At 47.3% G+C, this 71,534-nt stretch overlaps 3 protein-coding genes and 2 long non-coding RNA genes across 6 annotated transcripts in view; 3 read left to right on the top strand and 2 right to left on the bottom strand.

Moving 5' to 3' along the window:
• The window catches only part of LOC109741576 (vacuolar protein sorting-associated protein 32 homolog 2), a 5,198-nt gene extending 3,125 nt beyond the window's left edge, over window positions 1-2,073 (bottom strand). The window contains exons 1-4 of the mRNA XM_073499037.1: window positions 1,863-2,073; window positions 1,251-1,356; window positions 391-523; window positions 152-162 (exon numbers count right to left, since the gene is read on the bottom strand). Coding sequence (XP_073355138.1) covers window positions 152-162; window positions 391-523; window positions 1,251-1,328 — 222 coding nt within the window. The 5' untranslated portion in view covers window positions 1,329-1,356; window positions 1,863-2,073. The remainder of the gene's footprint in view (window positions 1-151; window positions 163-390; window positions 524-1,250; window positions 1,357-1,862) is intronic.
• An 8,719-nt stretch (window positions 2,074-10,792) lies between these two features.
• LOC120964946 (uncharacterized) lies at window positions 10,793-15,238 on the top strand. Its single transcript, XR_012184688.1, has 4 exons — window positions 10,793-11,230; window positions 11,355-11,438; window positions 11,775-14,003; window positions 14,470-15,238. It is a non-coding gene; the product is annotated as an uncharacterized lncRNA (long non-coding RNA).
• Window positions 15,239-15,445: 207 nt separating this feature from the next.
• LOC109741578 (protein NEDD1) lies at window positions 15,446-23,818 on the bottom strand. The gene is made up of 10 exons (XM_020300667.4): window positions 23,476-23,818; window positions 21,995-22,107; window positions 21,167-21,427; window positions 20,944-21,048; window positions 19,201-19,266; window positions 18,896-19,117; window positions 17,700-18,227; window positions 16,767-17,348; window positions 16,417-16,599; window positions 15,446-15,767 (listed from the first exon to the last, which is right to left on the bottom strand). The coding sequence occupies exons 1-10, from the start codon at window positions 23,630-23,632 to the stop codon at window positions 15,657-15,659; spliced, it is 2,328 nt and encodes a 775-aa protein (XP_020156256.1). The 5' UTR covers window positions 23,633-23,818; the 3' UTR covers window positions 15,446-15,656.
• A 15,774-nt stretch (window positions 23,819-39,592) lies between these two features.
• On the top strand, window positions 39,593-42,006 carry LOC109741577 (uncharacterized). 2 transcript variants are annotated; one of them, XR_005757145.3, is made up of 4 exons: window positions 39,593-40,390; window positions 40,623-40,693; window positions 40,795-40,949; window positions 41,308-42,006. It is a non-coding gene; the product is annotated as an uncharacterized lncRNA (long non-coding RNA). The 2 variants fall into 2 exon arrangements; XR_002227626.4 differs by lacking the exon at window positions 41,308-42,006 and having other exon boundaries at window positions 40,795-41,120.
• Window positions 42,007-44,558: 2,552 nt separating this feature from the next.
• Window positions 44,559-45,367, top strand: LOC109741571 (NDR1/HIN1-like protein 6). The gene has a single exon (XM_020300661.2). The coding sequence runs from the start codon at window positions 44,559-44,561 to the stop codon at window positions 45,186-45,188; it is 630 nt and encodes a 209-aa protein (XP_020156250.1). The 3' UTR covers window positions 45,189-45,367.
• Window positions 45,368-71,534: the final 26,167 nt, after the last annotated feature.

Here is a 71,534-nt window from a genome sequence, read left to right as displayed (position 1 = left end):
AAAACTTTGTTTTTGCCACTCTAGTTTTTGCCTACTTTGCTTATGCCACTCTAGAGTTTGACATTTCACTTTTGCCACTCTTAGTTTTTGACAATACATCACAACTGCCATTTCGTGGCAAAAGCAATAATTTTAGTGGCAATTATGATACATTGTCAAAATCTAAGAGTGGCAATTATGATACATTGTCAAAAAACTAGAGTGGCAAAAACAAAGTTTTCCCATGTGTAGGGAAAATTTTGTTTTTGCCACTCTAGTTTGTGCCTACTTTGCTTATGCCAAAATCATTGCAAAGTAGGACCATGGCATGTGTATAACAGAAGTTGATTACCATTTTACTTTGAGATAAGCATATTGCCTCCAATCAACAGGTGGGGGGGGGGGGGGGGCGGGGGGGGGGGGGGCTATGGTGATCAACCATACCTCTTTTATTCTTTGCTTTTGAGAATTCCTTGGCCCTCTCAAGCTCAGCGCCTGCTTTTTTCTCTAACACTTTCTCTTTCTTCTCCAGCATATCAAGAGTCTAAATAAATACATAAAAGGAGTGAGAATTTTAAAAATGTTTATATATAATAGGCATAAAAAGTGTCCAAAATCTATTGTAACGCTAGATAGTTCACCACTAGATCAGCAAATAGAGGCCATCTTCCCTCCTTATAAGAGGCTAATAGCTTAACGTTTGCAACTTCAGAAGCAGACGATGAAAGAAAGGACAAGAGTTTATTAATCATACAAAGTTTGCACACCAAATAAACTTGGACAAAGCTGAAATCACATGAGAATTCCTACACACTAAATTCCCCATATACCAAGACAGAAAATTAAAGAGCTAGTTGATCAGAAACTGCCAATGCGATACAAAATGGCCGTCAGAATCTTAATCGTGCATTCAACAACTTAATTATACAAGCTAGAAAGATTAACTACCTCTTTAATTCAGGACCCTCTGATCCAGCGAACGCCAGCTGAGAAGCATGGCAGTTGCGAACAATTTGCATGGCAATTTATGCTTGCCAAGGATGGCAAGTTTAGTTGGCGAACATGGCAACCCGCATCAGTTCATTTTTTTGGCCAGAATTTTGGTGTGCTTGCAAACTAAAGTTGCCATCCTCGCCACAATTAAGTTGCCATAAAAAAACGTTCAATTTGCTACCCCCCTCCCAGCGAACGTTCGCCAGTTAGCATTTCCGTTAATTTATCCAAAGTGTAGCCGGTATAAGAAAAACAAAACGGTAGACTTGACGCCTCACCTCGTTTAACTTATCCAAAGTGGCCAACGCGCCGGCGTTGGCCTGCTCCTTGGGCTTCCCAAATAACCTGTTGAACATGGTGGCACCTCAAATATGGACTCGGAACCTGCGACACGGAAGCATAGTAAGAGGTATAATCATTCACCGGACAATCATGAGAACAGAAGCTCGAAGAAATCTGGTGCGCAGCAGCGTGACTTGCCAACAAACACGAGTTTGCGACTCACAATCTGGCATTAGGACGCAACAGAGGAAGCCAATAGCAGCTAGACGCGACAAACCTAGATGACAAATTCGCCACTAGAACCAGCCTACATAAATATATCCCACGAGCTAGGAAATCACTTGGGCGCAAGTAAAATTTCTTACAAAAACGACGGAGATGAACTAGCACTTGTGATTTGCGACTACAATCGTAATAGGCGCAGCTAAACCCAAAAGCATCAGCGGAAACCGAGCCCGGAAGCGCCACGACCCCGACCCCGATCCGATGAGAAGAAGCCAGCCGCCTAGCCGCGATGGACCGACGCAAAAAGAGAGATGGGCACCGAACCAGAGGGTGTGGAGGAGATATGGGTGCGGATCTAGCGATGGCGGAGAGCGGGCGCTTACCGGATTCAGGCGGCGGAGGAGTCGAGATTGGGGTTGGCTGACTGGCGTCCGGTGGGATTGGCTGCGGGGGTGGGTTGGGATTCTGTTTAGGTTTCTGGTTGGGGAGACGAGGGGAAGAAGGAAGGAAAGGGAACGAGTCGAGTTGGAGGCCACGCGGACGGGGACAGCCGCGTGCCTGCGTACCCCGCACGGTGAGGTGAAAGAGTAGGCTAAGCAAACGAAACGACTACCTACACGTTCAATCCTTCTCCCTGTTATTTTTTTAACACAGTACAAACGCAAGCGCTCGTATACACGTGCATACACTCATCCCTATGAACGCATACCCTACCCCTATGAGCACTTCCGAAAGACTGAGCCGACATCGTCTCCTCTCACTTAATGCACATCGCCGAAAATCCTGAAATAATCCAGGAATAAATGCGAGCACTAGGATTTGAACCCTGGTGGACTGGGGATACCACAGTCCCTCTAACCATCCAACCACAGGTTGGTTCGCCTCCCTGTTATTAAACCCAAAGTCTATAGGTCTTTTTTTTTGCGGGGGAAAGTCTATAGTTCTTGCCCCGATAAGTTTCACACGTGTCGCACAAACACATGACAACTCCGAACGTTTTTAATCACAAGCTTAGTGATGCGAGGATGACAACTTTAGTTGTCAAGCATGGCAACTTTCTTTTTGGATGGTTTCAGGGTTTTTTTTTCGAATGACAACTTTAGTTGTAAAAACCGTCATAACCGGAGAGATTCGTGCCACACGTGTGGCACTTATCATTTGGGTAGTTTTTTTAGGAAATTCGAGCAACATTGTGCCCGCCCCTTGGATCAGACACACGAATATTGACGATGGAGGAGTCGACACGTCATGTTTTTGAAGCGTTCGCTTTAACCAGCGTCCAAACGAACGTTCCCCCCTTAATTCCTCCTACCCTCTCCTAGGCTCATCCACTCTCTCATTGCCTCCCAATCCGCCTGCCATGGTGATTCCCTTGGGAGGGAGGAGCCGATGGAGGTGGCGCTTGGCGACAAGTTCCTAGCCGCAGTGACCTCTGGAGGAGAAGGCCGGCGGCGGTTGAGCACTCGCTCAGGATGTATCTTCAACCCACTCTTAGCACGTGAGTTGGATTTACTTCTCATCCCCGACGCCTTTTGTTGGCATCAGCATCTAGGAACCATCCCACGGTATGGGAGGGATGCCATGGACCAAGGGAGGCCAGGGTTCACCATTGCTCACCAGATGCAGATCGACCACTTTCTGATATTCGAGGTCCTCACCCATGATGCTTTCAAGGTCATTGTCTTCGATCGTTCATGCGCAGAGGTGCTCATCAAGTGCGGCCAGCACGAGCCACCCTTTGCCATGATCGATGAGTGAGGGCTTTGTTATCTCTCTTTGTTAGTGTGTGGGTCCTGAACTTGTGTGAATGTGGTTAATGTGTATGACTGTGTGTGGCACTATTATGTGTATGCTTGTTCAATGTGGTTTAATCTATGCTAGCCGCTATATCATGCCTATGATTGTATGTGCTGCTAACACCACCTCTCTAAGAAGAGATTACTGTGTGTGTTGGTAACATCACCGCTCAAAGAAGAGATTATCATACCACACATGTTGCACGTTGCATCCGAGGGGCGCAGACTTGCAACCAAAATTTGGGCTTGTGTTTTCTGTTCTCGTGCAGCTTGCGGCTTTGTGGGCAACCAATAAACTGCAAAACATGATTCAGAGGTTGTATTAGCTCAATTGTGCTCTACCGGACCACTTGTGCAAGGAGGGGCCAAAATTGACGCGAGCAACCAAATACGACCCACGCAAACCATCATATATCATTGATTGCCGCTCCCTCTATTTTTTTTTCTCAAAAAGTTGAGAAGACAATTCAGACCCAGTTTTCTTAGTGAACATCTTATTGTCTTATGTCTCTAGCCAACAAGTTGCTGCCAATGAAGAGCATGTTCATAGAGGTAGCATGTGGATGCGTAGCGGGCCTTCTTTATTGATGATAGAAGGGTGTGAGGACAGTTGTGAAGAGTCCATAATAGCTTCTTGACGACAACTGCTAGGACATACTTTGTATGCATGAAAATGAACACAAGCAGAGCAGTGTAGATGGCTTGCGGGCCCTGCAGCATGCTTTTGCCTAACGCATTAGCGCACATGCGTGCACACACACACTCCTGCACGTTTTATCGCACTAGGGCATGTTTGATTACTCGCATCAATTTCATGTTTCAGGTGAGCATGTCCGAGGAAAAACAACATTTGGGCCATGTTCTCCACTTCATTTGGTAGCCCACATCGCATCACTGGGGATTTTCAGAACTACGTTTGGGTGCACCATGTTTTAGGATTTTGGGTTAGGCTTATGCAAGGCGTTATGCTTGTTTGCACACATTTGCCCTGATTTGGCCTGATTATAGTTATAGATCTATCCATCTACGCGCGTCAAAACAAAAAACTTACAGCAGGAAAAATTCTATGAAACAACGAGATGAAGGTAGTAATCAAAGTAAATTTCAATTGGACGACATGTGCAAGGGATTTGCCGAAATTCATCTAAACCAGCATGCACACATCACATGAACACATTAGTACAATACAGTAGGGAGATACACACGAGCATCGAAACACAAAACTTACAACACGAAAGTTGTGTGAAATAACGAGGTGAACCTACTCATCAAAGGAAATTTCAAACGATGGATCAAGTGCGATGGATTTGACAAAATTCATCTAAAAATGTCCAATATGAACACGAAATTGAACATTTACAGTCAACAAAACTACGAACCAATCACCCAATGGCATCATAACGTCGATGCGCATCTTTTTCATGTGCAACTTGTCTCGAATCGAAGAACCATTGTGTAGATTAGAAGAGACCAAGGGAATAAGTGAAGGAGGTTAAGGAGGGTCAACAAAACACACCACATGCAAAGCTAGATAATATGAACACGTAATCGAACATTAACAGTCAATGGAACTACGAACCGATCACGGGAATGGAATCACAACATCGATGTGCATCTTTTTTGTGTGTGGAACTTATCTTGAATCAAAGTATAGTTGTGTAGATTAGAAGGGCTTGTAAAGGAGATTAAGGGAGGTAGTAGAACATACCACGTGCAACGTGCGTACCAGCTCACACGGTCAGGGCCCACCACTTGCGCTCACTAGCTCCTTTTTGCGCCCGCTCGGGCCTGGCTGAGACGTGCTTTTAAGATTCGTGTTATGCAGGCCCAACAATGTTCAGAAGCAACCAAACGTGTCAAAGTTGCATCCCTAGGACCTGGCTAAGGAGTATGCAGGCAAAACAAACACGTCCTTATGCACCGAACCTCGAGATTTCTGTCACGCCCAAGATGCGACCCTATCCTAAAGGAACTCAAAGGTCCCACCAAGGATAGAAGCGCATCTTGAAGACGCTTTTGCAAGGTGGATATCATTATATCAACATTACATAATAGATGTGGATACATACAAGGCATACAAATGCCGCAAGAATACATCAATATACATGAGAACAACATCCATCTACGGATGAATCACAAACAGAAACTCAAACGACATCCACCCTACTAGCCCAGGCTGCTGACCTGGAACCTATCCCCTGATCGAAGAAGAAGAAGCAGAAGAAGAACTCCAAAACAAGTAACATCGCTCTCGCTTCATGATCATCGCAAAACCTGTACCTGCAACTGGTGTTGTAGTAATCTGTGAGCCACGAGGACTCAGCAATCCCATTACCATGGGTATCAAGACTAGCAAAACTTAATGGGTAAGGAAGGGGTAAAGTGGTGAGGTTGCAGCAGCGACTAAGCAAGTATGGTGGCTAACATACGCAAATAAGAGCGAGAAGAGAAGCAATGGAACGGTCGTGAAACTAGCAATGATCAAGAAGTGATCCTGAACTCCTACTTACGTCAAACATAACCCAAAACCGTGTTCACTTCTCGGACTCCGCCGAAAAGAGACCATCACGGTTACACACGCGGTTGATGCGTTTTATTTAAGTCAAGTGTCAAGTTCTCTAGAACCGGACATTAACAAATTCCCATCTGCCACATAACCGCGGGCACGGCTTTCGAAAGATAATACCCTACAGGGGTGTCCCAACTTAGCCCATTATAAGCTCTCACGGTCAACGAAGGATATTCCTTCTCCCGGGAAGACCCGATCAGTCTCGGAATCCCGGTTTACAAGACATTTCAACATTGATAAAACAAGACCAGCAAAGCCGCCCGATGTGCCGACAATCCGATAGGAGCTGCACATATCTCGTTCTCAGGGCAACATCGGATGAGCACTATGTACAACTAAAACCAGACCTCAAGTTTCCCCGAGGGGGCGCTGCAAGTGGCTCTAGTTCGGACCAACACTTAGAGAAGCATTGGCCCGGGGGGTTAAAATAAAGATGACCCTCGGGATGCGCGACTCCCAAGGGAAAAAGGCTAGGTGAGGCAAATGTAAAACCAAGGTTGGGCCTTGCTGGAAGAGTTTTATTCAAAGCGAACTGTCAAGAGGGTCCCATAAATCACCCAACCGCGTAAGGGACGCAAAATCAAGGAACATAACACCGGTATGACGGAAACTAGGGCGGCAAGAGTGGAACAAAACACCATGCATAAGGCCGAGCCTTCCACCCTTTACCAAGTATATAGATGCATTAATTAAATAAGAGATATTGTGATATCCCAACATAAACATAATCCAACATGGAGCAAACTTCATCTTCACCTGCAACTAACAACGCTATAAGAGGGGCTGAGCAAAAAGCGGTAACATAGCCAAACAATGGTTTGCTAGGAAGGGTGACAAAGGTTAGAGGTGGTTTCATCGCAATTTGGGAGGCTTGATAAGCAAGTGGTAGGTAATGCAGCATAGCGATAGAACGAAGCAACTAGCATAGCAATGATAGTAATGAGATCCAAGATGACGGTCATCTTGCCTGAAATTCCGCTAGGAAGAAGAACGAGTCCATGAAGAAGATGAAGCCAGGAAGACGAACCAAGCATAGACGAACGAATCCTCACGATCGCAACGAAACGGGAACTATCGAGAAGAAGCACACAACATGGTAAACACACCACACATGAATAAGGCATGATGCTCAACCAAGTATGATGCATGACAAGGCTACATGAAGCTACTCATGGCAAGAGATGATGCATACAAGAGCAACACATCAAAGCAAGTTTAAATGAGGCCAGAAACAACATATAACAATTCCGGTAAGTCTTCATATGCAAATTTCGAAATTGGTCCAGATCTGAATAAACCTTATGTTCAAGTTGTTAAACAGCAAGTTAATATGCACCAAGATGATCTACATGAAATTCTAGTCAAGTTACATATAAAGTTCATTAGATTTGGAGCTACGGCCTAGAAGATATGAGCAAAACAAGATAAACATAGCATTGATGCAAAATGCATACAAACATCAAGCCAACACACTCAAAACATGGATGCAACATGATAAGATGAAGCTACATGCATTTCTAAGCAAGTTTCATGTAGAGCACACTCAAAGCGGAGCAACGATGCAACACATACACTCCAAACAAGATATAACAACAATCTGTCCAAAACAACAACTAGGTATCTTGCAAGCATCAAAACAATATGCTACAGCATCCTAACATGAGAGCAAAAGGCATGGACATGATGTACAGGTAAAGCATTACAAAACATGAACACTGAGCTATCTCCATAAGTCACTAGAACATTCTCAAAAGGACATGGCAAGATTGCAAACAATAACAGTTTCACAGACTTAGCAGAAATTACTGGACATGACAGAAATAACATCAGGTTGCAAAGTTTAGAGTTATCAAACAACATGCTACAGGAACAGATCATAGCAAACAAAGGTATGGAATGAATCTACTAATTGCATAGAACAAAAGTCCCTTACTGATTACGAGCCAAAAAGGCACAGAAGATATGATGGCACCCATGTAAACATAGCAAATTTCATAAACAGATTCAGACTTAGCAGAAAAACTGAGCATGGCATAAACAGAATTATGAAGGCATATTTGCGAGCTCAAATCACTCATCACAAAGCATTTCATGGAATGTGAAGGTAACTCACAGTAAGATGGCATAATGGTGAAGCTAATAATGGCAAGAGGAAGACCATAGGGTACATGGATCACTAGCAAAACACATGTCAAAACTGAACTTCATGTTAACAGGCTGACAGTAACATTATTTAGCAATTTGAGAGCAAGATTACAACAAGTTACAGCAGGCTATAAATGCCAACAAGGGCACGGATGGATACATCATAACATGTATAACAAAACATCCTTAGGGAACATCTCCAGATTATACATAGAACTCATGGTGACAGCAGGTTTACATGGCAACAAAATATAACAGACTCAGACTTAGCAGAAATGACTAAGTCACAGAAATCAGCAACATCACGGAGGCTACTTTGCATGCTTGTGCTAGTCACCACATAGATCACAAAAATACATGGCAAGCACCCCTGTAAAGATGTCATGATGTAGTCTAAAACACATGTATACATCAAGCTCATAGGATGCACACACAAAATGTAACGAAAATAACAAGTCAGCAAGTTCTGATAACAGACAGCAGTTAACATCATATAGCACTCTTGCAACAATGATTTAGGCATCAAGATGAACTCAAACAAGCATGGCACAATGGAATGAAATTAAGAGAATCTCATGATGAACATTTTGATATATTACACGCAGCAAACAGAGCAACACACTTGAAGTTATGATGGATTAAACATGCACACATATTATGAATTTCCTGGGACGGGGAAAATTGGGGCAACCTCGAGTTCGCACGGGAAACGATGCGGCGGTGGATCTCGCCGGAGACTGGGCAGAGGCGGCTCGGGGAGGCGGATCCCGTCGGGGATGGATGGATCCGGGCGGTGGGGGCCGGATCCCGCCGGATCCGTCGCCGGAGCAGGGCGGCAGCAGGGAGCCGGGGACGAACTCCATGGCGGCGGCGGCGAGGAGCACTGCAGGGGAGAGAGGAGAGGTTAGGGAGAGGCAGGGAGATGGAGAGGAGGGGCGGCGGAGCTGGCCTGAGACTCGGCGGTGGCGGAGCCAGCCGGCGGTGGCAGGGCGATGAGGAGGGGCGCGCTCCGGCGGGCGGCGCTTGGCGGCGGGGAAGCGGGCGAGGAGGCGAGGCGCGGTGCCGGCGCCTCGGCCCAGATCGGCCCGGGGCGGGCCGCGGATGGGTTCCGGCGGGCCCGCGCGGCTGGAGGCGCGAGGGAGGGGCTGGGGTGACGCGTGGCGGCTTGCCACTGGTCCGGGGCGGCGCGCTGACGGTCTCAGGTGGCGGCGCGGCCATTGGAGGCTCGCCAAGTGGCGGGACGACGGTGGCTGGCGCCGGAAAACGAGGGGGAGGCGGTTGGGAGGTAGGGGAAGGGCTAGGCTGCCAAATTTGGAAGGGGTGTCCATATATAGGCAAGGATGACTAGGGTTTGGGTTTAGGTGGGTTTTAGGAGCGTTTCGGAGCCTCCGATCGCGATCTGACGGTCCGGAACGGGGGGGTTAGGTGGGCTGCAGGTGGGTTGTGAAGAGAGGTTGGGCTGAGATGAGAGGGAAGGAGTGCAGCCCGACAACAGTTTTCGGAGACCGAAAACGTCCGACGTTTAAACCGACTATATTGCGGCTGTATGCATAACGGTTGGGCTATCAAACGAACTCTGAATACGATGAAATTTGACAGGCGGTCTATCTACACTATAATAAGACCGCACATCAAGTTTCATCCCATTCCGATAAAGTTTTTATGTCACTTATAAAATAATATTTCGAAGGTGCCTCGGGCGCGTGCGAGTGTGGTTGGGCTCAGAACGGACAACGGAGAGAACTGGGGGACCCGAACGGATGCAAGTTTTTGAAAAACATGCAGATGCAATGCAGATGATGACATGGCAAAATGCAACACGCAAGCAAATGACATGGCAACGACGGCGAATAACTGGAAGACACCTGGCGCTTCGAATCCGGGACGTTACAAGTTCTCTCTTAGGCATAACACCAAACATGTGATGCTCGTGGTTCGCAGCAGGGGGTGAGGTGAGCTCTGGACGTTTGGCGGGGTGGTGCGTTCGGGATGGCTCTCAATGCAAAGCAGTGGCGCAGCCGCTAGAGCACCAGGGCAACGAGGGTGTAGGCGGTTGGGGGTGTCGACGAGATGACGATGCAAAGGTGGACCGCGAAGCCCAGAAGATCATGTACGAGCGGTGGAGTGAGTGCAGCGAAGGTCAACGCTCAACAATCCCATCCGCGCGACCACAGGAGCAACAACCGCATCAAGAGCAAGGATGACGCCGACGATTTTCATGGTGCCGCATTCACAAGGTGAAACGTGGCAGACAGGATTCCATCAACATTAGAGATCGATTTGGGCAGCAATGCAATGGGGGCAGAAGCCGGCGCTGCGTGAGATGGAGGTGGTGAGATTGGCCCGGGTGGGGCAACGCATGAAAAAAAAAATCAAGTGACAATCAAACGGACAAAGCAACATCCGAGTCAAAACAAAGCAACGTCTGATGATAAGGGCAAATCAAATATACACATTTTTTTGGCAAACAGTTCTCCCTTTAATATTAGGTAATGATTATTAATTTTATATATATAAGAAAAGGGTAAAATGCAGCTTATTGCAGTTTGGACCAGGTATTATAAGTTGCATCAGTTTGCTCATACCAACATCACAATTGAACATATAAACCCTCCTATACTGCTAGGCAGAACGAACCCCTCCACGTCGCCCCTAAAACGAAGCCCTCCACGTCGCCCCTAAATTGGTGCCACCGCCTGTAAATTTTAAACCCCGCCGAGGGCATTTTAGTCTTTTTACGTGCAGGGGTATAAATCGCAGCCGCTCCCCTGGAGAAACCCTCGCCGCCGCCTCCCGTCCCACTCGCCTCCCCCTCCTCGTCGCCCTCCTCTCTCTCTCTCGCTGACCCCTCTCTCCCCCCGTGCAAGCCAGCCCCGGATCTGGAGGAAGAGGAGAGATGCGGGCGCCTCCCGTCCCACTCGCCTCCCCCTCCTCGTCGCCCTCCTCTCTCTCTCTCTCGCTAACCCCTCTCTCCCCCCGTGCAAGCCAGCCCCGGATTTGGAGGAAGAGGAGAGATGCGGGATCTGGAGGAGGAAGAGGAGACCCGGGCGTCCCGGCGGTGGATCGACCGATGCCAGATCGGGCAGAGGTCGCCGCCGTGGGAGGAGCAGGAAAGGGTGAGGCCTGGGCTCCACCGGCAGCGCACGCTCTTTAGGCTGGTGCTAGGCTGCATCTTTTCCTGCCCCCGTTCTGGTGCCTCCTCCTACCCGCGTAAATGGCGAGCAGAGGGCGTGAGTACCAGGTGAGCTCTTCCTCCACACTGTTCCTCCATCCTGCAAGTGTGATTTCTTCCGTTTTCTATGAAGATCATTCACATCTATTTATTTTTCGTTCCTCTCCCATCTTAATTTCTGATTTGATTCCAGAGTTTGGATGTGGATGTTACTTCAGGGAGGAAGTTGGTTACAATTTTCATTTGTATGATGCAGCAGTCACAAACTAATTTACATGTAAGTTTTCTTTCAATGATTGGTGAGTTACAGGTCAACCCTGTCTCACCTCACTAAATCTGGAACTCATGCTTTTTTCCTTGCTTGATATTAATTCTCGATATTCTTGGCACATCCTTACAGGGATATCATGTGCAATGTATGAGTTGCTTTGCTTCGGTTGAAGATATATGTGTGCATGTAGATATAATCTTACATGCGTTTTTAGTATGATATGAGCACTCTTTTGTTCTCTGGGTGTACATAGGTTGCAAGAATGAAAAGGCTTAGGGGATTATTGTAGAGTTTTGATTCACATGGATGCTCTATTCACGACTAATCTTTCTTTATTTGCAGAATTTGTTGGTGTTGCGGTCTCTCCCCATCTTAACATTGTCTTCCGCTGCAAGGAGAGGAAATTTGTGTATATCACACCTATCAGCTACATCCCATGGAGAGGAATTTTGTGTCAGGCATTGTCATTGGAGAAGCTTTCACAGGCATGGCCCTTCTTTCAGTTATAAGATTTACAGATATACTGATTCTAAAAGATTTGATTCACAGGTTAGTTCTAATGGAGCGACACGTATTGTGTTTGTGGTCTTCCAGTTTGCCTTTCTTCCATGCATCTGAAGGACTCATACTTCCATTTCCTCTTGCGAATTCATCCATCCATTCCTCTCCTTGCAGCTTTAAATTTGTGAAATCCAACGTATTTAGTTAAGAGAACATTTGCCACATAATTATGCTAATATTCTATGAATAATTGCACTTTTGTGGTTGTGCTAATAGTAATAGATGACTCTTAGCGACCCTGCGCATTCTCTAATTTTTCGTACATGAAAGTTTATTAAATGCATGCAGTGCTTTATCCTGATTTGCAAGAGGAACAACATGAAATTCCTATTTCACATAAGTGAAGAAAATCTATAACACTGATTGTTATAGTTGGTGGTCCGGCGATTCCAGTTTATTTCTCTAATTTGATGTAGGAAATGGATTGTAAATTGCAAGTGAGTTGGGGCTTCTGATTGGACCTTGTGGTGGTTGGATCTGCTGACAGATAGGGAGAAGCATGATATGTTGCTACTGCTGCACCTATTATTTGATTTCTCTCAATTTGCAAGAGGAACAACATGAAATTCCTATTTCACATAAGTGAAGAAAATCTATAACACTGATTGTTATAGTTGGTGGTCCGGTGATTCCAGTTTATTTCTCTAATTTGATGTAGGAAATGGATTGTAAATTGCAAGTGAGTTGGGGCTTCTGATTGGACCTTGTGGTGATTGGATCTGCTGACAGATAGGGAGAAGCATGATAGGTTGCTACTGCTGCACCTATTATTTGATTTCTCTCAATGTTTCAATCAATTTATCTAAAGCATGATTTTAATATGCAATTTTATCAGTCCGAGATTACCTGAATGATTCGTGGAAATTAGAATGTGGGGATCTCAAAGAATGTTTCACAAGAAAAACAAATATTGGCCATTTCCAAACTTGCTCGGTGGTCGAGGTACTATAGAGGACATCAGTAGAATGAAAGCAAGAGCAACCTGACAACATTATTGATAGTCAACTTCCATTATCAGCAGCTTCACACGTGTATGTATTCTTTTGTTCATTTTCATCTTTATGGTATTTTCTTACTTCCCCTTGTTGGGATTCTTGACAGATCAAGAATTGTTGATGCTGGTATTCTTTCTTTTGGAAATGGAAGTTGTTGTTTCTTCCCAGGTGAGCTGAGGTGATAACTGAACTCTCTTCTTGCACTAGCAATCCATCTATTTTGATTTCATGATCATGGTTCTCCCGTCATGCTCTTATGATTTTATACATGCCAACAAGCATCCACGCGATTTGTTCTTTACTTCTGCACATATTACCATGATTTCCCACAAAAATACACACGCCGCGGCAAGCCGCGGCAATCATGTTCTCAAGTTTTAAAGCGTATAAGATAAGAGCATGTATCTTAGTTATTTTGGCACTGCCATCCTTTACATTATAGGGTGTCTACATATGCAAATTTGCAAGTTAAATTTACCACACCTTTGAAACCTGCAGTTGTTTACTATTCTCTTAAATCTTTAAACTATGTGCTCCATTCCTTTAATTTCAGAACTAGGAAGGTGCGGATAATAAGAGTTGTTGACAGAGGCAACCTGCACATGTGTAAACAGTGGCTATGGTGGCTCAAAGGGAAGCAGCGGCCGCTCCATGGAAACACGCAACTTAGTGATGTACTTTTTGTTTCTAGATTTTGTTCACTCTCATTAAATTTAAACAAGAAAATCCACTACCCTGCAAAAAGTTCTTCCAACAAATATTTTTGTGTGTGCAGCTAAGATCAATCTTCCTATTCATTCATTGCACGCTGTTATTCTGCAGGACCGGCGAAGTGCAAGGTCATGTACAAGGTGGGGGTTGATTGTCCCAGTTTTCTCTTTTGGTGTCTTGATTCTGTTTCTTCCTGGTTTGCACAAGATTCACTTATGAAATTGATTTTCTTGCCAACTTTTCAGGGATAAGCTGGTCAATGAAGGAAATTCTAAAAGAAAGCGACTACAAGCAACATTTGAAGGTACAACTTGTATTATGTTACTTCAGAAATTAATATCATGGTCTGTTATTGAGAATCACGAGTTTCTTGACAATGAGACTCATTACATTTTCTTTTCATAAAAAAATCCTTGGAAGAGATTGTAAAGTTTAACGAGCATGTCCCTTTTACATCTCTTTACAATGTGTTTTCTTTTGGTTTCACAACATTTTAAGTTTTATATTTTTTTTACAGGCTGTGTATAGTGTAGGAGGTATTGATGATGAAATATGAATGTCCCTTGTTCTTGTCTGCTCCTGATCACAGTAGACTTGTCTGATGTGCTCTAGATCCTTTCTCTTTTTTCATTAAATGATTATGTGACTGAGGAGAGCATGTTCTTAATTAGGTTGCCATTGTGAAACTTGTTTTCGGTTTTTTTATTGTATAATACAGAGCTTCCAAATGGTTTAATCCTAGATATAAGTTACCAATTTTCGGTGTGTAGTGAGCTGGGAGCCGGGGTCATCCTTCTCACCACCAGTCGAACATACTACTTCAGCCACCATGTTGAGCGATATAAAAGTGTTCAGCAACAACACGAGATTGTGCCCCCTCTTGCTCCAGGTGCATGTTGCTGTAATTAGTATCAACAGATTAAATCATGAACCATGTCTCTGTTTCATACCACCTCTGTTCATAAATAGATAGCTTCCTAGAGATTGTGCAGTCCTAAGGCCATCCACACTATTGCCCGTTAAAGCGTATTGAGTGCATCAAGCCTAATTTTCTATTGGATAGATTTTGTTCTGTAATCTATTAGTGTTAGAACAATACAAATTTTCCTATTTTGCAGAAACTAACTTAGTGCTTCCTTCTTTCGGGTTTGAAATTCAGCAATTCTTTTCCTTAATCGCAAACTGAATTGTTCGTCGTTGCTATTTGGTTTCCCTTCTGTCTGGCATATTGATGATTTGATCCGCATTCAAGAAAGAAATATTCCATGCAAGCCTCCAGCCTAAGTAAAGAAATTTATTTGCTTGCCATTTGAATAAAAAATTTGAGCACGACATTACAAATGAGAAAAAAAATATTTGTATGCAGATCCACGACACTTTGCAAAAGAGTATACATCAACATTGTCTACTAGAAAAAAAAACAAAGTAGTCTCGTTTAGTTCTTGCTTCAAATTTGTCTCGCGCGCCAAATGGCGCGACAGGTCATCTAGTTGTATATAAAGGCTTCTCTAGTTCGGATGATTTCAGCAAGGGCCTCTTTGATTCTCATGAATTATAAACTAAGGATTAGAGCAGCATGTCTTTTCAATACTACATAATTAGTTTGGACAATTGATTGTGCACAAGAAAAACAGAGGATATTCACAAGAGGTTAGAGTGGATGAAAACTTTCCTATGAAAACCAGTACATATGAATTCTAAGGGGAAAATAATCCTATGGATATGCAAGCAAGCAAACATAAAACAAAAGATAAACAACATGCTTCTAAATTGAAAGATGCTATGTACAACCGTGTCGAAAATGAATTTCCTGAACTAGACAAACTTGCTCCAAAAAGAATTAACTAAACAAACACCAAATATAAGAATCAATCGCCGTCGCCAACGCCAAGCCATTCCCGGAATCCAGCGAGGATTGCAATCTTCCACATGTCAAATTGAACACCAAAACTACAAATCAGAGAAGCTGATGTCGGAGCTGCTGGTTTTCCCTTCTCAGTTGCTGCACTTCCTTGGTCAGGCCTTCCAGCTTCTCCAGGACCAAGTTCATAACGCCAGACGTTTCCATCTGCTTGTTGCAGAAAAGGTCATTATGTTAAATACATGTACTAAACGTAACTAGCACAACTGAAAACCACACGGATAAACAATCTAATAGATTCTCCATCCCATGGGCTGAGCTGAACTGGTAGTAACAATTGTGTCAAAAGGAACATAAGCACCAAATAATAGCAAGATGCATTAAATGGAAGGCAATTGGTAGAACGATAAACACAAGCGAGCTTATCACTTGCATAGTGGACTCTTGCCACCAGCTGGCCAAACTTCCAAATACACAAACGTTCAGTTTGCCTAGGTCAAGAAAAGGATGCATGCCATACCAGCAACTCGGAGTATACTATGTCAAAAATCCTGTTTTGGCTAACTACATATAGGTGATTTTGAGATAATACCAAGAGCTGCATGTGTTAGCCAAGTTGTCATGTTGAACGCTGATGTTTCGAATTACATTTACTAACAGGTGATAATGGTGATACATGGCCTGATACAGCTAGATACCATTAGCAAGGACAGTCGTGTATGCAACAACAACAACAAACAACGATAATTTCTGGCAAGTAAACCATAACAAAAGAAATATAGGTGCTTGCAATTGACAACAAGAAAGAACTAGGCCACAAAGCAACTACACAAAACAGAACCTACAGTTTTCTTACCTCCTGCATGTGAAACTGTCTTAGAAGTTCAATGTGGAGATTTCTCACATCCTCATGTATAGACTTGTGAACCGATCCTAGAGATTCCTCGAGCATGCGCTGAACATACTGAAGGGAGAACGAAGAAGCTCCCTGTTGATCAGCTGACGAACCTGAGGTTGGCAATTGTGGTGGCACTACCCCCTAATAAAATTGCATATGGACACTCCATTAGTAAATACTCCCTCCGTTCCATATTACTCGTCGCTGATTTAGTACAACTTTGTACTAAATCAGCGACGAGTAATATGGAACGGAGGGAGTAGTTGTGTTTACATTTTTAAGTCGAAAAATTAACAAATAATTCTTACGTTGCTTGCTAGAAGGCTTCCAGACGAAGAGGTCATTGGTGCCTCCTGTCTTGATAATAGACTAGTAAGCAGTTCATCTTTTGTTTCTGCTCCAGTCTTCTTTGATTTTGGTGAACCAAATGCTGAAGCTAATCCTTCACTAAAAACAGAGGATGTGCTCAATCTATCAGTCAAAGTTGACGGTTTCCATGCGGATTTGGAAGGTGCTGCTCCTGGTAAATCAGAATTCACCGATGGCAGAGTCTTGGACATGAAGGATGAGGAAACTGAAGTCTGTAGGCTGGCAGATGATGTCTCGAGGGAAGACTGCGTATTGCTCAAGATGCCCTTGTTTTGTAAGTTCATTAAAATGTTACTTGTCAGAGAACCTTTCAATGAGAGACTGGTGGATGAAGCTGAATCCTGTAAACCTGCAAACGCCAAACTGCCAGTCTGAAAGGCTGATTGCCCAAAGCGTGAGATTTGTTGACGATGTGTCAGCCTGTCGGGCAATGCATTTCCAGTTGATGATTCTGGTGGGGAGATAGATGGTTCACTCTTCCATGATGGCACGGGTGAGCTACTCGCAGATGAGGCGCCATCCTGCAGAACAAAGTTAAGAAGGCTCAATTGGCATCCTGAGATGACAGAGAACAGAGACAGTAAAAATAATACGAAAACACAAAAAATCTGATGTCAGATTTTTAGGCATGGCAAATCTGACGTTTTTCATGGCAGTTTATATTGGCGCAATGATGGCAAATGTAGCTTGCAAGCACGGCAATTTTCTGACAAAACTGAACTGAGGCGGATTTGCCATGCTCGCCAACTGAACTTGCCATCCTCGGAGACCATAATTTGTCATGAAAAACGTTCGATTTACCATGGTCAAAAATCTGACATCAGATTTGTAGTGGAGTCCAAACAATAATAGGTTTTCCAGAAGAAAGAAACCTGTCTTGAAACGGAATTAGACCTCCAGTCCGAGATTGGATGTGGCTCACTGTTCCCTTCCATATACTGGAACTTCCTAGTTGCTAATAACTTCTTATCTCCAGATTTATCATCTTTTTTTGTTTCATCACTCCCCTGCTCATCCCACCAGCTGTTGCTGGATGGTGTGAAAGGCTGGACATCAACAAGTGGAGAAAATACATCCATATCATCCTTTATACTGAAGTTGCCACGAGGAGCCTGTAGCTTTGATAATGGCCCACCAGACAATGGACGGGCCCTATATGGAGTTTCCTCTGCAGTAGAAGACTTTGAAGTGGAAAGAAATCCACTTGTGTTCCCTGTCAAAGAAGAGCGAAGACTCGTAATGCCTGCTCCAGATGGAAAAGTTGAAGGTGTTGCTGAAGGCAAAGGATCTGGCATAAGAATAGAATCTTCACTAGTTCCCCCCAGAAGGGCAACTTCTGAGGAACTGTTCTCGCTAACAATGACAGGTTTTGACCGTTGCCAGCATAAACTTGTCACAGCCTGGCAAGCAATGTAAATTCGAAAATGTTAAACAACTCAAGAGAGCAGATATAATGGAACTTGTTAAACAGTTATACATCAAAGCCCATGGCAGTCTTTTAACCTTGTTTAACTAGGAGGTTATCAAATTTCACAAACAGGGACTCTGCAAAGTGCACAAATTTCTGTGCAAGCATAACAAAATTACAAAATATATGAAAGTCACTAATACTATTCCCAACATTGAGCGCACAAGAACAAAATAGCGAATTGATTTGCGAAACATGTTTTACAGATTTACATACAATATGAGAGTTCGAAATAACATTTAAGCATAGACTAAGAAGTAGAAATACCATTGTTAATATTCAGTATTAAATTTGACCAGCAACATTGTTCATACAGTTCCATCTCCATGCAGGTTTCTATTTTCAAAAGGAATGAATAATTTGTTCTCGTATTATGGTGCAGTATAAGCTATAACCAGAGGCAGCGCTTTTTTTAATCATCTGCGCTGAACTAATAAAATATATTGAACAGTGGTAGTTGGCATACTTTTATACAAGTGGAAGTGTTGCACTAATATGTGTACATATTAATATACAAACCACCAGAGAACATCATTATTTCTATGTCAACAATAAATCGCAGGGCACCAATGAGGAAAAGAGAGATGTAAGGTTCCCCACCTCTGAGCTATTGTACGCACGAAGAATTGTCAATGGCTGGGGTTTGCCCCGAACATCATAGAATACCACACGCCCACTGTTTGTGCCAGCTGCCAATATTGTGCCATCATCATTATATGCCAATGATGAGAAAGGGGCATCATGAGGAATAGTGTGTGTCGCTCTTCTTGATGCAGAATCAAGTGTGTATAGCTTCTTATCGAGGCCAACTGTAGCAATTATCTAAAAGAACCAAATATGATAAAGATTATTTGTGCCCAGTAAAAAATCAAACATCAAACGCCAAGCATAATACTAAAATAAACCTTGTCACTGGAGGGTGAGATACAAACACCACTTGTGGGTGCAGAATGTTGCTTTAGCCATGAGACCTGCATAAGGCATTAGTCGATTCAAGAGTAGCATTGAAGAAAGCACAAATACACCATGATAAATCTGGGTTAACACATCAAGTCATAAACAGCAAGGGCAGTTCACATAACTGATCTCAACCTTTTACACTAATCAGTGAACCAGCAATTGTATGAATCTTAGAGCATCTCTAGTAGATGCCCTAAACTTAATCCCTTAAACCTTCTCCCTATCCCAAAAAGTCAAAAAAAAGAGGGATTAAACTTTTTCTCAGCTAGCAGATGCCCTAAACTTAATCCCCTAATAAAGCCGATATTTGGTTCAAACATTTCATCAAACACCTTCAATATACACTCACACAGTCTGACTTTTTGCACATAATGGCACGTGGGGTTCCAACTATCTAAAACTGTCATAGGCCTAACATCGATCTGCATTGGATAGCAACAATAAAAACAGTAGCACATTAAATTGTTCAAAAGTGTCTAAATATTTCCCCAGCAGTAGTACACAGCAGCAGCACAAAATCAATCAATGACATCTTCTCCTCTCAATCTTCAGAACGCGTTGCCCCTCTGTTATCCTCTCAATCAACGCACACAGCAGCTAGCTAGCCGGCAGTCCAAATTAACCAGTCGCTAGCTAGCTGAAGGACGCTGACCTGAAGGAGGTGAGAAGGCAGGTGTTGATCCAGGCCTGCTCGTACACCACCGTCGCTAGCTAACCGCAGCCTGCCATCGCCCACCAGGCCAACGTGCCACGCGACCGTCCACCGGCCAAGCTCCTGGATGCGCGCGTCCTCCACGTCCGGGATGGGGAACCACCCGTCAGGCATCCAGACGGCAGTTAGCGGGAGCCCGGGAGATTTCTGGAGTGTGACGGACGGCGGCGGCGATGCACTTGGTGTGGTCGGACTCGAGGTCGAACCGGAGGGCGCGCGCTGCCAGAGAGGCCACGAAGAGGACGGCCAAGAGGAGGAGCGTGGAGGGGGGCAGCTATCTGGGGGCAGAGGATCAGGCTCACGCGGTCAACGACAGTCAGCAGGAGCCGGGGAGATACCCAGAGTGCGACGGACGGCAGCACGGGAGGGGGCGCGACGCGAGCGCGGCGCACAGCGTGTGTGCGAGCTCTAGCGAGCGCCGGCGGCCATGGCGGAGTTGTGGGAGCTAATCCACTTGAGCAAGCAGTTTTACTAATGCCAATCAACAAATAGTGAATCTTGATCTCAGCTTCCCTAAATACTACAAAAATCCTTGGTGTATCTGCATCAGTTTTGTTCAATCTAACTTGTCAAACTTGAAACTTCAAATGAAGCTCCTGTCGGAAGTTTCTCGAAGAAATGAAGAGAATCTCAGATAAGGCGATACGGCAACATAACTTTCATATCAAAATCATCGTCACAAAGGGACAGACTGCAAAGGAAGCTGAGGATGAAATGCACGTTCATTGTTCTGCAGAAAAAGATGATTGGAGTGCAAGAAAGGATAATGATCTATAATACACGTTGTTGGCAAGCATACATTCAAAGTTTAGAGAGGTATTGAAACTCAACTTTCCTTTTTCACATATCAATTTGCTATCTCAATTCTGCATTCTACTTTCGCATTAAATACAACAAAATGGCAACACCCATGTCATAGGGTGAACACTAGAATAACAGGTGGAACCTAACTAGTTACCAAGGCAATATTATTTACCTTTGGAGTCCTCGCGGTTGTATCCCAAAGATGCACAGAACCATCATCGCCTGCTGTCGCCAATATATGCCTACTATTATGTGAATAATCGAGCACTCTCAAAACCTGGCCTTGCAGAAAAAAATAAAAGAAAGCTCATAAAGTCAGAATCAAAATTTCCAGAATTCCAGTAAAGCTAGAGCATACTGTGAGGCATTGTCATTTACAAAAAAATATATATTACCTGTCCATTTGGATCACTAAGTTCAGCAGCACGTGCTCCAGAAGCAAGATTGTGAAGAATAAGGTCGCCCTTCATGCTTATTGATGCCAAATGTTCATCTTTGCAGTTATACATTACACCAGTAATGGTGTCAGTGTGACCACTTAGCCATTTGATACATCTCTTCCGCTGCAAATCCCATATCCTAACAATATGGCCACTCCCACCAGAACAAAGATATCGAGAACCTTTGTTGCTAAAACTGATGGAATATATGGATTCCTGCCAAGAAAATACAATTTGTTGTGTTCAGCCCCAGCTTATATATAGGAAATAATATATTCGAGATGTCATCGGCCGATTGTCTAGTACGGAAAGGCAGCTGTTACATATCATGGGGTTTGAAAAATAAGTGAAAGCCCAATTGCCGTATTTCAAGTTAGAGAGCAAGATAAAGCCGTTTTTGTAGAGTAAAGAGGCAAAAAAATAAAAAGAAACAAGCATGCTTTTAAACTTACATCATGGGTATAATAGAACAAGCAAGTAACAGAAACGATGCTATAAAAGGTATCACTGTAAGTCTGGTTGTTGCATTGCTGCCAGAGCAAACAATATTAGGTACACCTTTTAGTTGTATTACCAAACTGCTCATTTGAAGCGGCGACGAGATACCTATGCAACAACATCAATGGACAGGCAACTGAAACTGCAGGCCTGTCATACAAATAAATGACAGACGAAAATTGGAACTGCTACTCGAACTAGCAACAGAATGTTACATGAAAATGACTACCACACATATCTGACAGTTAAAGATGTGAGCACAAAATCATAAGAATGCACTGATACCTCAATGTCATCCCCACGATCAACAGTTGATGTCGGTAGCTGTCCTACATTTTGACCCTTTTTATGCCACAATGAGATCTTTTTATCATCCCCAGCACTTGCTACGATTAGATCTGCAGGTTTAATACGGCAATGAGTTGGTGTTATTACTTAGATTCATTATGCAATTAGATTATGGAACCATTTCATTAAGATAATAAGTTTAAACTACTTGTAAGAAAACCTAGTTAATTCAGGAAACACATCATTAGACTCAAGAGTGACATAACAAACATTGCACTAAGATTAAATACAAGAACAGCGTTATAACTTTATAGATATCATGTTTTCCCTAATATGCATTATGTATACTTCATTGAGATTTTAATACAAAACCAAACAAGGGCATGAAGAAAGCACACCGCATCTTGCCAACCTCCTAGTACAACAACAACAACAACAACAACAACAACAACAACAACAACAAAAACTAAGCCTACAGAACATGAAAATTGATCATGGGAAGACTGGAAGTTAAAATTTTAGTTCGATTGCTCGAGGTTGTACTACAAGTCATGCCACTTGACTAAATAAATAATTGGCAAAATCAACAATGCAAGGAATAGCCTTCCTAAGGAACAGATAATATGCTATTTCAAGGCCCTATCTGGGGAAAGTCCAAAATCATCTAAAAAAGATGTGGAAACTCCTCAAATGTGTCTTCTAGGGTTCCACGTACAAGGAAGGTGAAGAACCTCTCCACTACCTTTTTTACAGAAGCTAGCTTCTGTAGGATGATATCCCTCTCAAACAGGACCTAGGAATTACAAGGAGCTATTATAAGAATTGCATTGCTAAGAAACCAGCAATCATGATCACAACCCAAATTCATGTGCATAGAAATGCAAAATGCAAGGTCCATGGAACAAGGCACGTGAAATGAAACTGCAGACTAGCTCATCACTAGAACAGAAAATAATGGTTGCATAATCACTATAATCATGCACCAGTAGGCAGCTGATAGTAATGGAGTGTGTAATTAAATATAATAATACTCGGAAAAAAATATCATGGGGTGCAACAGTACTGATACTATTTCTTCGTCAGTTATTGTCTTTGAGCAAACAGAGCTCTTACAAACTACGTACAAAATTACTGTTGGCAAACCGAGTAGATCCATCCATCAATGTTGATATCTCCAAAAGACCTCTTGTTTATTCCGCCCACATACCGTTAGTAAGCATAGCTATATGAGCTACATTTTGATCCTGCGTCTCTAGGATGAGAAATTTAGACAAATAACTTAAATACTGTCCCAGAAGATTGAAAACTCGGTGACAACGCTAGAGACTGATGGCACGTCAGACGACGACAAAAGGATCGAAGCTCTACTCGCAAACGGAGATCCTCGCGTAGACGCAAAGCAGGCGAATTGGGGAGATCTGAGAACGGGGGTGAGAGAGGGCAGCGAGCGAGCTGGGGGGAGGGAGATGGTTACTGACTGGTGTGGTTCCACTTGACGGCGTTGACGGGGTGGCCGGGAGCGGGGGAGTAGGCGAGGACGCAGGGGTCGCCGGACTCCACCGTGACGTCGAAGAGCTTCACCGTGTCGCCGCCGCACGTGGCGAGCAGCGGCGCCGCCGGATCCACGAACCCCATCGGATCCGGGCCCCGAGCTGGACGAGGGACGGCGGCGGCTTGCGGATTTCGTTAGGGTTTGGGCCCGTGGCCGGCTCCCGTGGGGGTTTGGCGCTGGTGGGTGCGGCTGCGGCGGAGGAGGAGGAGGAAATTTGAAATTGAAATTGTTTTTGCTGGATTGAACTGAACCGGTTGGTGACGTTGGGGCCGGCTCTCGCTAGTGTGCATTCCAAGGTTCCCCTGCTGGCTGCCACGCTGGAGGCGGCCGGTTCTTTCGACAAGTTTTGTTTGGGTCTGTTTGGATTGATGGGTTTTTCTACAAAATACACCCAAAGCGCATATTAGATCTGATAATTATTAAGAAAAACAGTAGCTAATTACAATACAAAGACAATTTGACACAAAATGATCAATAAAAAATTTACATCGAAAATTATGCTGGTCATCTTCTGCCTTCGATAGTACGTTGCCCATCGAAAATTGAAAATTGCACTGAACCGGCAGCAAAGAAAATGGACACATGTAAACGTCCTCGTTATATCAGGCTTTGAAGACCACATTAGTCACTTGTCGCTTTAAGCGAGATCTAGAAATCGTTGAAGGGACACTGGCTGAGGCATCAACCCACGCAATCTTACCCTTCTTCATCACCAGTTCAAAGAGTGGAAGACGAAGCTGCCGACCTCTTCAATCCTCTTCGAGTAGCAGCTCCGCCTCTAGCGCACCGCCTCCGCCAACATCAACAACTCTTCCTCTGCCTCGCCTCTACATAGCAATAATACTCCCTCCGGCAGCGACACCTCCGTGAGCAACAGAATCTCCTTCAACACCACCACCTCAGTGAGAGGCAACGCCTCCTCTGGTGCAAAACCACATCAAATAATAAAAGCGTCGAAGGGCATCGGCGCCCGTCCACGGTGAATGGAGGAGGCGACTCAGGCCCGTCGCGTCATGCCCGTGTACGATAAAATGACGGAAGCCGCCATGGATGTCGCATGTCGGATCCAATCCGTCTGCCTGCTTCTCCACCTCTCGCACGGCGACCAAGGGGATCACCACCGACGTTGTCGATGTGGTGTGTGAGATCCAACTCCTCTCGCACAACAACAAAGAGGAATGTCACCGACCGTCGCGAGCAGCACCGCGCGCTGTTGCGACAGCTACCGTGTCGGGGATATATCCCGCGGTATGACCCGACCGGAATTGGCGACTCACTGGTGACCCGCCCGGAGCTTGGCAATTCACAGATAACCTGCCCGATCTTGGCGACTCATTAGTAACCCGGCGGCCGGGTCAGATGGACAACAAGGCCCAAAGCCCAGAAGGCCGGCTCACGTTATGATGGGCCGGATTAAGAGGAAAGGGATGGCGAATATTTCCTTTATGAGGAAGCAAGACCCGGACTTGTAATCAACTTGTAAGAGAAGATAGACTAGTCCTAGTCCTACTAGGACTCCACATGTAACCCGCCCCTCTAACTTATATAAGGAGGGGCAGGGCACTCCAAAGAGGGACAAGCAAGAAGAAACAATCTCTAGGGCTAGACACAACTAGGAGAGCCGGTTTACGGCGACTCCCTCATGAGCATAATGAGACCTAACCACAAACAGCATGTAGGGCTATTACCGGATGATGTTTCCCGGGGCCCGAAGCTGTCTAAATCCTTGTCTTGTGTGTTGATCCGCCTTGCGTCTCTCGATTCCGACCAACCCCTTCAAGCTACCGCATAGATGCGTTGGCCTCACGTCTAAGTCCTCACACTAGGACATCTGCCGTGACAAATCCACGACAGTTGGCGCCCACCGTGGGGCTCGCGCACGGTGGTGATGAGTTCTTGGAGGGAGCTTTTCAGGGATCGTGAAGCTCGCGATTAATCGGATAAAAAAAGCGTCACGGAAAAGCGCGCAGGATAACCCGGCAAGCCTCAGACAGAGCCGGTAAATTCATCGTTTATGACCAGTATCATGGTCAACCTCGGAGCTAGTAGTGCGAAGAGAGATTTAGGGTTGCGCGTGTGGCCGCACGCAACCAGACGATCCGTCCGGATCGATTCCCGCTGCGCTGTTCTACAAAGTCGCCAAGACCAACAGGAAGATTCCCTTTGCACCGTTGCAGGAATCCACCGAAGGCGTCCCGTTTTCCGGATCGGAAGTAAACGTCGCTGCAGCCGTGCACGGACAATCAAGAAAATACGGCCACGTCTTGCCATCTACGGACAAATATGCAAGACCCCAATTACTGCTGCTACTGATACATGTCAAATCAGAAAGCTCTCCCAAAAGGAATCACCCATAGTTTGCGACGTGCAGACCGGGTCAAATCCAAGGAAACAACATATACTACTTCAACTAGCATTGTAGGCGCACAAACTGACTAGGATGGTACATTGGATAATTTTGGACGGGCAGAGTCCAGGTAACGTTTCCATCGATTGGATTAAAAAAAAAAAAAGGCCACGACTTGGAGGAAGACACATCTGTTGTCCGGGCGAATCCGGTGACATCCCTCTAAGTATTTTTTTAGCGTATATTTATTTTTGTCAAAAAACAATTACTTTGGTCTGTATATTTTTATGTGCAGCAAAGGTGGTGTCGTGTTGTGCCTCTGAAGTGTACGTCAGCACCATCACGCACCGACGTCTGCGCCCGCTTACTGATGGAACAGGTGTGCGTAAATCGCCACCCGTGCAGCTTAATTTACATCAACCTGCCGGAGCCGCGTTGAGCCGCCCTTGCCGCTTTGAGCCGCCGGGGTTTGTAACGCCCGGATAATTAAGCTACAGTAATCCTCTGCTAATGATGCCACGTCACCACGACTACTTTTGTTACTCGCGTTGTTTCGAAACCGGTTCAAATTCAAATTTCAAATACAAGTCAAATAATTAAATTATTCAGAAGGTAAAATAAAAATGTTGGTTTTATTGTAAATAATCACTAAGTAATTTTTAACTAAGAAAAAAATCGTTTGAGGTAATTAGGTGCTCCTGACCTATTTAAAACAGGACCAAAACAGCCCCATATAGCTCATTTCTATTAAAAATAAAATCCTGCGAAGTCTTTTAAATATCAAACCATTTGTGCAGACCAAGTATAGTACCTAGTATTTTTGGGCCAAATTTCCTATTTAACTAAAGTCATTTGGTCTTACAAATAGATCTCTAACAGAGTAAAAAAAGGACTAAAGAAAGGAAGGCAATATGTAACATAACACTGTGCACTCGGCCTGCTCGCTGCAGGAGCCGGCCCAGCCCAGCCGACATCTCCTTCTACCTCCTGTTCACCCTCGTGCCGTGGACGCAGGGCGTGCGTCCGTGACCAGGATCGCCACACGCCGTCCATCCATTGCTTCCTGGCGTCTACTAGACCCCCTCGCTCGTTCGCGCAAACCCTAGCCCACCGTTTTCCCCTCTCCATCCCTCGTTCTCTCCCTCTGCATCTCGCCGACGCTGCCGTCGCCGTGCACCGCTCGATCCCGTGGGCACTGGCACCCCCGAGCACCGAGACCTTGACTACGAGGTGCACCGCACACTGTTTCTTCCTCATGGACCACCAGCTGTAGTCGGGAAGCTCTCCTCCGCCGGATCGCCTCGCTCCACCATCATCGGCATCGCCACTACCGCTGCCTCGACCCGCAACTCCGGCGCCCCCGCGACCTCTCCAAGCACGCCCCGACCTCACTGTGAGCCCCCCCCCCCGACCGATTCCCCTCTTTTCCCCCTCGTATCCATCGCCGTAGACGTCGCACATCACACGGCCGGACTCACTGGAGCTCGTGCTCACAGCCGTTGAGTGCACCCTGACCGTCTCACGCTTGCGTCGCCCGCGCCGGCAACCCCCTCCTTGCGCGCGCACCGCGAGCCGCCGGCCCGCGCGTGGCCGTCCCTCCCGTTGCTGCCCCGCTAACTGCTGCTGCCGCTGCCACCCGCGCCTCGCCTCGCCGTGCTTCCTGTTGCTTGTCGCCGCCCGTTGCTGCGTGCGCTCGCAGCTGCTCCCACCTGCTTGCTACTTCTGCTGTTGATTCGCTGCTGCTGCTTCCAAGTTTGCTCTGCTCCTTGCCGCTACTGCTCTCTGCTCCTTGTCGCTGCTGCTCCCTCCTCCTCCTTGTAGCGTTGCTGCTTTGCTGCTACTACTGCCTACTGTTGTTGCTGCTCTGTAGTACTCATGCCGCTGTTACTGCTGGTGGCCGTGGCCACGACCATAGCCATAGCCATGGTCGTGTGTGTGTTCGTGTGTATGCACGGCTGTGCCATGACCGACCCTTATTTTTAATTAGGCTAGGCTTAGTTAGTAGTACTAGCTTAGTGCTAAGTTAGTCTAGTAGTAGATGACATGTAGGTCCCCATTAAATAAGTTAGGTTTATTTATTTGTTTAGGTAAATAGTCTAACATGTGGGCCACATCTGCCCTTTTGACTAGTCAAGTTGACTTGGTCAATTCGAATTAAACTAGATATAATAATTTCATAATATTGTTTAAAACTTTAGAAAATATTTTAAAATAATCCGTAGATTAGATGAAAATGTTTTATATATGAAAGTTGCTCAGAACGACGAGACGAATCTGAACACGCGGTCCGTTTACCTGTCAGATGCCTCTAACTATATGAACACGGAATATTCCCCCTCCGGTCATCTGTCTGACACAGGTCCGGAACCGGGAAAACATTCCCGGTTGAATTCCCCCTTCACCTATGTCGTGTAGCCATACGTTAGTTCACCCCTAACACCGCGTATTACCATGTTATGCTTTGTGATGCTATGTTTGCTTTACATTTATTGTTCTTCCCCCTCTTCTCTTCGGTAGACCCCGAGACCGATGCTGCCCCTGTGTTCGACTACGTCACCGACGACCCTCCTTCTCGTCTGAGCAACCAGGCAAGCCCCCCCTTTGATCATCCCGATATCGCCCATTCCATTCTCTCATGCTTGCATTAGATTTTGCTACTGTAATTGATTGCTCCTATTCTGATGCATAGCCTGCTTTTGTAACCTGCTTATTGTTACCTACCTGCTTATCCTAAACTGCTTAGTATAGGTTGGTTAGTGATCCATCAGTGACCCCCCACCTGGTCCTTGTTGCCCCTGCTTCATCATCGACTACTCGATCAACGTGATCGACGACCAGAGCCCGACACCTCACATCACATCACTTCCCCTTAGTTGCTCGACACTACTGGGATACTATCGAGTGCCGAGGGTGAGGCCTCATTAGCACTTCTGATGTTAACCCACTAGTGTAGTTATTCGGTCGTGGTCATCGAGGGTGATTCCGCCTTAACCACTTCCGATACGACTCTGTCGTGCAACCCCTCAAGTGTGAACCTCGAGGGTGGTCCCTCTTACGTTCACCTTGATGATTACATCGAGTGGAATTCACCGGGGGTGATTCCTCGGGTTTTCCCCTTGATGTTTGGACACACGGTTACTATGGTTACTATGACTTTACACTGAACCATGTTACTAAAGACGGGTCGACCCTGAGGGGTACCCGCGCGAGCATAATTGCGAGTGATGTGGAGTCGGGTTGACCTGGAAGGTGCCCGCGAGATAATTACGAGGCGTGGCCGGGCATTCCTAGCCCTTGCCGCAAGTCCTCGAGACGGGGCGACGGGGTCACATCTTTCGTGAGTCTCTACTTGTTACCGCGCGTTCCTAATCCACTATGATTTGGATATTTGATCCGAGGGGCCTCTGGCCTGATAGCACTAACCATCACGTGGGCATAGTATGGGCGTTCTACGTCGTATGCATCAGCCGAAGCTTAATAGACGTCATGCGACTGAGCGGCGCGCGCCGGGTTGGACTGGTAAGCTCCCGCCTTTTTTAAGGAGGTAGCTAGGTCTGCTCACCGGCCGCCCACGCAACGTGCAGGAGTTCCCGGGGCGATTGCCCATGACCCCTGGGGGCATAGGTTTAGTCCGGCGTGCTGACCTCTCTATTAAGCCTAGGTCGGGTTGCGGCGTATTGTTTGGCCGAGGCCGGGCATGACCCAGGGAAGTGTGTCCGGCTGGAGTTAATCGAGCGTGGTGGGTAAGTTGGTGCACCCCTGCAGGGAAGAAAACATCTATCGATAGCCTGTCCTACGGTAACGGACACTTGGAGTTGTATCCCGATCGATACAACTAGAACTGGATACTTGAGATGAGACTTGGATATGAGGTGATAAATGGATAGTATGGCTCTGGGATTGCTTTCTCGCAGGGAGTCGAGAAAGGATCTCTGGCCAAGATTGATAACACTTCTACTACTTTACTTTATGCTACTCTACTCCCTCCTGTTGCTGCAAGATGGTGGTTTCCAGAAGATGCTAGTCTTCGATAGGACTAGGCTCTCCCCTCTATTCTGGCATTTCTGCAGCCCAGTCCACATATACAGCCTTCCATTGATAATGTTGCATATGTAGTGTAGATTCTTGCTTCCGAGTACTTTGGATGAGTACTCACGGTTGCTTTGCTCCCCCCTTTTCCCCCTTTCTTCTTCTTTCCGGTTGATGCAACCAGATGTCGGAGCCCAGGAGCCAGATGCCACCGCCGATGCCTGCTACTACGTGGAGACCGCCGACGACCAGGAGTAGTTAGGAGGCTCCCAGGTAGGAGGCCTTGCCTTTTCGATCGTTGTTGCTTTTGTGCTAGCCTTCTTAAGGCAAACTTGTCTAACTCATGTCCGTACTCAGATATTGTTGCTTCCGCTGACTCTTGTGTATTCGAGCTTATGTATTCGAGCCCTCGAGGCCCCTGGCTTGTAATATAAAGCTTGTATTATTTTATTTTGTGTCTAGAGTTGTGTTGTGATATCTTCCCGTGAGTCCTTGATCTTGATCGTACACATTTGCGTGTATGATTAATGTACGATTGAACTGAGGGCGTAACAAGTTGGTATCAGAGCCGACTGCCTGTAGGTAGCCCCCTTTCCAACTCCTTGGTCGAAGTTGAGTCTAGTCACTGAAAAACTTTTACTAACATTGGTTGTGTGTCTTACGGGCCCACATCACTATTGGGTGGTGTTAGGATCTTTTACTTCTCGATCTTTACTCTGGGACTCTGATCTCTCTTCTATTCGGGTTAAATGATTTTGCTAACTCTAACTCTAGGTTCTCGTAAATAATTCCTCCCGGAGAGCCCCTTATTACAGATGATCGCTGCTACACCAGAAGATTTCGAAGATACTCTCCGATTTTCTCTCGAGACTTGTACCGATCGCTTTTGCAATTCCCTATCACCGATAAATCCCTCTGGATAACTACATACACCTGTCGTTCCTATTGTCATCCCCAGTTGATCTTGTTATTACAAGATGCCTTGTAATACTTTCAGGTATTTTGAGAATCCATTGTGCCTGCTACGTTGCAGCTCCTTTTCCGCCTGAATACGTGTACGAATAATTCCTCACAATTATCGGGGATTCGTTCATCCCCATTTGTTCATGTGTCTCACAAAATTCTTTGAAATACTATTTGATCTTCCGAAAATCCGCTACAACCTATTGCTCTTGGAATTCTTGCATACTTGCTTTCTGGTTAATTCCATTTGTCTAGCGATATCCATTAAAATCCTTTGGGATTAACATTCTGATCCTGTTGATTTAGCATGTGTGTGAATTCACACGATCATCAATTAATCCTTGGAAATTTTCTTTCCGGCTCAGACATTGTTCCGAATATGAGCTGGTTCTTGCCCAATCAAGATTTGATCGGGTGCACCTCTAAGTCTATTCAACTTACTCATCTTTTGATCAGAGCCTCTGCTTCTGATCCTTCGTCTTGAAATCATAATTCCTTTGTACTCAAGCATCAAATTATTCAGACGTTTCTATAAGACGATGCCTTTGCATCCCCTTCTTCGTCTGGTTGATTATCGATACTCACATCAGATCTTTTATGGACCGCCATATCCTTGGTTGGATTATCCGACAATGTCCTTCATATTCATTAAACTTGTGAGATTTTCCCTGACACATAATGCCTCTGGTAAAGTCTATCATCCGCTTTTGTCAACCATGCTCTGCTTTCGAGCTGGTGTATTTTAATCCTGAAGTTAGTGGTATATGTTCCTAAGATACCCCTATGGGTTGAACCTATGCCTTCCCTAATCCGTGTGAACTCGAAAGAGATGTGAGTCATGCTCTTCTGGTGCTTCACCAGATAAATCTTCCGCACTACAAATTCTTCGAAAACGAGGAGTGAATAAAAGGTTATGCATTGAAGAAGTGGGAGTCGACCTTGAACCTTTGTGTTCATGCCCATGGACCCGATGTAGAACTTATCATGGAAGTTGCTCGTAAAAATATTTACCCCTTGTTATAAGTTCATCTTGTATCGGTGGTTTGGTCATTCATAATCGTGGTTCCGACCATAGTTTCTCCTTAATTCCATTTCCCGGACAAGTTAAAATACTTGTCTCCTGCAAGTCATTTCACCTATCCAACCTCTAATTTGATCTACCTTCAAGTATTGCCTCATGTTATCTCGATGATGTTGTGTCATTGCACTACCTCTTGTAAATTCTTAATTGGAGTGATACTCTGTCACATCATTCCTAGCCTGATCGGCTATATCATTATCGTGCTAATTTAACTGTGCTACCTGGTCCTTCCCGGAGCACAATTTTCGACGATGAGCTAAGCTTACGTCGATTTTCCTCGTCATATCATTTCATCTCAAACAACAAGTTTGATTTCGAGCTTGTGTCAAATCCGTGGTTCTCATGGCCTTTCACTTCATCTTTCCTTGTTGTTTGTTGTCATCGCTGCTCGATGGCATCTTCCTAGAATCTCCCGACAAAATTTGTCGTGATCACCGTCAACACTATGATTTCTTCAGAGATGATGTCAATCGAATTCATGTTGGGAAATACCATCCTTGCTCTTCGATGATTGGTGATATCATCGATGACATCCTTGACTTTCTGCCAACACAGATGTGGTTGTGTTTGGTTAATCCTTACATTTCGAGATAATCTTGGAAGTGTTCCTTTGTATTTCTTGTGATCTTTAGATCCAACCCTTACTTGAAACACCATGTTATCGCCACCTCGGAGCATGACTATGTTATTCCGAATATCATTGAGAACAGTGGAAACGCAATGCTACATGTCCCTTGATCAATTATCCAAACACCGTTGTATGGGTAATATCATGATTCTTCCCTCGCCCCTTTATCTAAATGCTTTTTGAACTTGCTGCCCTATCATGTATTTCCTTCTCCGCTTTTTTTCCTGGGAAGGATGTACTCCCAATTTTTGTGTGTAAACACATTTTCCTTCCCATTGATTAATTTGAATAATCAATTAATCATTTTTCCTTTCCATTGGTTTGTTTAACCTTTCTTATGATCTGGATGATATAAGCAGAAATAATTCCCTGCTTATGAAAACACCTCGAGGTACAATTCGGTCAGTACGACCCTGTTACTAATGTTGATGACATTCCGGTACCGCACTATCCGACACGAAAAATGACCCCTCGAGTCGACGTGGTAGGGGCCTGATACCGTAGCGGTACTACTGCTGAGGACCCACCAGCGGTACTACCGCTGCGGAGCGGTACTGCCGCTTGTGACCCCTAAGCGGTACTACCGCTGGGACCATCCTAAAGCCACTTCCACGAAAACAAGTATACTCCACGGGAAACCAAAACTGCCATAACTTCTGCATATGAGCTCCGAATTGAGCAAACTCAAGCTTGTTGGAAATAAGACGACGAGTAGCATCAAAACAGCGACTAGTTATAGTAAGAAGAGGCAGGGGAGGTATGCCTAATATATAGAGGAGAGAAAACTCCAACCGAGAAGAACCGACAAAACCTCCAACATCGAAAACATCATAGAATATGCATGTTAACTCCGTTTTCGATGAACTCGAGCTTGTCATGAAGATGACCATAAGCTCCAAAACTCACAAAGAGAAGAACCAAACAAGAACCAATAAAGATGATGCAAGGATGCAATGGTTTGAGCTCTCTATGAACGATACGATCAAGCTACTGATCGAGAGCCCCCCTTGATAGTATGGCAATCGATCCTATAACCCGGTCTCCCAACTACCATCATGAGACCGGTAAAATAGAAAACCTATCAAGAGCAAACCTTTGCCTTGCACATGGTCCACTTGAGCTAGATGATGACGATCTTGACTCCCTCAAGATGGACCACCTTTCTTGATTGCGTTGGCTCGATGAAGACTAGTTGATTGCTCCCCCATACTCCACTATGGGTGAGCCACCCTTCCGCACATCTTCACAAGTCCATTGTCACCATAATGGCTTCAAGCATTTGATCTCTTCGTGATGCTTTACTTGAACTTGCCCGCTTCACTTGAACTTGCACACCACAACCTAACCCCACAAAGAACTCTCACGAAGACCATGGGTTAGTACACAAAGCGTAATTGACAATGCTTACCATACCATGGGATCGCTTGATCCCTCGGTACATCTTGTGCGCTTTGTGTGTTGATCAACTTGATTCACTCTTGACTTAGTCTTGATCAACCTTGACTCTTTCCAACTCTCTTCATTTGGATGATGTCTTGAAGGTAAACATGAATGATCACACAATCTTCTTCTTCAAGACATGCTTGCAATAAGCTCAACTCTCACATGACCAATCTTTGGATAATTCCTTAATAACACCTTGGTCACCACATAAACTCCTTGAAACCAACACATGGACTTCAAGAAATGCCTATGGACAAATCCTTCAAATATAACTCAAGGCAACCATTAGTCCATAGAGATTGTCATCAATTACCAAAACCAAACATGGGGGCATCGCATGTTCTTTCAAACGCCACGGCCGGTTCATCTGTCTGTGCCGCCTCAGATGTTGCGGTCGTCTTTACCGCCCGTCTCCCGCGGCCTGGTCTACATCAACACACCGGGCCGCACCTGTCTGCATGAGCTGTTTATTGAGTATGAGCAAGTCACTGCTTGGGAAGCCCGGTTTTCTTCCAACAAATTGGAGGCAAATTATCATGTATTATCAGCCGCCGTCTGCACTGGATGGCTCAATGGGCAGGCGCACAAGTCGCCGCCACTATAGTTTGGTTAAACTTCAAACAGCCAGTTGGAAGGGACCATTGGCCGAGTTACTAACACGGCTCATATAGGATCATTTATAACCCGCCGCAGTCACCTCAACCTTCTGTGGATTCACATCGCGCTATCAACACCAATGATATACACCTTATGCTATGGTCAATATGGAGAATCTCAAAGCCAACTCCTCGAGTCGTCTTGAGACTCGGGGGCTACAATGATATGACTCGGCAGCATTGGTCGGTTTCAATGCATTCAAGAACTCCGGGTCATCGGAGGGAAAAATAACCCGGTCCCGGAGGCTACCGCCATATTGGTAAAAAGTTTAAAGGCCGTCAGAAAATTTTCGGCTTAAAAAGAAGGATTCCGGTTTAGATCCGCTCAAGAGACTTGACATCTCCCACAAAGCACTGAAGCTCTTAAATATCCGGTTTAAAATCCGGTTCAAGGGAAATTTATCTGCCACAAAGTTTTGAAGCTCTCAAATCCGGTTCAAGGTAAATTTGTTTATCACAAAGCTTTGAAACTCTCAATATCCGGTTTTTCCGGTTCAAAAAGAATTTATCTCTCGCAAAAGTTCGAGTTCTCAGGAAAAATTAAAGGGACCAAAAAGAGTCTGTTACAAAGCACAACCCAAACATAGGTACCCTGCTTTAATGACCATTGGGAGCTGATCATATTCGAATTTAGCTTAACCCTTTAGGTGTGACCCTGATCGTATTCGAATCAGAGTCGTTAAGTATTCTCATGATCACTAGGGGGCTTCCTGTTCAAACATAGGTCGTATTCGAACCAAAGAGAACATAGCTGTCGGTACCCTCTTGATCGGCACACTGCCGAGCTCACTAGGGGCTTCTTGATCGTAGAATCATAGCTCAACCCCTTTTGGGAACCGACGTGGATCGTATTCGAATCAGCGTCGTTAAACAACTCTCAAGGTCATTTGGGGGCTTCCTGTTCAAACATAGGTCGTATTCGAACCAAAGAGAACATAGCTGTCGGTACCCTCTTGATCGGCAACGCCAAAGCCACTGGGGGCTATATGATCGTATTCGAATCTTAGCTTAACCCCTTTGGGACGGTTTTCTGATCGTATTCGAATCAGAAGCCTCAAAATTTTTGAAGTCTCTTTTTGCAAACAGTTTTTGGATTTTATTTGAAGCTCTTTTGATCATATCTAAAGTGTATATGAGTGGTTGCTATTTAACCCGGTTTGACTTTGGATGATAAGTCGCCATCATATGACAATCATAAACATTTGGAAGTCTTGATTTCTAAAGATTGGGTTATCACCCTTATTGCACAGGTCATGTAAACCGGCAGCACAAATTCAGTATCACAATGGTTATATGTGAGATATTATGACCCGCCCTGCGGTAAACCGTCAAGGGATTTTGTGATCTACCTGTGTGTAGGATAAGACTACATTTGGGTGGTTACCCGTCCTGGCTTTTGACGTTAAGTCGCCAGGGCATATGTTGTTTAATCTCTGTGCACGATTTACAGAGCTATGACTTACATAAAAGATTGAAATTGGTGTCTCAAAAGGGTTATCAATTCTTGATTTTCTCAAAGGCTATAAGCCGCCGGGTTATAAAAATTCCGGCTTACAATGGAGGCGTATTAAATTGCCATCGGCCAAGAGCCGCCGGGTATTTAAACTCCGGGTTTACTTATCAACAGTTGAGGTATTCAAAGTCGCTTTGGCGCAATGGCTATTATTTTATCAATGGATATGATTTATTCTACAATGGAAGGAATAGTTCCGAGTCGTTGCAGGCTTACGACCCGACACTTGGGGGCTACATTATTCAAATTGATATTACATCGAATATGCAAGTCCCATGTTACTGTCAGCATATACCATGGCACTTGGGGGCTAATGCAAAGTCATTGTTTGCTCAACTTATTGAAGACCCGACTCATCACATTCTAAATGAGCCGGCCCTTGGGGGCTACCAATTGCTCCTGTCGAAAATTCAAGGTACACAAGCCTTAATCCATTATATTGAAAGATCCACTACTCAGTTGGTAGAGTACAAAGCTCTTAACCTTGTGGACGTGGGTTCAAGCCCCATGGTGGAGATTACATCATATATTGTTATTATCAATGAATCATATACAAAGTCCCTGCTCATTATTATATAATGACCGGACCCTTGGGGGCTACACTGGTTGAAGTTTTTATGGGCATAAGGCAATTACAAGTCCCAGGTTGCTGCAAGCATGACAACCCGGCACTTGGGGGCTACATATGTGGAATATTCAGTTTATGACTAATGATTGAGATGAATAACCCGGTTTTCTTCAAGGTTGCAACACTTATATTGAAGCAAGTCTTAAGTTATCACTATGTTCTCCTCTTAAGATTTGGGGGCTACAGGTGATATGCATATAAGGGAGAAAAAAATCTTCAAATTCTCAGTTTGGCGCAGACCAGATCGACCCGGTGTTTGCAACAAGCATGACCCGGTGTCACCAATAATAAGGACCCGGCGTCGGCAACAGTTATGACCCGGTGTTATCAATATTTACAAGACGGTAATCTTGGCAATTATAACTAGCCAGCATCTACATCTTTAAACTAGCGGATCACCAGATGAATCTTGAGTCTAAGATGTTTATTAAGCCGGAGTTTTGGAAACCGACTCAAATGGATTATTTCGTATAATATTTCTTTATAAGAGCCAATGTCAGCAAATGGATTATGAAGCTGGCGTATTGACCCAGATATTCCAGGAGAAAATGTCAAGGACTTAAGGATGATCAGGTGCCGGCTTACAAGAATATTTAACCCGGAGCACAACCTGTCAAATTTGTTCTTCAGTTATTTTGCAGGATCAGTTTAACATGGATAAATCCAAATTAAACTGGGGGCTAATGTCGGGGATATATCCCGCGGTATGACCCGGCCGGAATTGGCGACTCACTGGTGACCCGCCCGGAGCTTGGCGATTCACAGATAACCTGCCCGATCTTGGCGACTCATTAGTAACCCGGCGGGCGGGTCAGATGGACAACAAGGCCCAAAGCCCAGAAGGCCGGCTCACGTTATGATGGGCCGGATTAAGAGGAAAGGGATGGCGAATATTTCCTTTATGAGGAAGCAAGACCCGGACTTGTAATCAACTTGTAAGAGAAGATAGACTAGTCCTAGTCCTACTAGGACTCCACATGTAACCCGCCCCTCTAACTTATATAAGGAGGGGCAGGGCACTCCAAAGAGGGACAAGCAAGAAGAAACAATCTCTAGGGCTAGACACAACTAGGAGAGCCGGTTTACGGCGACTCCCTCATGAGCATAATGAGACCTAGCCACAAACAGCATGTAGGGCTATTACCGGATGATATTTCCCGGGGCCCGAAGCTGTCTAAATCCTTGTCTTGTGTGTTGATCCGCCTTGCGTATCTCGATTCCGACCAACCCCTTCAAGCTACCGCATAGATGCGTTGGCCTCACGACTAAGTCCTCACACTAGGACATCTGCCGTGACAAATCCACGACATACCGCCTGTCAGATTGATCCCATCTCCTCCTCTCGCACAACGACAAAGGGGATGATCGCTGGCGCTGTCGATGTGGTGTGCGAGCTCCTCCTCCTTTCGCATGGCAACAAAGGGAAGTGTCGCTGACGTCGTCGATGTGGGGAACCGCAGGGAGCGAGTGGAGCGCGTCTCACTAGTAAGGCAATAAGAGCATCTTGATACGTCCATTTTGCATCATGTTTTCTTACTGCTATTTACAATGTTTGTATCCATAATAATGCTTTTTGGAGTAATTCTAATGCCTTTTATCTCATAATGTGCAAGGAACACACAAAGAGGAAGAATTCCGGCAGCTGAAAATCTGGACCTGGAAAAGCTACGTCAGGCCACCTATTCTGCACAACTCCAAATGAGTTGAAACTTCACGGAGATTTTGTATGGATTATTTAAGAAATACTGGAGCCAATAAACACCAGAGGGGGGCCACCAGGTGGGCACAACCCACCTGGGCACGTCAGGCCCCCCTGGCGCGCCCTGGTGGGTTGTGGCCTCCTCGGCCCACCTCCGGTGCCCATCTTTTGGTATATAAGTCATCTTGACCTAGGAAAAATAAAGGGGAGGCTTTCGGGACGAAGCGCCGCCGTCTCGAGGCGGAACTTGGACATGAGCACTTTTGCCCTCCGATGGAGCGATTCTGCCAGAGGAACTTCCCCCCTAGAGGGGGAAATCATCGTCATCATCATCACCAACAACTCTTCCATCTTGGGGAGGGAAATCTCCATCAACATCTTCACCAGCACCATCTCATCTCAAACCCTAATTCATCTCTTGTATTCAATCTTGTTACCGGAACTATAGCTTGTTGCCGGGGGTGACTAGTAGTGTTGATTACATCTTGTAGTTGATTACTATATGGGTATTAATACCCCTCTGATCTTGAGCATGTTTATTGTTTGTGAGTAGTTACCTTTGTTCTTGAGGTCACGTGATAAATCATGTTGCAAGTAATCATGTGAATTTGATATGTGTTTGATATTTTGATACTGTGTATGTTGTGATTCCCTTAGTGGTGCCATGTGAACGTCGACTACATGACACTTCACCATATTTGGGCCTAAAGGAATGCATTGTGGAGTAATAAACAGATGGTGGGTTGCGAGAGTGACAGAAACTTAAACCCCAGTTTATGCACCACTCAGTAAGGGACCGATTGGATCCTAGAATTTAATTGAAAAATAGTATAACACAGCTACCTACGAGCCTCCACGACGTTTCGAGTCTCTTAGCCGTCGGATCGCTGTAATGTACGATCTAGATCACTTCTCGGTCGTCTCCAAATCGTTGACGCGCTCCAGAAGTCGTTTCGCGGGCTGCTGCTTCACAGAATGAGCGTCCGTTTCTCTCAATGATCGGGCCATCAAAGGCCCAAGTCGAGTTGAAGCAATTCCACTCCCACGGGCCACAAGTCGTCCAGTTTGTTGCGAGCGCTATCCCCTCACCTGCTTTGTTCCTTGACTTCCTTCGCCCACGCCGCCGCCGTTCCATCGTCTGCGATGCGTCGCCGCTGTCCTCCGTCCCGTCGGCGAGCTTCTGCTGCGCGTCTGCCTCCGCATCGGTGCCCTCCACTCGCCCTGTTCTCTTCCTCTGCAGGCCCCTTTAATGTCGTGTCTTGCAGCTTTCCTCCATTGCGGCTGCGCCGGCCGCCCATGCCGTCGACTTCTCGCCAGCCGTCCTCCTCCTGCATACGCCTCCATGTCCTTGCAGCTGTACCGCGTGTTCATCCCCATTCCGTAACTGAAGCTGAAACTGCCCCTGTAATTGACCTGATAAAGGTCCATTGTCTACCTCCTGTATGCCTCTATCCTCTATTTTGTGAATCCCCTTGGCACCGATCATTGAGAGACACATGGAGAGGTAAAACTTAATCAGTTAGGTTGTTATGTGTGTTGAATTATTAGCTTGGTCAATAAGAAAGCTAATTGAAACTCAGTTTCTTCGGGATGCAAGATAATTACTGGTTGAAATCGCTTTCCTAAGAAAGTAATCAATATACGGCATTGGTCGAACAAAATGAGCAGCAAGCCAGCAACGACCCAATACCCCAGGAGTGATTTTTGTTGTTCTTGATGGGCCACTTATTTTATCAAACCATTGTTGGTATAGGAGGATAATTTACTATGATTCAGTTGCTAAGAATGCTCTGATGTGTAGTTGACGTGGGAAGACAAGTTTGTTTAACAAAAGGACAAGATTCTGGTAATCTGGTAATAATACACCCCCATTTAAATAGATTGCATTTTCTGTATTACGTCTGCATGTCTCATTAGTTTCAAGTACTTTCGTCAGCTTGCTATTTTTTCATGAGCTCATGATAGTCTGAAGAATCAGTAGTTTACTACTACTATCTGTTAGTCTATTTATCTTTGATTATTTTTCAATAGAACCAACATTTTACATTCTCATATGTATGAGGATTTGCGTCTGCCCACTTTGCAGGAAGTATGAAATGCACCGAACGCCAACATAGCAGAACCTGTATTCCATAGGGTTCAGGATGGTCTAACAAGGTAGATTATTTTGTAAAATATTCGTGCTGAAGTTGCTGGATATGGAAGCACATTGTTTTGTTGACCATAGAACATGACTTATTTTTATTTTATCTCCTAAGCCCGAGGCTTTGAGCTCCACGGAAACTATTTCTATGGTGAAAACTGAAAAGAGTGAGAAGTCAGCCCTTGGAGACATGGAACACACATAAATTATTTGAAGATCATATTATTCGGGAGACCAATAATAGTTATGTCAATCTGCCTCGATTATTATGTGAGAAACCCTTACTTTCCCCCAATCCATCAAATTTAGGAATCTAGCTACAAAATGTGATCTCTTTATGGTCAGTGGAGCTTTATCGCAATCTTTATGAGATTAATTTATAACTTTTAGTTTCAGAGATCAACTTTCTATTTATCATGAGCTAATAGGGAAAAGCTACAGAAAGCTGAATATGGCGTTCATGTTTATTTCATTTTTTCCTTTCTTTAAATTGTCATCTTTACAATCATTTCTTCAATCGTACATTTTTAGGACTTGCTGTTTAAAATATTGCTTCTAATTTTGTGGTGGTTTGATCGCACGATGCTGCTCACTACGGTCAGATAAGAATGATGTTTGTCCTTTTCAGGAGTACTTGGGTATTATGACTTAATGTTGCACGGCCACTCTATTGTCATACATGAGATACATGGGATTTATAAACATATGTTCTGGCTAGGCAGAACAAAGTTTGATTGTTCCAAGTGGTACAAATAACTAGATTTTTTCAAGATATTTCTATAATTCTTTTGTCATGATGCCCTACTGTTTTTTTAACTTAAGATGGCGGGCGCGGCAACGCGCGCTTTTATGGTCTAGTGCTATGGTTAGAATTTATTCTTAATACTTTTCTCGTAGTTGCGGATGCTTGTGGAAGGGTTAATCATAAGTAGGATGTTTGTTCATGTAAGAACAACACCTAAGCATCGGTCCACCCACATATCAAATTATCAAAGTAGCGAACACAAATCAAACCAACATGATGAAAGTGACTAGATGAAATTCCCGTGTATCCTCAAGAACACTTTGCTTATTTAAGAGACCGTTTTGGCCCGTCCTTTGCCTCAAAAGGATTGGGCTACCTTGCTGCATACTTGTTACTATTATCGTTACTTGCTCGTTACAAATTACCTTGCTATCAAACTACTCGCTACTTACAATTTCAGCACTTGCAGACATTACCTTACTGAAAACTACTTGTCATTTCCTTCTGCTCCTCGTTGGGTTCGACACTCTTACTTATCGAAAAGAGCTACAATTGACCCCCTATACTTGTGGGTCATCACATCTCCAGCCGCGCCCCCAATAGGCCCCCCCAGGCCCCTTCTTTGGCGCCGGCGCCTAAAAAAGGGCCAAGCCGCACCCCCAGGAGCCCTTTTTCGCCGGTTAGGCCCGAAACTGGCGTCGGCGGACTCAGGCCGAACTCGGCGCGCTGGGGGTGCCCGAGGGTGCCGGGGCAATCGTTTTTGGCGCGAAAGAACGGTGGACCCGCTGAGTCAGCGACCCCCGAGCCTCGTCGTCCTCATCGCCTCAGTTTCCCGCGGGGAATCAATGCCAAGGCTGTCGCCGGTCAGCCTTTCATTGATTCCTCACGGGCGGCGCGGTGCAGCGACGCGCCCCCTCCCGCCACGCGTACACACGCGTTGCCGCCCCCAGCCGCTATAAAAGCCGCCCCCTCCCTCGCCGGTGGAATCACCTCGCCCGCAGCCCTCCTTCTCTCGCCGCTGACGCCCTCTCTCCCCGTCTAGCCACCGCGTGCACGCACACCCCGATGGGTGAACGGTTCCCTGGCGACGCGGCGGCGGCCAATGGTTTCGGCCGCCTCTCTCTCCACGAGTGGGAAGCTCACCTCCTCCACGAGGCGAATTACCCGGCGCCCCCTGACATGTGCGCGCCGGGGCGGTGGAGGCTCAACGGCGGGGGCGTCTCAGTCCCCATGTGCCCGACGTCGAGCACCCCACATACTTCCACAGCGAGATCGAGCGTGTGCGGGCCTCCCTCACGGAGGAGGACCGCGCCCTCCCGGAGTACGACCCCGACAACCATGAGGCGTGGACGGCGTACTTCAAACGCCGGCAAGTGGAGCGGCTCGCCTCCGTCAACAACGCGCCGGTAGTCAGGGGCCGCAACAACAGCGACGGACGCCGCCTGTGGTGGGGCGCCCCCGGTTGCACGCTGCACGCTATCCTCGAGTACCTCGAGGGCGGCAACGATCTGCCGCTGTAGTACCCAACAGCCCCGGCCCCTTGTCGGAGTGTCAGCCCGTGGCTGTCGCGGCGAATGCTGGGCGGGTCTTCCTCCTCCTCCTCCTCCTCCCGATCCTCCTCGCACTCCTCTGGGTCGCCGACGCTCGTCAGCGTCAAGCCCCGAGCCCGTGGAAACGCCGCTCGGCCGGCGCACCCGCAGCGCCGACATCGTCATCAACGAGGCCGTGCCTCCTCCTCGGCTCCTCCCCGCCTCGTCAGGCCGAAGACGGAGCCGGGGCTCGCCGCCGTGAAGAGCGAGCCCGATGACGCGCTCGACGACGAGGCGGCCATGAAGTGGGCGCGGGAAGATTGGGCGTGGCTGGAGATGGAGCGCTAGCGCCGCGCCCTGGAGGAGATCGCCGCGCGCCGCCGTGGGCGCGACGAGGGCGGGGTCATTGTGCTTGAGGACAGCGACGACGATGCGCCGCCGCCGACCAAACCAATCTGCCAGGGTGACCCCTGTCAGGGGTCCAGCAGGGACGGCCGCGTGAAGAAGGAGAAGGACGACGACGACGGCGACTATGCCGTGTTCAGCGAGTTCTTCGGCCTTTAGGCGCGGCCCTTTTGTTTTTCTTTAGTTAAATTTATGTTTTCTATGTAAAAAAATTGTCAAATGCCTAAATATATGTCGTGTTTGCCGAATTTATGGCGTGTTTGCCGAATCTATGCCCCTGTTTTGCCGAATTTTGACTGAATATCATTTTCAAAAAGTTTAAAAAAGGGCGTCTGGGGGCGACCCTGAGAGCGGCGACTAGGAACCCGATCACCCCAACGCGCCGGTTCGCCCCCAAGCGGCGCTTTTTCTAGCCCCTAGGGGGGCGAACGGCTGGAGATGCTTTAAGGTTCGATATGGTAGGCGGTCGCATTGAAGCCCCAATTCAAGGAACAACCTTTGAAGATGAGTTCCAAGATTCGTGCATGAATGATCTGAAACTTTCAAAATCCTATGAGATTTTTAGCATTTAGGAAGAAAAAAGGGCTTAGTACCGCAAAAGTTATATTGAGTACTGTGTGAACAAGTCAACAATTTTTAGATGCCTACGCAGTCGACGGTAAAGTTTTCTTTCACGGAAAGAACATTGCATCACTAAAAGGCCTGAAATATACCTCGAAAAATGCGACAATCAGTGCCAAATCTAAGAATTGAACTCTTGATTCCACCATAAGAAATCTAACCAGCTCTCACTTCACGTGGACAAGTCAAGAATTAAACATGTGACGAATAGCTAATTTCCTAGACCTAATAATTACTTGTGCCTTGTGCGAGACCAATCTTGACTTCCGACATATAATTAGCAAACACATGCCCGCTGTTCTCTGGCCATTCGTCTCCACTCCATGTTTAATTCCCCGACATTCCCTCGCAACCTCTCTTACCAAACCGAAACAGCGCCCATATTATAACCAACGGCCTCGTCCCTTCCACGCACGGCCTAACCCCCCCCCCCCCCCCCCCCCCCCCCCCCCCCCCACGCCGGTCTCTCGCTCAGAGCTCCCGCCGCGGCCGGCCGGAGGGACGTCGTCGATATCAATCCCTAACTCGCTAGCTGCGCATACATCGTACGCACGTACCTAGCTTAACAATAATCATGCCATGGGGAAGCGCAGCGCCCCCCGCTACCCGGAGGACGAGAACAAAGGCGGCGGCGTGTGCTGCTGCTTGTGCGGCTGCTGCTGCTTCCTCTTAGTCCTCGTTGCATTATTTGTCGGCTCGTCGGTCTACCTCGTCTACACCTTGAAGCCCAAGGCGCCGTCCTACTCCGTGAGCAAGATGGCCGTCTCGAAGTTCGACTTCAGCTCCTCCGACCTCACGCTCTACACTAAGCTCGTCGCCACCGTCCGCGCCGAGAACCCCAACGACAAGATCGGCATCAAGTACGCGGACGGCTCCCGCACCGTCGTCTCCTACCGCGGCACGCCGCTGTGCTCCGGCAAACTCCCCACCTTCTTCCAGGGCCACAACAACGTCACCATGCTGGAGATCTCCATGGAGGGGCGCCACGGGTTCGGGTCCGGCCTGCAGGAGGCGCTGGAGGAGAGCGAGAAGGCCGGCAACGTGCCGCTCGACGTGTACGTCACCGTGCCGGTGCAGCTGCTGCTGGATACCTACGACTTGCCGCAGCTCAAGGTGAACGTGCACGCGGCTCTCGTCGTCGACAGCATATCGCCCAAGAAGCCGCCTACCATCAAGTCGGCCACTTACCAGGGCAACGTAGAGTACTGATGTGGTACTCAATTACCGGAGGGCTGGGTTAATTAACTACTCAAGCAGGAATTAACCTTTTACTCTTCGACATATTCGTTGGTTGATTGTCCAGTGGAGCTGGGGAGGAATGTATACACATGTTTGTACTGTGATGTAACCTCTAATTAACGCTGTAGTCAAATGGGTTCCAAATCATATTATTTGATTTGTTTCGTCAACGTGGATTTCCCACGTGGAGTGGACGTCCAAGGATTATCTAATGATCCTGAGCATCTCGAGATTTGTGGGATCCTTTCTCGTATATTTTTTGACAAAATCTATGAAACACACGCATTACTAGAATCTGAAACTTTTCCTGGTGCCGGATATTTCCCGAGTGCATTTTCTCGAGCACTAAGAAATTGGGTCTATGTTTGACAAAATCTATGAAGCACACGTGTTTGGTTGCCCGGGCTCAATGTTTGGCCTGCGTCGCATGATGTTTAAAGCACCCCACAACCATGCCCATCAGGAACAGCCGAATCGGCAGTTTCTAGCAACAACGGCTCCACCGATTGAGGGGAGGGGAACGTGGCGCGGAGGTCATGCGACCACGGAGCTGGCGCGAGCTCACGCGTGTCTCTGAAACATTGGCGGGAGAATTTCGGGTTACCTCCTGCCGATTCGGTCGCCCTATATAGCCCCCTTCACCTCACCGTTGAAACTGCTACCACCATTCTCCCCCCTTTCGAGCTTTCCCTCCAACGCGGATCGACACCGATGAGCAGGTAAGCGATGCTTCTTCTCTGGCCGGCGGTCCACGGGGGCAGTGACTCGTGTCCTCTTCTTCGATATGTTCCTGTCTCCCTCGGGGTTCAGCGAAAGCCTCTGTGAGTTCAGTCACCCATTTCTCTGTACTCATTCTAGCTAGATCTAAGAACATGGGGTAGGGTTTGATCTGAGAGCATGTGGTAGGGTTTGATCTGTGACCATCTTGTAGCATTGTACACTACCGATCTGTGAGAATGTGATGTTGTGGTAGCTATTGGTGACAGATTTGTAGCATGTTAGGGTTGTATCGTAGTGTTGAACACAATGGATTGGTAGCTAGTTGTGATGGATTGGTGGAATGCTTGTTGTTGGAGGTTGCTCATATCGTGTTGTGTTGACCTAGATGGTCTGATAGTTTGTGCTATGCTTACTGTCCATGTGTGTGCTATGATTATAGGACATGGCCACACAAACGCAAGAGGTTACTCATGCCATTATCCTGTCCGAGAGCCCATTTCAACCGTCCTATGTCAAGGACCCCCAGCCTCCCATCGAGGACCAGATGCCTCATGATTCGGATGTGTTCCATGGTCCTCCTTTTGTGCCTACAATATTTGCACTCGCTGTGCCAAATGCTGCTGCTACTGCGGCTGTAGAAAAGGCAGCTGCAAAGGCAAAGAAGGATGGTAGGGGGAACACCATGAAGTGGCAGTCGTTCATGTCCACCTTCGTGCTTAACAAGATGTGTGAGCTCATATCTAGTGGGGTGAGGACTAACAAGGGCTTCAACAAAGTACACTTGAACACCGTTGCGAAGTAGGTGTTCAAGTTCTTTGGCCAAGAGGTGACCTCTACTCAGGTCTACAACCATCTCAGGAAGTGGAGAGCTAGATGGATCCAAGTGTCCAATATCAGAGACCTTAGCGACTCCACATGGGATCGGACCACTTGCTCGATCATTCTGAAGGCAGACCACTACCAAGGCGACACCGCGGTTAGCTCACATCCCCTTGTTTAAGCTTGTCAACCATTGTCTTCTTGCAACTAAGCATGGTGTGTTTCTTTCTTAGGACCACTGATACATCTCAAACATATCTATAATTATTGTTTGTTAAATGCTATTATATTATCACCTTTTTATGCTTTCTATATCATTCTATATTATTTTTCTGCACTAATCTATTAATTTAGTGCCCAGTGCCAGTTCCTATTTTTTTGCATGTTGTTGGTTTTGTAGAAAATCCATACCTACAGAAGTCCAAACATGATGAAAATTTAAGAGGAATTTTTGTGGAAAATATGCAACACTAGAAGCTTTGGAGGGAGCCAGAAGTGGGTTGTGGGCCCCATAAGCACAGGTGGTGCGGCCCCAAGGGAGCAACAGGCAGGCTTATGGGAGCCCCACAACTCCGTTTGACCTAATTCCAAGCCTATAAATTTTGCGATTTCCAGAAAACCTCTGAGCGACACCCGAAAGAATTTTATCGCCATCGCAAGCCTCTTTTCCGAAGCGATCCCATCTGGAGCCCTTTTCTGGCGCTCTACCGGAGGGGGGAATCATTGGGGAGGCCATCTTCATCAACCTTGCTGCCTCCATGATGATGCGTGAGTAGTTCCTTCAGGACCTACTGTTGGAAATATGCCCTAGAGGCAATAATAAATGGTTATTATTATATTTCTTTGTTCATGGTAATTGTCTATTGTTCATGCTATAATTGTATTGTCCGGAAATCGTAATACATGTGTGAATACACAGACCACAACGTGTCCCTAGTAAGCCTCTAGTAGACTAGCTCGTTGATCAACAGATAGTCATGGTTTCCTGACTATGGACATTGGATGTCATTGATAACGAGATCACATCATTAGGAGAATGATGTGATGGACAAGACCCAATCCTAAGCATAGCATAAAAGATCGTGTAGTTTCGTTTGCTAGAGCTTTTCCAATGTCAAGTATCTTTTCCTTAGACCATGAGATCGTGCAACTCCCGGATACCGTAGGAGTGCTTTGGGTGTGCCAAACTTCACAACGTAACTGGGTGACTATAAAGGTGCACTACGGGTATCTCCGAAAGTGTCTGTTGGGTTGGCACGGATCGAGACTGGGATTTGTCACTCCGTGTGACGGAGAGGTATCTCTGGGGCCACTCGGTAATGCATCATCATAATGAGCTCAATGTGACTAAGGCGTTAGTCACGGGATCATGCATTGTGGTACGAGTAAAGAGACTTGCCGGTAACGAGATTGAACAAGGTATTGGGATACCGACGATCGAATCTCGGGCAAGTAACATACCGATTGACAAAGGGAATTGCATACAGGATTGATTGAATCCTCGACACCGTGGTTCATCCGATGAGATCATCGTGGAACATGTGGGAGCCAACATGGGCCAACATGGGTATCCAGATCCCGCTGTTGGTTATTGACCGGAGAGGCGTCTCGGTCATGTCTGCATGTCTCCCGAACCCGTAGGGTCTACACACTTAAGGTTCGGTGACGCCAGGGTTGTAGAGATATGTGTATGCGGAAACCCGAAAGTTGTTCGGAGTCCCGGATGAGATCCCGGACGTCACGAGAGGTTCCGGAATGGTCCGGAGGTAAAGAATTATATATAGGAAGTCAAGTTTCGGCCACCGGGAAAGTTTCGGGGGTTACCGGTATTGTACCGGGACCACCGGAAGGGTCCCGGGGGTCCACCGGGTGGGGCCACCTATCCCGGAGGGCCCCGTGGGCTGAAGTGGGAAGGGAACCAGCCCCTAGTGGGCTGGGCGCCCCCCATGGGCCTCCCCCCATGCGCCTAGGGTTGGGAACCCTAGGGTGGGGGGGCTTCCCACTTGCCTTGGGGGGCAAGGCAACCCCTTCCCCCCTTTGGCCGCCGCCCCCCTTGAGATCCCATCTCCAGGGCCGGCGCCCCCCCAGGGGGCCTATATAAAGGGGGGGGGGGGAGGGAGGGCAGCAACAAGACAGCCTTGGGCGCCTCCCTCCTCCCCTGCTACACCTCTCCGTCTCGCAGAAGCTCGGCGAAGCCCTGCCGAGACCCGCTACATCCACCACCACGCCGTCGTGCTGCTGGATCTCCATCAACCTCTCCTTCCCCCTTGCTGGATCAAGAAGGAGGAGACGTCGCTGCACCGTACGTGTGTTGAACGCGGAGGTGCCGTCCGTTCGGCACTCGGTCATCGGTGATTTGGATCACGGCGAGTACGACTCCGTCATCCACGTTCATTGGAACGCTTCCGCTCGCGATCTACAAGGGTATGTAGATGCACTCCTTTCCCCTCGTTGCTAGTATACTCCATAGATGCATCTTGGTGAGCGTAGGAAAATTTTAAAATTATGCTACGATTACCTACACCTACGTGTCCATAGTAGCAGCTAGATCTCTCTCTCTCTCTCTCTCTCTCTCTCTCTCTCTTGATCTTCAATACAATGATCTTCTCAAGATCCATGTGATGTGATCTTTTGCGGTGTGTTTGTTGGCATCTGATGAATTGTGGGTTAATGATTAGATTATTCATTCAATTTATATGAATCTCTTTCTTTGCTGCATAATTTTATAGCTTTGTATTTCTCTCTGATCTATCTGTCTACTTTGGCCAAGTTAGATTGATCTATCTTCAGTGGGAGAGGTGCTTTGTAGTAGGTTCAATCTTGTGGTGAACTTGCCCTGTGACATGAGGGGCAAAGGCACGTACTTTATATTTGCTATTAAGGATAAAACAACGAGGTTTGGTCGTATTGATTGATCTTATTTTGTCTATATTATGTCATCTTGCTTAAAGGATTATTTTGTTTATCATGAACTTAATCCTTTGAGATGCATGCTGCATAGAGGTCTTGGGATGGAGTAATAGTAGTATATGCAGTTGGATTAATGGTCTACTTATCACAAACGTAATGCCTATGTTTGATTATGCCATTAATGATCACAGTTATAATTATGATAAATTTTGTCAATTGCCCAATAGTAATTTGTCTACCACACCATTGCTATGCTTTTGAGAGTGATTCTACTAGTGAACCTATGGCCCCCGAGTCTATTTTCCATCAATACAAAAAGTCTCCACAATTGCTCTTTTATTTGCTCTTTTACTTTCTGTCGCTTTGCATATCACTATCTACTTGTGTCTAGCAAGAACATGGGGGGTTGACGACCCCCTTGCCTTTGTTGGGTGCAAGCAATTGTTTTGTTTGTGTGCAGGTGTCGTCAAAGTTGTTAGTGTGGTGCCTCCTGATGAGGACATAGACCTAGGGTAGGGCAATAGGCCTGACCTATACGTCCTACCTAAGGTCCTTGTCCTAGAAGCAAAGAAGTTCAAGAGCAAATAGAGAGGGCTCAACAAAGGTGTCGAGTGCAATCCACTCGACCTACCATTCACTCGGAGATCTCTCCTTATTTAAGTCACTCGACCACTCAACCACTCGACGTGCAGAAGACCTAAAGCCACTCTGCGCAACAACGATCGGACGTTTACTCATAGACTTAATGATCATTTATATCACTTTATTATTGACGTTACCTGTAACACTCTCACTTTATGTACATTGAATCCTGTGTAACGGAGGGGAGCTGGGGTCCTGGCGCACTCTATATAAGCCACCCCCCCGCCTCTGAGACAAGGGTTCGCACCCCCTGTAACACACACGCATATAATCCAGTCGGCCGCCTCCGGGCTCCGAGACGTAGGGCTGTTACTTCCTCCGAGAAGGGCCTGAACTCGTAAAACTCTTGTGTACAACTTCTCCATAGCTAAGATCTTGCCTCTACATCCCTACCCCCATTCTACTGTCAGATTTAGAACCACGACAGTTGGCGCCCACCTTGGGGCTGGTGTCATAGCGACTTGTTGGAGAAGTTGCGATTTTTCCGATCCCTATCAGCATGGTTTCAGGCGGAGGATTGGCCGAGGGCCGCGAGATCCGTTTCGGCGCACTCGTGTTCGTCGCCGACGACTCCGCTTGGCTCCAAGAAGCTCCACTCGACGTCGAGGCGCTCGCCATCCGCGGGGCAACGCACTTTCGCGCGTACGTCCGCGGCGTCCTCCTGCGGTAGCCGTCGACTCAGTATCGGTCGGCTCCGGCGGCGTCTTCACTCCCCGCTGTCCGCCGGCACAAGCGTTCCGGTCGGTCGAGGCTCCAGCGGTGGGTGAGGCACGCGGTGGCTCGCCAATCGGCCACCCCCAAGTCGCGGCAATCGAGCCCGACGAAACTCTCTACGGCCTGTTCGACTGGCTCCGTTGAGACTGCGTCCGTGTGCGACAGCAGTGACCCCGCGGCGGAAGTCCTGATGGTCAACAGACCGCGCAGTACTCCTGGCTTCCCCCGCGAGGATGGTGGCGACGGCGGAGGCGATCCGTCACGTGCCCACGAGGAGTACCGCCCTGAGCCCCTCTCTTCGCAGCAGAGGAAAGAGCTTCGCCGCCGCAACATGGATGCACTTCACACTCCTATCATTGGAGAAACCCCCGAGGCCCGGGCCTTGGAGGAGGTGCACCTGGCCAACTTGGCTGAGCGCACTCGACTGGAGAATCTCCAGCACGCACTCGACGAGCGTGCTTGGCAGCGGATTCCTGAGTCCAGTCGACGACAACTTTTTCCGCCTCCTACTCAGGTATACCGAACTCCGATTCAGAATCTCACAGCTGCAGCCCGAATAGCAGAGTCGATCCAGCCCTCCCAGTCAGAAGCTGGCAGAGGTTTGATGCAGATCAGGGCTTTACTTCGGGCAGCAGGAGAACAAAACACAATAGTTTCTCAGTCGTGGAATAGGATCCATAGCAGATCCGTGGTAGCAGACACAGTCCAGTTGGCTCACAGTCCAAGATCGCCCCCGAGGCGTGAGGGACGTGGAGACCGATGAGATCTGTACAGAAACCGTGAGCAGTATGATCACCGACTCGACCACGATGATCGTCGCCGAGTGCCCACGCCTCCCCCAAAGAGTGGGTCATACGCACCTCGGCAACACGATGACAGGCACCCCCACGGTGGTGGGCGAAGGACTCCAGTCGACCCCCGGGAGCCAGGCTTTGACGCGAGATCCATTCTCGTTCAAGGTCTGGTTGACAGGAACAGAGCACACAGAGATGGCCACGATAGAGATTACCCGACCGACAGCAGGGTGCATGTTTCGGGTCCCGAGTGTTTCAGCAGAGCCATCAGAGCAGCAGTGATTCCTCCCAACTTCAGGTTGGCGACTGGAGTCAGCAAATTCACCGGTGAGTCCAAGCCTGATACTTGGCTTGAGGACTACTGAGTGGCTGTGCAGATTGGTGGTGGCAATGACGAAGTGGCCATGAAGCACCTGCCTCTGATGTTAGAGGGTTTGGCCAGAGCGTGGTTGAATCAGTTAGCACCTGGCAGTATTTACAGTGGGAAGAGCTTGCCTGAGTGTTTGTCAGAACATTTGAGGGTACATGCAAACGACCAGCAGGGCTAACTGAGCTACAGTCTTGTGTGCAAAAGTCGAATGAAACTTTGAGAGATTATATCCAGAGGTGGATCACGTTGCACCACATAGTGGAAAATGTGTCTGATCACCAAGCAGTTTGTGCCTTCAAGGAAGGCGTCAAGTATCGAGAATTGAATCTGAAGTTCGGTCGGACCGGAGATATGTCTCTGAGTCGAATGATGGAAATTGCCACCAAGTATGCTAATGGTGAAGAAGAGGATCGGCTCCGGAGTGGCAAGCACAAAACAGTCACCCACGAAACCGGGGGAGGGAACTCCAGTCGGAAGCAGAAGCACAAAGCCGAGCCAGCTGCTCCTGGAGAAACCTTAGCCATGACTCAAGGAAAGTTCAAGGGGAAGCCCAAAGGGCCATGGAACCCCAAGAAAGTAAAAGATCAAGACGGAAATGATGTGTTGGATTTACCATGCCACATTCACATAAAAAAAGATGAGGAGGGTAATCTCATTTACCCGAAACACACCACTCGACAATGTCGGCTCCTAATCCAGCAGTTCCGAGAGAAACAACCCAAAGAAAAGGAGAAAGAATCGGACAGAGTTGAGGATAAGGAAGAGGACGATGATGGTTACCCCAGGTCAATTCCACTCTGATGATTTTCGCTGATGTTGAGAGCAAGAGTCGACTGAAAGTCATCAACAGAGAAGTGAACATGGTCGCTCCGACGACGCACAGTTATTTAAAGTGGTCCCAGACAGCCATTACATTCGACCAGTCTGATCACCCGACACACATAGCCACCCCTGGGAGGCAAGCGTTGGTGGTCGACCCAGTCGTCGAAGGCACTCGGTTGACTAAGGTTCTGATGGATGGCGACAGTGGTCTGAACATACTGTATGCGGAGACCTTGAAAGGAATGGGCATTCCGATGTCCAGACTCAGTGAAAGCAATATGAGTTTCCATGGGGTTATTCCTGGCAAGAAGGCTGAGTCACTCGGCCAGATCGCCCTCGATGTGGTTTTCGGTGATTCCAAGAATTATCGCAAGGAAAAGTTGACGTTTGAAGTCGTCGATTTCCAGAGCGCTTATCATGCTATTCTGGGCAGGCCAGCTTATGCACGTTTCATGGCTCGACCATGTTATGTTTACCTTAAATTGAAGATGCCTGGTCCTAAAGGAGTGATTACCATCACTGGCAATCGGAAGAAGGCAGAAGAGTGCTTCCAGAAGGGCTCAAAGATCGCCGATGCACAAATGGCAGTTGTGGAATTACAGGAGTATCGAAAAAATGCAGATCCGAGTGATTTGTTGCGAGCTAAGAAGCCTGCCATGGATTCAGCATTTCAGTCATCTGGTGAAACGAAGCCGATTCATATTCACCCGACCGATCCCAATGCTGCTCCGACTCACATCTCGACAACACTCGACTCCAAATAGGAAGAAGCGCTCATCCAGTTCCTCCATGAGTCTGGGACATCTTTGCATGGAAACCTTCTGACATGCCAGGTGTTCCCAGGGGGCTGGCTGAGCACCATTTGCGAGTCGACCCAAAAGTGAAACCAGTCAAAGAACACCTTCGACGGTCCGCCGTGCAGAAGAGAAAAGCAATCGGTGAAGAGGTGGCTCGACTCCTAGCAGCTGAGTTTATCCGAGAGATTTACCACTCCGAGTGGTTAGCCAATGTTGTCATGGTCCCCAAGAAGGACGACTCACTTCGCATGTGCATTGACTTCAAACATATCAATCAGGCCTGCCCGAAAGATCACTTTCCTCTCCCCCGCATCGATCAAATTGTCGACTCGACTGCAGGGTGTGAGCGCTTGTCCTTTTTGGACGCTTATTCCGGGTATCATCAGATCCGACTGTATGGACCCGATGAGATAAAAACAGCTTTCATCACTCCATTCGGGTGCTTCTGTTATGTCACCATGCCATTCGGTCTGAAGAATGCTGGAGCCACATTCATGAGGATGATTCAGAAGTGTTTACTCACTCAAATCAGTCGGAATGTGGAAGCATACATGGATGACATTGTGGTCAAGTCACGTAAAGGTTCCGACCTGTTGGCTGACCTTGCTGAAACTTTTGCCAACCTCAGAAGGTATGATATCAATCTTAATCCATCAAAGTGCACATTCGGAGTTCCGGGCGGAAAATTACTCGGTTTCCTCGTTTTCGAACGAGGGATCGATGCTAACCCAGAGAAAGTTGGTGCCATTCTCCGAATGAAGCGCCCTGTGCGTGTGCACGATGTCCAGAAGCTTACAGGTTGTTTGGCCGCCTTAAATCGATTCATTTCTCGCCTCGGTGAAAAGGCATGGCCTCTTTACCGACTAATGAAGAAGTCTGATAAGTTCGAGTGGACTCCTGAAGCTGATGCAGCATTTGCAGAGCTCAAAGCCCTGCTTCCACCCAGCCGGTGCTTGCTGCCCCAATCAGCAAAGAGCCTTTACTGCTTTACATTGCAGCCACTAGACAAGTTGTCAGTACAGTACTTACGGTCGAAAGGGAAGAGGAAGGAAAAGCCTATAAAGTTCAGCGGCCAGTATATTATGTTTCTGAAGTTTTGACCCCATCAAAGCAAAGATATCCACATTATCAGAAGCTTGTTTATGGGATTTATATGACCACGAAGAAGGTTGCACATTATTTCTCTGACCACTCCATTACAGTCGTCAGCGACGCTCCATTATCAGAGATTCTGAACAACAGAGATGCAACTGGTCGAGTGGCAAAGTGGGCGATTGAACTCCTTCCCTTGGATATTAAGTTTGAGGCAAAGAAAGCTATCAAGTCCCAAGCAATAGCAGATTTCCTCGCCGAGTGGATCGAACAGCAACTGCCGACTCAAATCCACTCGAAGCACTGGACCATGTTCTTTGATGGTTCCAAGATGCTGAATGGTTCCGGTGCCGGGGTGGTACTAGTATCCCCCCGAGGAGACAAGCTCAGATATGTTCTCCAGATTCACTTTGATTCCTCCAATATTGAAGCGGAATATGAAGCACTTTTGTATGGGTTACGTATGGCCATCTCACTCGGCGTCCGTCGCCTCATGGTCTACGGCGACTCAGATTTGGTAGTCAATCAAGTGATGAAGGAGTGGGACGTCAGAAGCCCAGCTATGACTGGTTATTGCAATGCGGTGAGGAAGTTGGAAAAGAAGTTTGAGGGGTTAGAGCTCCATCATATACCCCGACTGAAAAATCAAGCAGCCGATGATTTGGCAAAGATAGGTTCCAAGAGAGAAGCCATTCCCAGCAACATGTTTTTAGAACACATTCATACGCCTTCAGTTCAAGAAGATCCTTTCACTGAAGAGCCCCCGCAGCCTAAGAGTGCCATAGATCCGACTGAAGTCGAAGTCCCAGCCGTGGTCGACCTGATCATGGAGGTTTTGGTCATCACTCCCGACTGGATAGTGCCATACATTGCGTATATCCTTAGGAAGGAACTCCCAGAGGATGAAGAAGAGGCTCGACAGATCGTCCGTCGATCCAAAGCCTTCACTGTGATTAAAGGACATCTGTTTAGGGAAAGCGTAACTGGAGTCAGCCAGAAATGCATAACATCAGAAGAAGGTCGAATGATCGTCAACGACATCCACTCAGGGACCTGTGGTCACCATGCGTCCTCTCGGACCATTGTGGCCAAAGCATACCGAGCTGGATTTTATTGGCCACGAGCAAATGAAATGGCGAAAGATATAGTCGACAAATGTGAAGGCTGCCAGTTTTACTCCAATATGTCCCACAAGCCCGCGTCAGCCCTGAAGACTATTCCACTCGTCTGGCCTTTTGCTGTTTGGGGATTGGATATGGTTGGACCCCTGAGGACTGGTAGGAGCGGCTTCACTCATGTGCTTGTAGCAGTCGACAAGTTTACCAAATGGATTGAAGCCAAGCCTATCAAGAATCTTGAGGCCAGTACTGCCGTCAGTTTCATCAGAGAATTGACATTCAGATACGGAGTTCCGCACAACATCATCACTGACAACGGGTCGAACTTTGATTCTGATGAGTTCAGAGCCTTCTGTGCTTCCCAAGGCACACGAGTCGACTATGCTTCAGTCGCCCACCCACAGTCGAATGGACAAGCAGAAAGAGCAAATGGCTTGATTCTCAAAGGACTGAAACCCCGTCTAATGCGTGATCTCAAGCACGCAGCAGGCGCCTGGGTCGATGAACTTCCATCAGTTCTTTGGGGATTGAGGACAACTCCCAATCGGTCGACTGGCCGAACTCCATTCTTTTTGGTTTATGGAGCTGAAGCTGTTCTACCGAGTGACTTGCTTCACAATGCACCCCGAGTCGAGCTCTTCTCTGAAGATGAAGCAGAACAGGCCCGGTAGGACGCAGTCGATCTCCTAGAGGAGGAAAGAGAGATGGCCTTAATCCGGTCGACCATTTATCAGCAAGACTTGCGTCGATTCCACGCCAGAAACGTGAGGGGCCGAGCCTTTCGAGTGGATCAGCAGAAACCACACAAGCTCGCCCCTGCTTGGGAAGGTCCCTTCATTGTCACTAGAGTTCTCCACAATGGAGCATACCATCTTTAGAATGTCGAGCATCAGAAAGACGAGCCACGGGCTTGGAACGCCGAGCTGCTCCGCCCCTTTTATACTTGAGTCTCATTCGGATGAGATGTAATAAGAAATACCTTTGTAGTTTGTTTATCAAAGACAAGAGCTTTACAGTCTTCCTAAATGGTTGTTGTTACTTTTGTTTGCGTCTGAAATCCCCCAGTGGGTGACTTTGCCGCGAATTTGTTTCGCCTAAGTTTGAAAAATCCTACCGAGTGATGAGCAAGCCTCTCACTCGGGGGCTTAGCCGCGAATCTGTTTCGCCTAAGTTTGAAAAATCCTACCGAGTGATGAGCAAGCCTCTCACTCGGGGGCTTAGATGCAGTCCAGTACGCGCCTAAGTTTAAAAAATCCCACCAAGTGGTGAGCAACCCTCCCACTCGGGGGCTTAGCTGCAGTCGAGTACTCGCCTAAGTGTAAAAAATCCTACCGAGTGGTGAGCAAGCCTCTCACTCGGGGGCTTAGCTGCAGTCCAGTACTTGCCTAAGTGTAAAAAATCCTACCAAGTGGTGAGCAAGCCTCTCACTCGGGGGCTTAGCTGCAGTCGAGTACCCGCCTAAGTTTAAAAAATCCTACCGAGTGGTGAGCAAGCCTCCCACTTGGGGGCTTAGCTGTAGTCCAGTACTCGCCTAAGTTTAAAAAATCCTACCGAGTGGTGAGCAAGCCTCCCACTCGGGGGCTTAGCTGCAGTCCAGTACTCGCCTAAGTTTAAAAAATCCTACCGAGTGGTGAGAAAGCCTCCCACTCGGGGGCTTAGCTGCAGTCCAGTACTCGCCTAAGTGTAGAAAATCCTACCGAGTGGTGAGCAACCCTCCCACTCGGGGGCTTAGCTGCAGTCCAGTACTCGCCTAAGTGTAGAAAATCCTACCGAGTTATGAGCAACCCTCCCACTCGGGGGCTTAGCTGCAGTCCAGTACTCGCCTAAGTATAAAACATCCTACCGAGTGGTGAGCAACCCTCCCACTCGGGGGCTTAGCTGCAGTCCAGTACTCGCCTAAGTGTAAAAAATCCTACCGAGTGGTGAGCAACCCTCCCACTCGGAGGCTTAGCTGCAGTCCAGTACTCACCTAAGTGTAAAAAATCCTACCGAGTGGTGAGCAACCCTCCTACTCGGGGGCTTAGTTGCAGTCCAGTACTCGCCTAAGTGTAAAAAATCCTACCGAGTGGTGAGCAACCCTCCCACTCGGGGGCTTAGCTGCAGTCCAGTACTCGCCTAAGTGTGAAACACATCTTTATCCGCAAGGACAACGAGGTGCAGGTCGACTGCAACCTTCTCCTCGGAGCTATGCCACAAATACAACGTACGCTCCATCCTCACCCGCAAGGACGACGAGGTTGACTGCAACCTTCTCCTCGGAGCTACGCCACAAATACAACGTACGCTCCATCCTCATCCGCAAGGACGACGAGGTGCAGGTCGACTGCAACCTTCTCCTCGGAGCTACGCCACAAATACAACGTACGCTCCATCCTCACCCGCAAGGACGACGAGGTCGACTGCAACCTTCTCCTCGGAGCTAGGCCACAAATACAACGTACGCTCCATCCTCATCCGCAAGGACGATGAGGTGCATGTCGACTACAACCTTCTCCTCGGAGCTATGCCACAAATACAACATACGCTCCATCCTCATCCGCAAGGACGACGAGGTGCAGGTCGACTGCAACCTTCTCCTCAGAGCTACACCACAAGTACAACGTATGCTCCATCCTCATCCACAAGGACGATGAGGTGCAGGTCGACTGGAATCTCCCCCTCAGAGCTGCATCTCAAGTTCAAAGATTATTCCGAGTGAAGAACAAAACCCACTCGAAGACAAACGCAAGCATATTTCAAGGTAAACAAAGTTCAGATAAATCCTAAGGTTCCGGACCGCATATCAAAAGTACTCGAGCATCAAGCCCGAAGAAGTTTAAAGATTACACAATCACTCGGTATTCCGAGGCAAATAAAGGTGGAGCATAATGTTTTTTTGGTCACTCATCGGGAGAAGGACTGACTGGGTCGCAGAAACTGTCAAGGTCTATGCTGTTTGCGATGCGAGTGGCAGCGTCAAGGAAAGTGTCCATAAAGGACTGGAAAGTGTGCCTTTTTGTGTTAGCAATCTTGAGCTCTGCCAGCTTGTCTTCTTTGACATCCTTGCAGTGCACTCGGACCAGAGACAAGGCGACATCAGCACCGCAACGAGCAGACGACTTTTTCCATTCTTGCACTCGGTCAGGTATTTGGTTCAGTCGAGCCATCAGAGACTCGAGGTCTTGAGATAGTTCCGCCTGAGGCCAGAGTTCAACATCAACTCGAGTCATTGCCGCCTTTAGGCGGGCAAGATAAGCAACCGTGCTGTCCATGCGAGATTCCAATCACAACACATTCATTGCGATGTCATCTTTGACTGGGCAATTTATGGGGTCGAGACCTGTCTCGACCCGCCCAGTTTCCGCTTCAAAATCTTGGCAAAGCTCTGCACAATTGAGTAAACTGTGAGTCGACGATATGATCGGGCTTGACAGTCGACTGCAATAAGTCAGTCAATCATCAGTACCTTCAAGTTTTAGGACCAGCTTTGCAGCAAGCTGGCCCAGATAAGACTCCAAATCGCCCTTCCTGGCCTTGAGGCTCCCAAGCTCGTTTGTCAGCTTGTCCTTGTCTTTCTTCAGTCGCTCGACCCCCCGATTGGCGTCAGAAACAGCAGCCTTCAGTTTGGAGTTCTCTTCTTCTAACTTGCCGACTGAAGCAAGCTTCTTGTCAGCAAGCGTCGTCTTCTCTCGCGCTTCCTTCTATGCAGCAGCAAGATCCTGATCCTTCTTCTCCAAAGCCTGCTTCATTTTCTCTAAAGAAATAACATTCTTCAGACGGGCTTGGAGTTGACGGTTTTCACTACATACATCTGCTCGAGTGGAGTCACTCGGTTCAAAAAATGGAAAGGAAAAGTGCCAGCAGTGAGATAGACAGTTGATGATTGGTTACCTCCCATGGCAGCTACTTCATCACGAGCAGTCTTGAGATTCTTCTTGGCCAATTCCAGATCAAGGTTGAGGCTGATTTGCTGTTTGTTCATTGCAGAAAGCTGAGCCCCAAGATCACAAGATTTCTGCAGTATAAGCCATATCAGTCGACTGAGATAAAAAAAGAAGAAGTTCTCAGACCATAGTCGACTGCCCACAGTCAACCACGGTCTCGGGGACTACACCCAGTGGGTGCACTTAGCGTGCCCCCACTGGTTCTGGTTTCATTCGACCCGGTCCGTCCAGACCGAGTGACAAAATTTAGATTCTCAGACCACAGTCGACTGCCCGCAGTCAACTATGGCCTCGGGGACTACACCCAGTGGGTGCACTAAGAGTGCCCCCACTAGTTCAAAGATTCAATTCAAGATGACTCAAATTGCCTCGTACAACTTCATAACAGTCACACCCAGTGGGTGATCGGATGAGAAGTATGATCAATCAGGAATCAACTAACCTGGACATTGGTCTGCAGAGCTGCTCCGGCGTTGAAGGCCACCTGACTGGCCTCATGCACCACTTTCATTTGCCCCATCACAAGGTTCAACTGAAGAAGAGCTTCTTTGGCGGCAGCCGGTGGGTCATCCGGAGTCTGATACGCAGTGAAAAGCGATGATGGCGGAGCAGTCGGTATTGGCGCAACAGAAGTCTGAGTAGCTGATCCTGATGGGCAGTCAGTCGACAGTGGGATAGCGAAAGTGACGTTGGTATGTGCCGGATCTGTCGATTGCTTGACTGCCGTCTCAGGCATCTCAGTCGACTGAGGAACCTGGACCTCAGGCGTCTTCCCACTCAGTTCCGCGTCCCTCTTCCTCCTCCCCCTCAGCGGTACTTCTTCTTCATCGTCCGGGAGCACAACAACGTCTTGTGGTGCTGCAACAGACAGAGAAAGTCAAAGAGATAGCTGACAAACAATCCAGTCGTCCAAATAAATTCGAGTCGGGCAGACTTACTGGCTTTGGAGGTAGCTGCATCGGCGGTTTCCTCGTCGACTGGAGTCTTGTCGATATCCATATCAGTCGCAGCTGAGGCCGGGCTGTAAAGGTTCATCATCCACTCGGTCAGTACGAGAAAATCGGCCAGAACAAGAAAATACAGGGAGAACATTTACCCAGAAGCAACAGGAACGTCCATCTTGATTTTAGGCAGGGTCTTCCGAGCCTTCGAAGGATTGATCTTGGGCTACTTGGTGACCTTCTCAGCCAATTCTGGAGTCGAAGACCGAGCGCGCTTTTGAGATGGAGCACTCGAGGCCACAGCCTTGCCGCGCCTGCCCGCGGGATCATGGTGCTGCTTGGATCGATGTTCGAAACGAGGTGGTGAGTCGGCTACCTCCTCGTCGTCCGACTCATCGCTCTCATCCTCATCACCATCGGCTGGTGACTCCCACTCGCCGCTCTCCTCCACGCTGTCCTCGCCTTCATGGTCCTGCTCCAGAGCTTGCTCGCCATTGGGCATTGAGTACATCTCTGTATAAATCTACAAAACAAGGAGCCGAGTGGAAATCAGTCGGATCAACAAACAGTCAGAAAACACATCCAAATTCAATCAAGTGTAGTGGACAAACCTTGTCTGGCTGGTTGCTTTCGCTGAAAGGTTTGACCCTCCTGGCACCCCTGGGGTTGTCCTTGTTCCTGGTGATGCCCCTCAACCACTCGGCCACTGTTTTGGCCTCCACCTCCTCCGGATGAACCCGAGCGGTATCACCAGCCCCGGAGTACATCCACATGGAGTGGTCACAAGCTTGGAGTGGTTGAATGCGTCGACTGAGGAACACCTCCAGCAGATCCATGCCGGTGACACCTTAGTTGATCAGTTGAACTACTCTCTTGACCAACATGCCCGTCTCCGGCTTCTCTGCGGAGGTCACTTTCAACGAAGATGGAGTTTGAAAACGATCAAGAGAGAAAGGGGGAAGTCCAGTCGACTGGCCTGGAGTCGCAATATCCTGGCAATAGAACCAGGTCGACTGCCAGCCCCTGACCGACTCAGGAAGAGTCATCAAAGGGAAGGAACTCCTCTTCCTCTTCTGAATACCCAGACCCCCACACATCTGGATAACATGGGTTTTCTCGTCGTTCGAGTTCGCTTTCTTCACTGTTTGGGAGCGGATGGTGAAAATGTGCTTGAAGAGACCCCAGTGCAGTCGACACCCCAGAAAATTCTCGCACATGGACAGGAATGCGGCAAGGTATGTGATGGTGTTGGGAGTGAAATGGTGGAGTTGAGGCCCGAAGAAATTCAAGAAACCTCGAAAGAAGGGGTGTGGAGTAAGCGAGAAACCGCGGTCGACATGGGTGGCAAGCAGAACACACTCACCCGGTTGCGGCTGTGGCTCCGTTTCCCCCTCCGGCAGCCGCGCGGACCCATGGACGACCAGCCCTGACTCGGCCATATCATCCAAGTCCTCCTGCTGAAGCGAGGAACGGATCCAATCTCCCTGGATCCAACCCTGCGGCAGCCCCGAGCGAGATGAAGATCCCCGATTCGTCTTCTTGCCTTTCGCCGCCCCCGTCACCTTCTTCGCGTGCTCCAGCGCCGCCGTTTTCTCCTTCCCCATGGCGGCGGAGCGGAGGCATCGGGAGTGGAGAAGTCGGATGGGGTGAAAGAGCGAGAGGAAGAAGAAGGAGAATGAGCACGCACAGTGCGGACGCCTCGGCCTCGCCGCTTTTAAAGCCCCACTTCCGAGTGGCTGACGCGTGGGTCCGGGCAATCCTGTCAAATCCGGCAACAGTCGGACACGGGATACGTGGTGAAAAAGGTGGCGCAGAAATCGAAACGTCCCGTTTATCCACTCCGCTTACCACGGCACGCTCCGCCTGGCGCGCTTTCACCGAAATTTCGAATCCCGCGAAATCCGGGATCCTCTGCAACCGATCACGCCAAAGATTTCGCGTCAAAGACAACACTCAGCGGGTGACATTATAAAAACCAATCGGCAATTCCTGAATCGATCAAGGTGACTGAAATGAAGCCGAAGTACCAACACCAGCCTCCGTTCAGAAATGAGTTCTTGAGAAAGGCAAGAGTCAAAGCAAGATCAACTTCAACCTTCTTTTCACTCGGACCTCAATCCATTCAGGGGCTAATGATGAGGACATAGACCTAGGGTAGGGCAATAGGCCTGACCTATACGTCCTACCTAAGGTCCTTGTCCTAGAAGCAAAGAAGTTCAAGAGCAAATAGAGAGGGCTCAACAAAGGTGTCGAGTGCAATCCACTCGACCTACCATTCACTCGGAGATCTCTCCTTATTTAAGTCACTCAACTACTCAACCACTCGACGTGCAGAAGACCTAAAGCCACTCTACGCAACAACGGTCGGATGTTTACTCATAGACTTAATGATCATTTATATCACTTTATTATTGACGTTACCTATAACGCTCTCACTTTATGTACATTGAATCCTGTGTAACAGAGGGGAGCTGGGGTCCTGGCGCACTCTATATAAGCCACCCCCCTCCTCTGAGACAAGGGTTCGCACCCCCTGTAACACACACGCATATAATCCAGTCGACCGCCTCCGGGCTCCGAGACGTAGGGCTGTTGCTTCCTCCGAGAAGGGCATGAACTCGTAAAACTCTTGCGTACAACTTCTCCATAGCTAAGATCTTGCCTCTACATCCCTACCCCCCATTCTACTGTCAGACTTAGAACCACGACACCTCCTACTAGTTCGATAAACCTTGGTTCTTAGCTGAGAAAAATACTATCTGCTACTATACTACTTCAACCTTCCTCTTCAGGAAAATACAACAACTCCATCATGAGTAGAAACCACCCCAAAGACACGGAGTTCCTCAACACACCCATCCAAAATTACAACCATATGCATCACATCTTCTCCTTTGGGCTAGCAACCGACAAGCATGCCATGGGCTCCGGTGAGCTGCTCGGTTCGCCCATGCCTGAGTTCCCTGACACCCAAGAGTTAGAGATCATTGTCCTTGATGGTCCTACTCCTCACAAGGGCTTTGAGCACGCCCTTGTGCTTGATAGCAAGAGGAAGAGGAGTGGCTTGATGGAGGACAAGATCGGTGTCTTCACCAGCATGACTATGGCCGTTAAGGAGGTGGAAACCGCCATAAGGGAGAGCAAGTTGGTCGACATCCTGTCTGACCTCTACACCGTCATCATGGACCAAGGTGGCTTAAGACAAGAGGCTCTCATGTCGACTCTGAGCCGCCTGTTGGACAACAAGACCCAGGGTGTTTGGTTTGTTTCCATGGCAGACGCTCCAAGTGACAGTGCAAAAATACCGTCAGATCCCTTAGTAGGAGTCCAAGCATAGCTGGAAGTCTCGGATCGGAGGTCACACAAAGGTTTACCCAAGTTCGGGCCTCTGTAGAGTAATACCCTACATCTTGCTTGCTTTTATTATTCATGATGGAGGGATACCTCGTGCGAGGGGTTGCAATGGTGTATGAGGTTGCTACCGAGAGTTGTTATCTAACATTAGATGCCTTGGAGGGTTTTCCCGACATCCCTTTATATAGGCAGGGAGCTCTAGGGTTTACACGATGGAAGCTATGGTATGAGGCGCCGCTGCCCTTGTCTTGGAAGGCAAGAAGGTATTCGGTGCTTCCTTAGGGTTTATTCTTTCCCCTGGACCTTGCGGGCCCCAATAGGTACCGAAGCGTATCCCGATAACCTTGGGGAACAACAGTGATTTTGTAGCAACTTTTGCACCAGCCGCCAGTCTCATGTGGTCCGACACTTTGGTTTCGGGTGGCTATAAGAGGAGGGAAAATATAGGGTTTTTAGTCTCATCCCGCCTTTGCTCATTTTGACTCCTTCACCCGCCGCTAGTCTCATTGACGCGCTGCCAACACATCATCCTTGTTCTCATGCCGTGCGCCTCACCATCCCCATTTCCTCTACTGCTGATGGCCAGGACAAGGAGTGTGAGGGGGGAGTGGGTCTCCAGCCAGGAGCCTTCGTCCAGCGCCGCTAGTAAGAAGCGGAAGCGCATCACCTCCAAAAGTGGAGAGAAGCTGGTGCGAGCCGCTCCAATAAGTCCATGGGGAAGTGGTTCCCCTCCACGGCCATGGAAGGAGAAGTCTAGGCATACAAGGACCAACTCCTATTACCGATGGACCTGAGGGTCTGGCTCCTGACCGGAGAAGTTCCACCGGAGCCTCGCGGAGGTGAGCACGTCTTGTGCTTGGGGTACTTTGGGAGAGGGCTTGGATTCCAGCTCCATGGCTTCGTGCGTGGCCTCCTACGGTTCTTCGGCTGCCAACCACAGCATATTCCACCCAACGTGGTGCTCCACACTGTCAACTTCATCACCTTCTGTGAGTGCTACCTTGGAACAACTCCTCACTTTGAGTTGTTCGACATTTCTTCCAGGTTTGCGTCCATACAAATGAGGGCATGGTCTGCGACCTTGGGGGCACCATCTTGCAAATCCGCCCCAATTCCACCTTCTTCTCCTTTGACCTCCCAAAATTCGTCCGGGGGTGGCATAAGTCTTGGTTCTATGTGGAAGGCCTCGGCGATGATCTGTCGGCCTTTGTGAACGAGCCCCCATAGAAGCTATAGTCATGGGCTCCATGGACCGGGTTGTCGCCAGAGGCTAAGGCATTGGCAGATGCTACTGCCCACCTGAAGAAGGGCAGATTGACTAGAGGCCACATCGTACGGACATGGGTGGCGCATTGGGTTTTGCCGCTGTAGGCTAGGGCTCTCCCCCTATCCTAGTATATTGGTCCAAGGGATCCCGCGCGGGTCTCCCAACAAGAACTGATCCCGGAGGACATCGAAACCTATCTTGGTTTCTTGGTGGGGCCCGACGCCATCACAAAGTCGCAGAAGAAGGCCAACAACCCTTTTTTGGCTAACTTCTCATGGGGCAATGTAAGTATTCTTTGTAGCTCTGTCTTCATTAAGGGTCAGAGTATTTCATCATACCACTCTTTGTTATTGTTGAACAGGGGTTCGTCGCCTTCGTGACATACCACTCAGAGCCCCCGCTGCCGAGCAGCACGTGAGCCCCGCTCTAGCGACTCTGATGACGACAACCCATTTTGAGCCCGTTCGGGCGGAGGGCGGATCCACTAAGAAGCGGAAAGGGGCCGCCGCGGAGGCCACTGAAGAAGAGGGCTCCATGGAGGAGACCTCTGGTGACGTGGACGAGGGAGACCTCAACAAGCAAGAGGGCAACGAGGGTGCGATCTCTTCACCTAGCGGCCGATGTAGCGGCTACGGTGGAGGTGGTGGTGATGACGATGACGATGTTGACGACGACGACGATGATGATGTGGGCGACGTCGAAGAAGCTAGGGAAGATGAAGTTGACGAGCGTGAGTTGAAAGAGGCGATGGTTGAGGTGCCGTGCCAGCCCCTCAAGAAACTCCACTGTGGTCCTCGAGAGGAAGCCCCGGCCCGCATAAGCGGTCATGAGCTTTGCGGGAGCTCCCAAAAGTCCCCAAGCCTGTTGATCCCCCTAATCGTCCCAACGTCATTGTGGAGGAGACACACTCCAGCGGTCATCCCATAAGTTGTGCTTCACCATGGACGACGATGAAGGGACAATTGGTGTAATGCATTGAACCTCATGGGCAAGTACATATAGAGGTACAAGTCTTGGAGGGCAAGAAGTCTTCTAGAGGTAAGATGGAAACAATTTTCTACCTATTCTCGTGCAATCTCTAACTATCAAATATATCTCTAACATCCTCCTGCAGTCGTAGATGTAACATCACGAACAACATGAGCGTCAAAAATGGTCTGACTAGAGAGAAATCAAAGGAAGAAACTGACGGGTCGACATCCTCCTGCAATCTTAGCGGGAGCGCCGCAGAAGCATTGACTATAGAGGAAGCCGATGAGTTCCCTGAAAGTGCGTTATATCGACTAGAGGGCGGGTGAATAGGCGATTTTTATGAATTCTTCACTGAGGAATTTGCGGGTGAGGAAATTCCTTAGCGAAGAACTACTTGCAGCGGAATAAGTACTCAAAAGTATGCATAGCAGAACACAAGCATGGTCATCATGATGAAATGAAGACAAGCACAGAGTACGGAAAGCGTAAACACAGGATAACACAGGATGAAGACAAACAGACTGAAGAAATTGAACTGAGGAAATTGAGAAAGTCTTCAGTCAAAGTCTTCAAACACAGATATGAAAAAGTGCACAACACAGTTTTGAGGAAATGAAAGAGTTGAGGAAATAGAACCAGTTGGCTTGGTGAAGACAATGATTTGGTAGACCAGTTCCAACTGCTGTCTCAGTTGTACGCCTGGTTAGGGCGGCTAGGTATTTAAACCCGAGGACACACAGTCCCGGACACCCAGTCCTGAACACGCAGTCCAAGACACTTAGTCCTCACAGTATTCCCCTTGAGCTATGGTCACACAGACCTCGCCCAATCACTCATGGTAAGTCTTCAGGTGACTTCCGAACCTTCACAAACTCGGTCACTCGGCGATCCACAATTTCCTCTTGGATGCTCTAGACCATGACGCCTAACCGTCTGGAAGGAGCACAATCTTCAAAGGTAACAAGCATCGGATCCACGCAGGATCAATCACTTCAGTGATGCTCAATCACTTTGGGTTTGTAGGTGTTTGGGTTTGGGTTTTCCTCACTTGATGATTTTCGCTCAAAGTCCTCGGAGGATGGGATGCTCTCAATTGACAAGTGTCAGTTTCTCTCGGAGCAGCCAACCAGCTAGTGGTTGTAGGGGGCGGCTATTTATAGCCTAGGGAGCAGCCCGCCATGATAAGACATAAATGCCCTTGAATGATATGACGGTTAGGTGGGTAGATATTTTGGGACAGCTGGCGCATAGCACAACAACGGTCAGAAATTTGAGTATCAAATTCCTCAGGGCTATCATGTTCCTCACTGTGTAGGCAATCCGCACTGGCGAATTCCTAACTCCTCAGTCAGAACAAATTCCTCAGAGACCAGAAGAACTTCGTCTGTGTCACTGAAGAATATGACTGAACTGTATGAGATTTCCAATGGCTTCACTCGAAGGGATTGGTAGGTGTAGGATTTTGAGTTGAGCATCACATGGAAATTTTTCCTTAGTATTTCCTCGACCCCCTTTAATAGTACGATGTTTCCTATGACTCAAGAAAGAGAAAATGAAACTATGAAAACAAAAGTCTTCACACTTCATGTTCCTCAAATGAATACTAAGTCTTCAAGGTCACACCAATTTCTTCACTTTCAAAGTCTTCAGAAATCCAAAGTCTTCAGTCGAAGAACTTCATTTTTAGGGGTCGACTTTCTCTATAAATATCAAACTCCTCATAGACTTATAGACCTGTGTACGCTCATAAACACATTTGTCCCTTAACCTATAAGTCTTCAATACACCAAAATCACCAAGGGGCACTAGATGCACTTACAATCTCCCCCTTTTTGGTGATTGATGACAATATAGGTTAAGTTTTCAACGGGGATAAACATATGAAGTGTAAATACTGATATTGAGGAATTTGATTGCAAGATATAGAATAACTCCCCCTGAAGATGTGCATAGTGAGGAATTTGCTTTTGAAGCAATGCACACTTAAAGAGTTGAATCATGGAGATCTCCCCCTATATCTTGTAATTCATACACGCATTTGACATAATATATGAAGAATTTGAAATGCATGATGAAATATGGTGACTGATGTAATTCAGCATGCGTGCAATAACATTAACGAGGAATAAGCATGCAGTAGAAACAGCAAAAGTATGAGGCCACCATAGAGTTTAAGTTTACAACTCGATCCAACAACGTCATCAGAAGAACGAGAGTTGTAACTTAGAAAAAAACCGCCCATATAAGATAGACCCGCTTGAAGACTAACTCAAATTTCTCCCCCTTTGTCATCGAATGACCAAAAGGTTCGAAAATGAGGACTAACGCCCCTGAAGAATATCAAGTTGATGAGGGAGCGTCAGTGTTGTTGGGGTCATTTGTTGGAGTAGGGCCTGCCGCAGTGTCGTCCAAGTCTTCATGCTCGTCGGTGTCGCGCGATGAAGAATAGGAGCTGGCCACCAAGGTCGGAACCATGACCTTCTTTTATTTCTTCGATGGAGGTGCAGACCAGTCAAAGTCCTCCTTGAGACCCATTTTCTTCAGATCTTCTGCACTATAAATGTGCGATAGAACAGCCCAGGTACGGTTGAAGGTTTCATGGAGGTAGTAATGGTTTTTCTTCACTGCATTATGGGTAGCAGTCATGTTGTGAAGAATTGAACCAAACTGACGCTTGACCCATTTGTGATTGCGATCAACCTTCTAGTGAAGACTGAGGAGAAGCTCACGGTCAGTCATCACCCTGGGAGCTGTGCCTTGAGGATTTGGCTTGGTTGCGTTGGTGGCAGAGTCATGGGTGGCAGAGTCATCATTGGTGGAGTAGGATGCAGCCTTGCGAAATTGATCATCCAATGGACGAATGCCTTCATCAATAACAGCAGTAGCCTTGCCCTTTTCATTAGCTGAGGAAAATGTCCGTTTGAGGACTTCAATTGGGGGCAAGTAGCTCCAATGGTTCAGTGTATCAGCTTTGTAGTTGAGTGAAGACCTTGTTCTGATGAATCTCATAATCCACGGAGCATAAGGCTTCAACTCAAACGGTGACATTGCGACATTTTCCAGAGTCCTCATGAAGAAATCATGGAAGTTGACGGGAACGCCATGAATGATATTGAAAAGCATATTCTTCATGATGCCAACGACTTCTTCTTCATTCGAGTCGTGGCCCTTGATAGGACTCAATGTCTTCGTCAGGATGCGATAGACAGTCCGAGGCACATATAACAATTCCTTCACAAGGAATTTTGTTCTTGGGGCCTGACCTGGCTTCAATGGCTTCATCAACACTTGCATATAGTGATCTATAAGTTCAGGTTCACTTTAGACGCAACGAGCAGCTTCAAGGGGAGGACTGAGAGGCAAAGCACGAAGCAATTCAGTAGCTGGTGCCTTGTAGTGAGTATTTTGAGACATCCAGTCCAGCACCCATGAATTCACATCTTCAGAGTCTCCGATGATGTGTAGAGTTGCATAAAACTGAAGACTTTGTCTTTGTTGAACAGCACCGAGGAATAAAAATTTAACAGCCCAGCATCGTAAAGAACACTGAGGACTGGCACGAAGCACAGCAGAGATTCCATATCCACGTGAGGAATGTGCTCATGATCGAAGACTTTGTCTTTGTTGAACAGCACCGAGGAATAAAAATTTGCCTGGCTGGCAGTCCAGAAACGCCTCTTCCTAATGCGAGCAGAGTCATAGGGGTTGTAATCTATGAAGAATACGTGCTCGCCGAAGAAATCATCAGCCTTGAATTTTTGCTTCCTTGAGAATGGATCCTTTGGCTTGGGCAGAGGAGTGTCAGTGAGTTGCATCACAACCTCAGGAATCGCAATCTCAGGTTCTCCAGGCTGAGGAATTTCTGGTTCCTCTTTAGTGGCAGCCTGGGTCTTCAATTCTTCATTTTCATTTTCTTCAACACTAGCGGCTGGAATTTCTTCATGAGCTTCATCAGACCCCATTTGAACTGTAGTTGCTGGGGACTAAGGAATTTGTTGCAATGGAGTGAAGAGTGGAGAGTTGGGGTGCTGACTTTCCCAAAAGTCATCATTCATCACTGGTGTGGTACAGCCAATGTCCACATCTTCATCTTCCATTTCTTCAACGCCAGCCTCTTCAACAGTAAACTGAGGCATAGGCGAGGAAACTGTGGGGGTTGAAGGGATTTTATCCACTTCAATTTCTTCATCCATCTGCTCTGACGAAGCAGTAGAAGGATTTTCTTCATCAGATCCGCTAGGGATCACATATTCTTCATCAAAAGGGATGATTTCCTTTGATGGCATGGAGGAAACAGGAACAACATCAATTGGATTAGCAAATGAGCTTGTCAATTTCTTCATCTTCTTCGGTGTTGAAGAATCTGAAGGAGCTGATGCTATCCTTTTCTTCACTGCTGCATGCTCTGCAACCTTGGTCTTCTTCACATCTGATGCAGATGGAAGAATTAGAGTTGGGGTAGGCGCAGGAGGAGCAGAGGAATGTGGTTGATTTTCTTCAGGCACAACTGATGCAGTTGCCCTGACCTTTTCATTTTCTTCAGGCGCACTACTAGTGGATGCCCTGGCAATTTCATCAGCGGCTGGAATGCAGTCATCAGCCCTGGAACTCACATTTTCTTCAGCAGCTGATTGTCATCAGTGGTGCTGGCATGTTCTTCAGTTGGCTGAGCAGATGCTTCAGCCTGAGGAATTTCTCGTTGCGATGGGGCTGCAACATTGGAGGTGAACATCTTAGTCAGTTTAACAAACCTGACCTTGGCTCCTTTCCAATCAGCATAGTAAGCATTGAAATCATTGCTGAGGACTTTGATTTCAGACTGGATCTTCACAAGTTCATCAGTTGTCATAGAGACAACGTTGTTCTTCAGGAATTTCTCCTTCCTGTACTGCGCTTTCTTGAGCTGCCTGGCCTTCTCAAATTTCCATTTCTCTTCTTGGATGAAGGCAGTCAGCATATGACTTTGGCCAGGAGTCAGCTTGAAGTCAGGCATAGGAGTGTTTGGGTCCTTGTGCCAGAGATCAATGTAATCAAGGATCAACTTTGGATCCAAAAGCAGAG

This window comes from Aegilops tauschii, chromosome 5, assembly GCF_002575655.3.
Source record: "Aegilops tauschii subsp. strangulata cultivar AL8/78 chromosome 5, Aet v6.0, whole genome shotgun sequence".
Taxonomy (NCBI): domain Eukaryota; kingdom Viridiplantae; phylum Streptophyta; class Magnoliopsida; order Poales; family Poaceae; genus Aegilops; species Aegilops tauschii.
The sequence above is the reverse complement of the archived record's forward strand: the minus strand, read 5'-3'. Positions and strand labels throughout refer to the sequence as shown.

Excerpts from the sequence above, each read along its gene's own strand:
- LOC109741578 (XM_020300667.4), bottom strand. The coding sequence starts at position 23,632 with ATGGGGTTCGTGGATCCGGCGGCGCCGCTGCTCGCCACGTGCGGCGGC. Across the intron at positions 21,049-21,166 it reads TTAGTGATCCAAATGGACAG|GTTTTGAGAGTGCTCGATTA; the intron begins GTAATATATATT and ends CTGCAAGGCCAG. Across the intron at positions 18,228-18,895 it reads GTGCGTACAATAGCTCAGAG|GCTGTGACAAGTTTATGCTG; the intron begins GTGGGGAACCTT and ends ATTGCTTGCCAG.
- LOC109741571 (XM_020300661.2), top strand. The coding sequence starts at position 44,559 with ATGGGGAAGCGCAGCGCCCCCCGCTACCCGGAGGACGAGAACAAAGGC.